The 72,089-nt window shown below is 42.5% G+C and overlaps 4 protein-coding genes across 5 annotated transcripts; 1 reads left to right on the forward strand and 3 right to left on the reverse strand.

The window, feature by feature from the left end:
• Positions 1–21,527: 21,527 nt before the first annotated feature.
• irf4a (interferon regulatory factor 4a) lies at positions 21,528–29,953 on the reverse strand. Of its 2 annotated transcripts, XM_042085403.1 has the most exons (9): positions 29,866–29,953; positions 29,148–29,347; positions 28,690–28,876; positions 27,418–27,509; positions 26,865–27,018; positions 25,776–25,883; positions 24,952–25,359; positions 23,517–23,629; positions 21,528–23,310 (listed from the first exon to the last, which is right to left on the reverse strand). In XM_042085403.1, exons 2-9 carry the CDS (start codon positions 29,343–29,345, stop codon positions 23,170–23,172), a joined length of 1,401 nt encoding a protein of 466 aa, XP_041941337.1. In that variant the 5' UTR covers positions 29,346–29,347; positions 29,866–29,953; the 3' UTR covers positions 21,528–23,169. The 2 variants fall into 2 exon arrangements, with proteins under 2 accessions (XP_041941337.1, XP_041941332.1); XM_042085398.1 differs by lacking the exon at positions 29,866–29,953 and having other exon boundaries at positions 29,148–29,363.
• An 821-nt stretch (positions 29,954–30,774) lies between these two features.
• On the reverse strand, positions 30,775–38,353 carry dusp22b (dual specificity phosphatase 22b). The gene is made up of 7 exons (XM_042085424.1): positions 38,230–38,353; positions 37,208–37,241; positions 37,045–37,127; positions 34,054–34,103; positions 32,939–33,013; positions 32,056–32,227; positions 30,775–31,539 (listed from the first exon to the last, which is right to left on the reverse strand). Exons 1-7 carry the CDS (start codon positions 38,278–38,280, stop codon positions 31,423–31,425), a joined length of 582 nt encoding a protein of 193 aa, XP_041941358.1. The 5' UTR covers positions 38,281–38,353; the 3' UTR covers positions 30,775–31,422.
• Positions 38,354–41,389: 3,036 nt separating this feature from the next.
• Positions 41,390–61,165, forward strand: ripk1l (receptor (TNFRSF)-interacting serine-threonine kinase 1, like). The gene is made up of 11 exons (XM_042085385.1): positions 41,390–41,482; positions 43,020–43,194; positions 43,504–43,660; positions 44,040–44,177; positions 51,201–51,432; positions 51,672–51,821; positions 53,561–53,637; positions 56,389–56,464; positions 57,517–58,116; positions 58,243–58,383; positions 58,813–61,165. The coding sequence occupies exons 2-11, from the start codon at positions 43,040–43,042 to the stop codon at positions 59,106–59,108; spliced, it is 2,022 nt and encodes a 673-aa protein (XP_041941319.1). The 5' UTR covers positions 41,390–41,482; positions 43,020–43,039; the 3' UTR covers positions 59,109–61,165.
• Positions 61,166–63,096: 1,931 nt separating this feature from the next.
• Positions 63,097–70,537, reverse strand: LOC121704877 (opsin-5-like). The gene is made up of 6 exons (XM_042085415.1): positions 70,324–70,537; positions 69,137–69,224; positions 67,932–68,094; positions 67,567–67,694; positions 66,837–67,171; positions 63,097–64,989 (listed from the first exon to the last, which is right to left on the reverse strand). The coding sequence occupies exons 1-6, from the start codon at positions 70,369–70,371 to the stop codon at positions 64,372–64,374; spliced, it is 1,380 nt and encodes a 459-aa protein (XP_041941349.1). The 5' UTR covers positions 70,372–70,537; the 3' UTR covers positions 63,097–64,371.
• Positions 70,538–72,089: the final 1,552 nt, after the last annotated feature.

The raw sequence follows: 72,089 nt of genomic DNA on the forward strand, positions 1-72,089 counted from the left end.
TATAGAACATGTACAGTTAGTTATTTGTGCTGATTACCATCAATCTTTTTTTTGCTGATCACAATCTCCCAGTGCAAACACATGACATGTATTTGACATGACATATCTTTACTGTAATTCAATTGGGTAACCAGGTCGATATCTCAGCTCGGGGTGATGTGGGTGGGGGAGGCACATATTTTTAAAGATCAGTGCACACACACACACACACACACACTAGCATACACACACAGATATACTCAGACAGACACACACACACACACACACACACACACACACACAGACACACACACACACACACACACACACACACACACACACACAGACACACACACACATGTGGATACAAACACACACAAAAACCTATAAACATATAAACACATACCCCCACATGTAACCTCACATACAAATGATAAATGTACTGCATTTCTCCACCCCTCTTAGCATTCAAAGCGCCACAATTTCATGCCACACATTCACCCATTCAAACACATACACTCATAAACAGATATTGGAGGCTGCCATGCGAGGTGCCAGTTCATCGAGGTTCAGTGAGACTCTTAAAACAAATGTGTTTTCCCAATCTGGACACAGAGATGTGTTAAAAACAATGCAAGTTGTGTTGTTTTTAACACATTCATTTTAAGAGTGAAGGATTTGGGCTCAAAGTCGAACCTTTAGCCTTCCAGTTGCTGGACGACTACATCCTGAGCCACCACCGGCCCACGTGCATCCAGTTACACATGAATACATGTTGTGCATATAATCGCATATAAACTCACATATAAGCACATATGTGTACACACACATACACACAATTTTGTTGGGCAACAGTATTGCAGACAGATGGATAGTGCATGTGAGGTCAGGACAGGGAGGGGGCATGTGCACTGCAGGGGCGGCACAACTACTGTAACTGCTTTGGTCTTGTTATAAGTATGAGGTGACAGTGAAAGTAATGTGGTTTACAGAGAAGGGAAGTTATAGACAGGGAGTAAAGCAATGGACCACTGATGGTCTGTCTCTTCTCAAGACCTTTTTTGTTTGTTGGTCAAAAAGTTAGTATTTGTTTGTAAGTGTGCTTGTTTTCTTGACAGTTATTTGGAGATTTTGTTGACTAATTTAATTTGTCTAACTAATATAAGTCTAACTGTTCAGAACATGTCAAATCTGCAGTGAGACTGGATCCAGGTAGAGGATTTATTTATGCATTTCGTTACCATACCAACACGCACAAGCTAATAGTCATTTAATGAGCTGGGCGAAACATTTAGCTAATTTCATACCAGAAAACACCACACTACAAGCAAGCACTGGTGGATTAGTGCACAGAGTCAGACGTTATCAATACATTAATTCATTTAAAAAGACACCCCTTCCATGAAACTTCAAAATATCATAAACGACAAACTCATTTAATGTCAACCTTAATCATTTTTCTCACAAATTACTCAACTGATTTCTGCGTCATTGTGCCACCTTAGGGCAGCCGTGGCCCACCGGTTAGCACTCTGGACTTGTAACCGGAGGGTTGCCGGTTCGAGCCCCGTACCAGTGGGCCGTGGCTGAAGTGCCCTTGAGCAAGGCACCTAACCCCTCACTGCTCCCCGAGCGCCGCCGTTGAAGCAGGCAGCTCACTGCGCCGGGATTAGTGTGTGCTTCACCTCACTGTGTGTTCACTGTGTGCTGTTTGTGTTTCACTAATTCACCGATTGGGTTAAATGCAGAGACCAAATTTCCCTCACGGGATCAAAAAAGTATATATACTTATACTTATACACCTATCAATAAATCATCAAATATAGGTAGGCTAGCCTGGTAGCTAGGTAGCCACCGACTGCTACCTAGCCTGGAAGCCAGCCTGAATTTACCCTGCCCACAACATTTTAGGAAGGGAAATTTGATTGGGAGTCGCTCCATTGAGAAGTCTTATGCCCGGTTAAGATGTGTTCAGGTCAATCAAATCATTTGGGTGGGCTTTACAGGTTGGTGGACACAGATGAGCAACAGTGAAGCAAGTCATCCACATCACCTGAGCGTGCTTAAATTGATTTCGTTTACAACAAAATCACTGGCACCGGAGAAGCGAGCTGTTTAGATTCCACTAAAAAAATGAATAGAAAACAGCGATTAAGACACTCGTCCACCGTCGACTTCAAGGCAGTGCTGTGACTGTTGACTTCAAGGCACCTAACCCTAACCTTAACCCTAACCCTTGCTTCACCTTACCTATTGTCTTCCATGCAGCGCCACCAATTAAGACATTTGATTTGACATTCGCAAATTTTGTCGGTGGGGTAAATTCAGGCTAGGTTGAAACACGCTCCATAATCAAATTTATATAGCATGTTAACAGGGTCAAATTCTGATAATAATTCAAGTATGGCTACACTAGGCCTGGTATCACAGCCTGTCGTCACGGCATGATTTCCGCTGCATGGCAGCCATGCACACTGCGCACTGATATAGCAAATCAGTGCCCGGAGAGAGGCTGTCAAAGTAATGGAAGCAAAATGCATGACTGCAATATTTGACAACTCAATTCAGTGTTTTCAAAAGATAAAATATATGTGACTCTTTATTTTTCTAATGCGTCAGACAAAAGAATAAGGTGTCATTTCACTTGACTTACTTTTTACTACTACTTAATAATATATTTCACTACTCACTAAACATGACATTTTAATTTAGTGCAAGCCAAATAAATTTAACTAAATTAAAAGAAATATAACTTTCAGTACATTGTATTCTTATCATAATGAAAACCGTTGCATTATTAAATTTGATGGAAATGTGTTTGATGATTCAGCTGCATTCATTCAGCATTTTTTGAGTGCAGATTTGATATGAATATTTCTCATAACAGGTTAAATGTTTTTACTCACCAACATGTGGCTCGATAAACGTTATGATAACAAGAGTTGTATGGCTTATGCTACAGTCACTATGATGCATTATACATATGTTATTAACATTTATAAATGTGTTTATAATGCATTATGGGTGTCATTTAATGCTGTATTGAAGCAGCACTAGTTCTTATGCCTTCAAATTTTGACGATAGACTGTTTTTCAATATGGAGAACAGTACATCTGACATGCCGATGTGCACCCAGAATGCCTGGTCTTGCACTTTGTAACTGTGCTGTAGTGTGCAGGAACAAGATCCACTTCCATCTAAATGGGTACCCAATTTGTTGTCAACTGATTACAAGGGGTGTAAATAAATTTCTTGCATTATGTCGCTTTAAATTCTGAATGGTTTGATGTCAGTCTCGCATTTCATGTCTGCATTGAAGTTAAGTGCAGTCAATCAGCCTACCGAGCTGACCACAGAAACTTGCATGCATGCAAACCTCCAGGAAAGCCTCTGCTCGGAGCACATTCCTGTAAGTCTGTATACATTTAAGACCTTAACTGAAACCAGGTTTGCAATGTCAGTAAAACGAGGACATTGTGGACCAGTCGAGGTGTGACTGTGGAGCTTTACTTCCCAACTTTACTCCAAATCAGAGCACCTGACAAGGTTTCAGCAAGGAAGCGAAACTCCACAAGCCCGCCGCACAAACCCTTCCTCCCAGTGCCTTCTGCACTTTTGTGCAGTAAATGTCAGTCCATCCACCACATGATGTCCACCATGCAAGTCATGGGACATGGAGGCACCATCTACAGGAGGTCCCTTATCATTTACATTTGTCTCTGACGTCTTCTATGGACATGTACTACAAATACAATAAGCCTTTACCACAAGTAAAAGACTAATGTAATATAACTGAAAAAGTAAAGTGTGTGTGTGTGTGTGTATGTGTGTAGGTGTTAAGAGCGTAAAGTCAACAGTGTTCATCATCATCATCATCATCATCATCACCATCATCATTATCATTGTCTTTAGCCAGTGTTGAGGATTGGCCCCAGATTGTCCACTGCCTTATCACCATGCTGGACCCATTGGGATTGACAGGGCCGCAACCTCCATGTGCAACATAGGGGTTTCCATGGCGATGAAGAAAAGCGGTAGTGAGGGAGGAGGGGTGAGGATGTGAAACACCTGTGTCCGCAGCAGCTCAAGCAATGGCCATGTACATGGGCTTGTCCAAAAGCATACACCGTATACACCACATCATCCAAAACAAAATAGTTTTTCACATGAAATGAATATCTTCTTCCATTTGAATGCACTTAGTTAGTGCAATTCTTGCAGGATTGAGAGTAGTTTCGCAAAGATCTCCATTAACATTTTCATGTGTATTTTTATTCTATTTATTTATTTATTTATTTTTGAAGTAGTGGTTCCTCTATTAGTGAAATAAGACAACATGATTGAACACAGTGACAAGTACAATACAGTGTAAAGAGTAAACAGTATGTTTCTCCTCTTTGAATAAAACTGCCTCAGTTGCACCTTCTACAATGCACGATTGCTGGTGATAACATCAGATTATGAGTTTTTCTTGGATTGAGGCTTCATCTGAAGTGTCCCCTCCACAAATTTAGTGGAACGGGGTTTTCGTAGGTAAAAGCACCAAATCCGCCAAACAACACAACAGAGGAAACTAGGTTTGATAATGGGTTTCCTCCTCTCTGACACACGCCTGATAAGATCAGTGTCACTTCTATGGTACAGCAGCTCAAAACAATATGAGGGAAAGCTCTGCTGGCCCTTCTCATTAATCTCCAAACCAATCAGAAATACGGGAGACAAAAAAAAGGGACGAGAGAGACCGTGGCATTTCTCGTATCCCATCAATCTCATTTTGTTTTTTCTTTGCGATCATCCCTCATCTTTTGATCTGTTTCGGCTATTACTTTGTTGTCTTTTTTGAACATCTGTACACGTATGAGAACAACTCTTCAGCAAGCCTAAAGTTCTAGACCTTATCCAGTCACAATCTCCATTTACATTCTCTTTTAGTCTAGGACTGGGCTTAATCCATGTAATGTATGTCCATAATTACATTCCGACAAATCGGTGCTGTCTATCTGTCTGTCTGTATGTATGTATGTCTGTCTGTCTGTCCATTAGCAGGATTATGGAAAAACGGCAAGCTCAATTTTCATGAAACTTGGTGGAACGGTGTAGCATGGGCCATGGTGTTTAAAAAAATGGCTATATATTCTGATCTGAAACCCACTTATGGTTAATAAATCTGTTAGCATGTCTGTCTGGATGTCTGTCTGGAGACCCCACCCATGACCACCAGACAGCTAGGGCGGGGTAGACACCACCCAACCCAGCCCTTGTTCTAACCACTGAGTACAAATGGCTCATTCATGGCTAGTCCTCTTGTGCTGTGAAGCAGGAAGCTGAACAGATTCGCCTGCTCCTGATCAGTCAGCACAATGGAGGTGCGGCCGACAGCAGCACATGTGAGGGATCCTCTCTAAAAGCGAGGGTTGCCAGGAAGAGCGCTAGAGCAGGCCGTGGTCCGTTAGGGAGGTGTACCACCGCTGAGTCAGTGCTAAGATGGGGAGGCACATCAAAGGGAGGGAGATGTCCCTAACCACTCATTCTCACCCTGACCTATATCACTGAGCTTCATCTTAATGTGACACATGCAATTACCAGAAGCCTCTCTGACAAAAGAACACACACAAAATAGATAAGTGTCTCAAGTGAAAGGGCCAAATTTTCATTTATTTTTTTTGACTAGTTTACTTACAACCACTGACCATTTTAAATTGATGTTTGCATCTTCTGTCTTTTGTAGGAGTTTTACCCAGTAGTCCTATGCCTTTACTTACTTGCATTACCTTTTTGTTTGACTCGATCTGGAGTTTTTATTTCTTCCTTTCTTTTGTTATTTACACTACCATTCAAAAGCTTGGAGTCACTTATAAATGTCCTTGTTTTCATCATTAATGTTGTAAATGACTATTGTAGAAAGAAATAGCTGATCTTTAATGCAATATCTACTTTGCCTGGCCTGCCACACCAAGGTCAACAACATCATCGTACACGTGGGCACGAACGACATCAGAGATAAGCAGTCAGTAGCACTGCAGGAAAACTACAAAACTCTCATCACCACTCTGATGGGCACAGAAAAACGCTTTGTCATCTCTGGGCCTCTCCCTACCTACAGAAAAGGTGCTGAGAGATGGTCCAGACTGTTCGATCTCCACACCTGGCTCAAACGCTACTGCGCTTCCCTAAGCATCCCCTATGTCAACAACTGGGGCTTGTTCTGGGAGAGGCCCAGTATGCTGAAGCGTGATGGTCTCCACCCAAACCAACATGGAGCCAGGCTACTCTCTGACAACATAGCGTCCACACTGAGACATTGACATTCTGTAGAAAATATTACAGATTCACGCCCCCCAGGTATTGATTCGAATGGCATTATACATGTGGATGAGTCTGAGAATGTTTTCTGCAGGGTAACATACAATACTACTACCATAGATCAAGCTGTGTCATGCAATAGCATGACTTATGCTCATAGTTCTATTCCAACGTTGATTTCTACCCAACGTATAGTAAAAAGAAAAGACAAATTTAAAACTAGAAACCTAACAAATATTCTTTCCATACCTCAGCATATTCCTCAAAAGCCAGAGGCATTTTCAGCTAACATGGGTTTACTAAATATAGGTGCACTTACTACCAAAACCTTTGCAATCAATGATTTTATTAGTGAAAAAAAATTGGATTTTCTGTTTCTTGTTGAAACCTGGCTGACTTCAGACAGCGAAGCTGTTCTTGTTGAGACTTGTCCCCCAAATTATAATTTCTTCCACTCAATTAGACAAGGCAAACGAGGTGGTGGAATTGCCTCCATTCTCTCAAACAAATATAGTTGCACACGAGTCAACTTTGGCGAATTCGCTTCCTTTGAGTATATTGCCCTCACTCTGAAGGCTGACCCAGCTGTACTTCTATTAACCTTATACCGCCCTCCTAAACTATGGACTGGCTTTCTCGACCAGTTTTCTGAACTTATGTCGCTCATCATCACTAGCTATGATCGGATAATTGTAAATGGCGACTTCAATATTCATGTCTATAAGACAACTGATGCTAAAGCCAGTATGTTCCTTAATGTGTTGGACAGTTTAGAGCTAAAGCAGCATGTTACAGGACCCACCCACAACCTTGGCAACACCCTCGATCTAGTCATTTCTAGAGGGATAGAAGTCACAGACTTATCAGTAAATTATATAAATATGTCTGATCATCATTGTGTATCTTTTAATATAGTACTACATACTCCAAAAATTCATCCCGAAATTGCAATCAAATCGCGACTCTTGGACATTAGAGCAGAACAGCAGTTCATAGCTCATCCCATTGATCAAATGGTAGAGGCTCTCAATCGTGAATTAGGCGCTCTGCTTGACAGAGTGGCACCCTTAAAGACTAAAAAAAGGCCCTGTAGCAAACTGACACCTTTGATGAACGAAAATATCCATGATCTAAAAAGATCATGTAGGAAAGCTGAGAGAACATGGAGAAAAACTAAGTTACAGGTTCACCGTGCCATTCTAAAAGAAAAAATTGCAAATTACAATAGAGCTATTCGGAATGAGAGGAGGAACCACTTCTCTAAGGTAATTGCTGAAAACAGTGGAAACTCTAGGGTGTTGTTCTCTACCATTGATAGGCTATTGCATCAAACACCTTTTGATACACTCAGTCAGGCATCCTCTCTAAGATGCGAAGAATTTGCAGACTTCTTCAAAAACAAAGTCATTTCTATAAGGGAGGCTATTGGTAACTCAAGTAATATGTTTGATAGTACACCCAAAAACAGCCTCCCAAAATTAAGGTCCTTTAGCACTATTACTCAATCTGAGCTTGGTAAAATTATAACTCAAACCGGCTCCTCAACATGTGTTTTAGATCCAATCCCTACTACATTCCTCAAAAAAGTATATGATAGCTTAGCTCCCTTTTTTCTCAAGGTAATAAATACCTCATTAGAAACAGGTATATTTCCAACTGCTTTTAAAACCGCTGTTGTGAAACCTTTACTTAAAAAGTCAAATCTTGACCATACCAATCTGAGCAACTACAGGCCTATATCAAATCTATCGTTTTTGAGCAAAGTACTTGAAAAAGTTGTTTGTAATCAGTTAAATACCTTCCTCAACGAAAACAGTATCCTTGAAAAATTCCAATCAGGTTTTAGATCAAATCACAGCACAGAAACGGCTCTAGTAAAAATAGTCAATGATCTCAGACTAGCTACCGACTCAAACAAAGTCTCAATCCTTATTCTTCTGGATTTGAGTGCGGCATTTGACACCATTGATCATAGCATCCTAATTCACCGCCTTGCGAAGTGGGTGGGTCTCTCTGATAATGCTCTAAACTGGTTTCAAACCTACATTACTGGCAGAGATTTTTATATCAGTCTAGGAGATCATGTATCTGAAAAACATGACTTGCCTTTTGGTGTGGCCCAGGGGAGCTGCCTTGGTCCCCTGCTATTTTCTCTATATATGCTTCCATTGGGAAACGTCATAAGTCAGCATAATGTAAACTTCCACAGCTACGCAGATGATACCCAATTGTATATTTCTGTGGAGCCAACTAACCCAGATGGCCTTTGCTCCCTCACTGCATGCCTAACCTCCATTAATCAGTGGATGAGCAAAAACTTTTTGAAACTAAATGATGACAAAACAGAGGTACTTCTGGTTGGACCAAAACTAAAGCGAGATATTGTAATAAATCTGCTGGGTAGGAAAAGGTCCCCCTCTAGCGACCCCCTTTGTCCCTTCCCCCAGGTAGACAACTCAGAGAATGTGTAGACCCCACACCACCACGGACGGTACAAAAGTAGCTTTATTTATTTCCACAGGCACAGCCAGGCAGCTCCGGACATTATAATTAATCAACTGACATGATTTGGGGGATCCTCACTCCCAATCCGTGCAAAACAGCAATCCAATAAAACACAGCAATTCATAAACACCACAAAGAGGAAAACATCTCCATTCGGGTATCACAGCACACCTTTCCAGTGTTCTCAATAAAAGGTTCCCCGCAACCCTGTCACTAATAAATTACGTTGCACAAAAGCTACCCGACTTTCAATTATAAAAACAGACACAGATACATATTAGTCAAATGAGAGTTATTAAAAGGGAGACTTCCCTGCTCCCTGAGACCCTCCCCTGGGGGCCTGATGGCAAGGGACAGCGAATCGAACTGTCAGGTGGCCAGCGAGGTTCCAGTATGTAAATTCCCGTGTGTAAGTTCCAGTATGTAGTTCCAGTGTGAAAGTTCTAGTCTGTAATTCCAGTATGAAAGTTGAGGAGTTCGTGCAGGGGCTCACGAGTCCAGTAGTCCAACTCGCCCGCCAGTCGCGGCGTTGGTCTAGGTTTTAACAAAGGCTTATACTAAGGTTTCCTCCCCCCCTACAGCTATCTTCACTGGCGGCGATCCTACTGACCGCGACCAGCACAATTCGTACCCGGTTTTGACCAACGCTCCCCCAGCGTTTCGCCTGGACGCTCCAGATCAACCTTGGACTCTCTCTCTCGCACGTTGCTCCTCTGCATGCTCATATTGTCTCCTACCCAGGTGAGTCCAATTAGGGCAATTAGGCATCAAACGCTCCCTCATTATCTCCAGGCATTGCCCCCTCAGTTCACCACACTTCTCCCTCCCTAATGAAAAGACTCGTCCCCGAGTCAGTCTGATCCTAGCTGAAAATCATTAGTCCAGGCAGGTCGCCGCCTATCCCGACGTGGACGTGCTGGTGCCGTGAGGGCGGGATGGGCCCCATCACCCATCCCCACCTCACTGGCTCCCTCTGGGTCCTGCCCGCTGGTTTCAGAACCTGGCTCGGTAGGCCAGCCTCCATTCCCCTCCTGTGCTTGCTGCTCTGAAACAGCTACAGCCGCTGCCGCCTCCAGCAACGTTCCAGCCACGGGAGACGTACTCAATGGCACATCCCCCTCAGCATCATCCCCATCAGGCTGCATTCCTCCTGTGGCCTGACTGGCCTGGGATGCTGATGAGGCAGGTCGGTCATTGGGTACTGTGTTGTCCCTTGGGGTTTCCGATGGCTCCCCTGAAGCAGACAGACGAACAAAAGGTTTCAGTCGGTTAAAATGTACTATCATTTCAGGACCCCCTTCAGGCAAAACCAACTTATAGAGCACATTTGAAATGGATCCCAACACTTTATATGGGCCTTTATAACGCCTCTGCAATTTTGGACAACGACCCCTCTTCCTGGCTTTATTTTGGACCCACACCAACTCCCCGATAGTGTAGTACTGATGGTTGACTTTGAAATCAAATGCAGCCTTCTGCTGCACTGAAGCCCTGTCTTGATGTCTCTTCACTGCGTCAACCACTGTAGATAATGTGTCAGTAAGCCCCGCCACATAATCAGTCACTGCAGAGAACCTTTTCCTATGGCCTGTGTCCCACATCACATCCACAGGAAGGATTATCTCCCGCCCAAACAATACCTTATGCGGTGTGAACCCAGTGGAGGCGTGAACACTACTCCTGTAGGCCATGAGCACATAGGGTAACAATACATCCCAATTACACTGGTTGTCCTCTACAAACAATGCCAACATGGACAACAGGGTGCGATTAAACCTCTCAACCATCCCATTCGATTCAGGGTGGTAGGGAGATGTTCGTGTCTTATGTATACAGAGCAATTGACAAACCTCTTTGAACAGTATGGACTCAATTTCTCCCTTGATCAGAATGGATGCTGCGTGGAGCCCCAAACCGACACACCCACTGTTCTACCAGGACCCGTGCCACAGATTTTGCTTCCTGATTTGGCAGCGCGTAAGCTTCGGTCCATTTGGAGAAGTAGTCACCCACTACTAAAATGTATTTATTTTTATCTAGAGTTTCGGGCAAGGGACCCAATATATCCACTGCAATGCGCTCTAGCGGTCGAAATGTAGCAGAAGGGTTCAAGGGGGCCCTAGGAGAAGGCCCTTGCGACTTACGAGAGGCACAGTCCGGGCATGCTCTACAAAACTGCCGAACATCCCCAAACCATCCAGGCCAATAAAAACGATCTTTAACTTTAGCCTGCAGTTTTTGAATCCCTAAGTGGGCCCCAAACACACTACTATGCAGCATTTGCAGTGCAGCCTGCACCATCGTGCGGGGAAGTACCACCTGAGTACCTGAGGAGGCTGCATCAGAATATGTAGGTGGCACCCGGACCAAGCGTTGCCCTTGTACTTGAAGCTGATCCCATACCGTCAGATATTTCTGCAGCTCGGGGTGATGCTGCCCCACATCCACCCCTCCCTGCGGATCCGATTTTAATTTAATAATTAAAGTGATTTCCGGGTCATCCTTCTGCGCTTGAGTCAATTCATCCCCTGGACTCAGCCCTACACTCCCTGTCTGGGTCTGAGCCTCCACTCTAACTGTACAAATATTCTCCGTAGGAATTTTCTGTTTCTCTAGAGAACCACTAGGAAGACTTGTCATAGGCCAGGTCTCAGATAAAGGTAAGGGCCTGCGAGACAACGCATCCGCATTGGTGTGTAATTTGCCAGGCCGGTGTATGATTTTATAGTGAAACGCTGCCAGCTGCTCCACCCATCGAGCCAATTGTCCTTCAAGGCCCTGGAAATTATGTAGCCATCTTAGTGAGCTATGGTCAGTACGTAAAATAAATTCTTTACCTAGTAGATAATGTTTAAAATGTTTAGTAAAAACCACCATGCTCAACAACTCTTTTTTTGTGGCCGCATATTTTCTCTCCTCTTTCGTTAGTGCTCTACTGGCATATGCCACTACCCTCTCCATACCCCCATCCCCTTCCTGCGACAACACTGCCCCAATACCAAAATCACTTGCATCTGTATCCAAAATGAACGGTTTTTTGGGATCTGGATATGCTAAAACTGGGGCCGTAATCAGACTTGTTTTTAATTGCCGAAAAGCCTCTTCACATGAATGGTCCCACTTGTACTTTCTTCCCTTTTCAGTAAGTTGATGTAATGGTCTCGCTATCTGTGCAAAATCCTTAATGAAGCGGCGATAATACGACGCCAAACCAAGAAAACTTTTAATTTCTGTTTGAGTTTTTGGAACCGGCCAGCTCCTCACGGCCTCTACTTTCGAGGGGTCAGCCATAATCCCCTGAGCTGAAATAACGTGCCCCAGATAGCGTACCTCTGTCGCAAATAAATTGCATTTACCAGGCTTCACCTTTAAATTAGCTTGACCCAACTTTAAGAGAACCTCATCCAGTCTGCGCAGCTGTTCGTCAAATGTCCGGCCAAAACAAATAATATCGTCCAAATAGACTAAACATGTTGACCACTGCAAATCAGCCAGCACCAAGTCCATCAAACGCTGGAACGTGCTGGGTGAGTTGCAGAGGCCAAAACTCAGCACATTAAACTCAAATAACCCCTGTCTGGTAATAAACGCAGTCTTTGGTTTATCGCAAGGGTCAACCTCGACCTGCCAGTAGCCACTGGCCAGGTCGAGGGTGGAAAACCATTGAGCATTTGCCAGACTGTCCAACGCATCGTCGATCCTCGGCAGAGGGTAAGCATCCTTTACTGTGACTTCGTTCAATTTACGGTAGTCCACGCAGAAGCGCAGACTACCGTCCTTTTTTCTGACCGGGACTACTGGGGCAGCCCAGGGACTACATGAAGGCCGTATGATGTCATTATCCAGCATCTGTTTGATATGATCTGAGACCTCCTGTTGTAAGTGTAGGGGTACCCGGCGCGGGGGCATTTTAATTGGTCTAGCATTTCCAGTATCGATCTGATGCTGCGTCCTATGAGTCCTCCCCAAATCGTTATCATTTTGGCTAAAAACCCCACTATGACGCTGGAGTAACTCTCGCACGGATTTTAACTCTGCTGGAGAGAGCTGTTTTTCCACCAGCCCAAGCTTGGAAAAGAGAGTCTCCACAGACCAACCATTATTCGCTGGTACGGTATGGTCTTCTATAGTTACATCGGTATACATAGTGCCCACCTTCATACCCTTCTTCAAAATACAAGGCTCCTCAGTCACATTTATAACCCTCACTGGTACCCTCCCCTGCTGAGCTCTACAAACCACCCGCGCCACCATCAAATCACAATAGGAGGACAGGGAATCAGACGGCTCCAGCAGCCCGACGGCCCGACCGGCTAAGAGTCCCTCTACCGCCCCTGAAATAATTGCTTCCGAGCGTGGTCCCACCACAGTATCAGTCTGTACAGTCACCAATTTCGGCTGACTAGCCTCATTCATAGATATCAGTGGTAATTTCTTCCCCATCAAACAGCAACATTTATTAGCCAGATCGACTACAGCCCCATATTTTGTCAGGAAATCAATCCCCAGCAAGATCTCAGTCGACACATCAACCACTAAAAACTCCACGACCAGAGCCAATGAGTCGAATTGACAGATAGTTTGCCACCTCCCCACTACACACATATCACTCCCATTTGCAGCTGAGGCTGTCCCCTGATACCCTGTTAACTCCCCCATCCCCTTTGTTATCTGTAACCACCTGTGCTTAGGGATGATGGAGACTTGAGCCCCAGTATCTACCAAAATATGCACTAAACACCCACCTATTTTTGCATTGAGGTAGATTCCTGGGCTATCCAGATGATTGTAGGCCAGTCTTGCAGATCTGCAGAAAGGGGCGGGCATGTGGCCCATTACACCCACCCCTTCTAGTTTCCCTGCAGGTAGGGGCAATTACGACGCAGGTGCCTAGTGCACCCACACTCCCAGCACGCGTCCCTCTCCCGTGCTGCTGTTGCACGTTCAGGTATGTTAGTCTGGCCACGCCTCCCCAAGTCATCGTTGCGATTTCGCGTCACTCTATTGCTCACAGGGGCCTGCAGAGATGCCACACTATGCTGAAGGGTTTTAACTTCTTGTCTTAAACCCTCTACCACTCCCAGCAAAAGCTCCATTTGTTTATCGCTAGGAGATTTTTCAACCACTGCTCGCACCCTGGTATCATGACCGATTTGAGACATTTCCAAACTCTTTATCAATTCCAACTCAGCCGCTATATTAATGGCCTCTTCCAATGTGTTAGGTTTTTGACTACGGAGGTGTATTCTCAAATCGCCACTCCCCACATGTTCAACAAAGTGGTCTCGGGCGAACATATCACGAGTGACATTATCTGCCAAAGGGTAAGCTTTATAAATGAGACGGCGCAAGGCTGTACCAAAATCTCGGGCTGACTCGTTTGGTAAACGTCTACGAGACAAAAAGTTAGCCCTATTCCAGTCTTCGCTATTGCACGGTTCAAAGCATCTACCCAGTGCTTCTTTTAAACTCACATAGTCATTACGGGCAGTGGAGTGTAACCCTGAATACAGCTCTCTAGCGCGGCCCGACAACAGGAGGGACATAAACTTCATTTTTAAAGCGTCATCCCACCCATTCACCTCAGCGGCTACTTCGAATTGTGCCACCCAGTCGGACCACTCCCGGCTAGTACCCGTGAAAGTTTCAGGCATGAACACTGGGCGAGATGTTCGTGTTGCTGGATTACTGCCCGATGGTACCGATGGTTCTACGCTCTCTGAGTCAGACATGATCCCACCGCTGCCACCAGTGTAATAAATCTGCTGGGTAGGAAAAGGTCCCCCTCTAGCGACCCCCTTTGTCCCTTCCCCCAGGTAGACAACTCAGAGAATGTGTAGACCCCACACCACCACGGACGGTACAAAAGTAGCTTTATTTATTTCCACAGGCACAGCCAGGCAGCTCCGGACATTATAATTAATCAACTGACATGATTTGGGGGATCCTCACTCCCAATCCGTGCAAAACAGCAATCCAATAAAACACAGCAATTCATAAACACCACAAAGAGGAAAACATCTCCATTCGGGTATCACAGCACACCTTTCCAGTGTTCTCAATAAAAGGTTCCCCGCAACCCTGTCACTAATAAATTACGTTGCACAAAAGCTACCCGACTTTCAATTATAAAAACAGACACAGATACATATTAGTCAAATGAGAGTTATTAAAAGGGAGACTTCCCTGCTCCCTGAGACCCTCCCCTGGGGGCCTGATGGCAAGGGACAGCGAATCGAACTGTCAGGTGGCCAGCGAGGTTCCAGTATGTAAATTCCCGTGTGTAAGTTCCAGTATGTAGTTCCAGTGTGAAAGTTCTAGTCTGTAATTCCAGTATGAAAGTTCTGAGGAGTTCGTGCAGGTTGAAGGTTTGCTACACAACATTTGGACAAGCCTTTTAAATACTGAGATAATGTATTCTGGTCAGGCGAGAGCAAAATGTAACTTTTTCGACGTCATACTACACTCCATATTTGGAGAAGAAATGGCACTGTGCATCACCCTAAAATACCATACAAGAGTGAGGTTTGGAGGTGGAGGCATCATGGTGTGGGGTTGTTTCATCACATGGTACTGGCAGACTTCATACAGTTGAAGGAATGATGAATGGAGTCATTTTGTTCCGGGAGAATCTTGCCATCCACCAGGATGATGAGGATGAGACATGGCTAGATCTTCCAGCAGGACAATGATCCAAACCATTCAGCAAAGGAAACTCTCAATTGGTTGTAGAGAAAGGAAATCAAGGCCCTGACTTAAATCCAATTGAACAGTTTTGGAAGTTAACTAAAGATCAGGATTCACAAGAGGGACCTCCGGAATCTTCAATATTAAAAGACTATCTGTTTAAAAGAATAGGCCAAAATCACGCGTGAATACTGCGACTGATTAGTTTCGTCATACAGGAAATGCCTTGAAGCTGTAATTATAAATAAAGGCTTTTCCACAAAGTTTTTAAGACGTTTCAGTAGGCGTGTTCAATACTTTTTTCCTGTGTCATTCCACTTTATTACACATAACTCTACCTAAAGACTTTAATGTTTGGATTTTTTTAATATAGGTGGATTATCTGAGTTAATACTAATGTCTGGTGAAAAAATCATGCAAATAGCCTCATTGGAAGTATACTTACTGAAAAAAAATGTTGACGTGTTCAATACTTATTTTCCCCGCTGAATGTAAGCACATAATGTAATCTGAAAACTGCTGCCCTGATTAAAAAAAACAATGCAACTGATCTTAACTGGTATTCTGTCTATAATGAAGTGGAATGGAAATTTCTAAGTGACCCCAACATTTTGAACAGTATCTATATATTCTGCTTGGTGTTTATTTGCTTAGGGTTATGCTATGCTGTTGCAATATGGGAAGGAATCCAGTACATACCATATTAAATGAAAAACTATAAAATGAAACTCCACACTCTGATTAGTTGACCAGTGACACCATGTCTATAAAACTGTTAAAAGAAATGATCAATTAGGCAACTGTCAGACAAAATCTTGTCATTAAGCATGTGTTAGAACAATCCTTCACCATTAGGTTTCACTGGATTTCACTGAATGGACAATTTCAGTTTCAGATTCACCAGTGGGAGGCTCCCTTCTGCCCCGCTTCATCCACTCTGCATAGGTGTCCACTAGAGCCGCTTCCTCACCTCTCCGCTTCATCCACTCTGCATAGGTGTCCACTAGAGCCGCTTCCTCACCTCTCCGCTTCATCCACTCTGCATAGGTGTCCACTAGAGCAGCTTCCTCACCTCTCTGCTTCATCCACTCTGCATAGGTGTCCACTAGAGCAGCTTCCTCACCTCTCTGCTTCATCCACTCTGCATAGGTGTCCACTAGAGCAGCTTCCTCACCTCTCTGCTTCATCCACTCTGCATAGGTGTCCACTAGAGCAGCTTCCTCACCTCTCTGCTTCATCCACTCTGCATAGGTGTCCACTAGAGCAGCTTCCTCACCTCTCTGCTTCATCCACTCTGCATAGGTGTCCACTAGAGCAGCTTCCTCACCTCTCTGCTTCATCCACTCTGCATAGGTGTCCACTAGAGCAGCTTCCTCACCTCTCTGCTTCATCCACTCTGCATAGGTGTCCACTAGAGCAGCTTCCTCACCTCTCTGCTTCATCCACTCTGCATAGGTGTCCACTAGAGCCGCTTCCTCTCTGCTTCATCCACTCTGCATAGGTGTCCACTAGAGCAGCTTCCTCACCTCTCTGCTTCATCCACTCTGCATAGGTGTCCACTAGAGCAGCTTCCTCACCTCTCTGCTTCATCCACTCTGCATAGGTGTCCACTAGAGCAGCTTCCTCACCTCTCCGCTTCATCCACTCTGCATAGGTGTCCACTAGAGCAGCTTCCTCACCTCTCCGCTTCATCCACTCTGCATAGGTGTCCACTAGAGCAGCTTCCTCACCACTCCGCTTCATCCACTCTGCATAGGTGTCCACTAGAGCAGCTTCCTCACCGCTCCTCTTCATCCACTCTGCATAGGTGTCCACTAGAGCCGCTTCCTCACCTCTCCGCTTCATCCACTCTGCATAGGTGTCCACTAGAGCAGCTTCCTCACCTCTCCGCTTCATCCACTCTGCATAGGTGTCCACTAGAGCAGCTTCCTCACCTCTCCGCTTCATCCACTCTGCATAGGTGTCCACTAGAGCAGCTTCCTCACCTCTCCGCTTCATCCACTCTGCATAGGTGTCCACTAGAGCAGCTTCCTCACCTCTCCGCTTCATCCACTCTGCATAGGTGTCCACTGGAGCAGCTTCCTCACCTCTCCTCTTTCCACTGCTGTTCCGGCTAAGTTAGTGACTGTAAGACGTCACTCGTCAGGACCAATGAGGGAACTAGGAGTGGTCGAAGGAAATCGTGAAGCTGTCCGCGCGCTGTTGGAAATAACAATTGATTATAGAACCCCTGTTAACCTAATGAATCTGACCCCGCTAGATATGGAGAAGTTTCAGTCAAAGTAATATTACTATCCATAGTAGGCCGATATAGGCCTACCCACAATACTGTTACAAGAATGCCTTCTAGCTATTTAATTAGACTCAACTTCCCCAAGAATAGTGTGCAAGGCCCTCCTCGGCCGATTAATTCGGGAGGCACTATTTACTGAGTAATGATCCTAGTGTGAAAGTTGGTCAGAGGCTATAGTGCTGGCCTGGACCACTATACTCATCTGGACAGAACATCTTACCGAAGCTACAGAGGGTTCAGGATGTGCTAAGGTTAGCTGTCTAATTCCAGACTACTAATAAAATCAGTGACCCACCACAGTACAATACGATGGTCAGTTCTCCTGGTAGCATGCCTACTTTCACTGATTTAGCCCCACGGCCCTAGGGACTAATCCTAGCCGTTCCCCCTGGCACATCTTAAACTTTGAGGGATATCTAAAGAAATTCTAGAAAACTATGCAGGTCAAAGCATAACAATTTATTTGTCAGATACAAGCTATTCATCCAATACATTATAGAAGGTACATCTAAATGAATAATGTGAAAGTTATGAAAACAGGTTAAAGGAACATTTAGGAAACCATATGAAGCAATCAGAGAATGAACATACCAGCTCAGAGGATGATGGCTACACACCAGAGTGGTGTGGGAGATTCTGACTACAGAATGGCTCCCAGAATGCTCTGTAAACTTCACTTAAATAGGCTACCTAGTTTGTGGTTGGTTACATTGATATGGATCACATGATTGGAGGTCAGCTGATTTAAGAGAACTTTGATGAGACTTGAGACCATTGTTGTAGTGAGAGTGAATCAATCAAGACATGACAAGGTATACATTTGATTACATTTGACAGTGATCCACTGTGTATGTTTTTATAAGTTTAGTTATATAGCCTACTTTAATATTCTTGCATCATGCTGACCTTACACATTAATACTCTTGTACAACTTCATTTAGTATTATATAGTGCATTCCTATTTGTGAGTATGTGGCTGTTTCCCAAAGTCGAGCATGCTTCCTTGATATAATGCTTCCTTGCGAGTTGGGTTTTATGAAGATGAGGTTAGAGGCCTCCCTAGCATTCTCGGACTCTACTTTGGAACAGACTAGATAGTGTGAATGTGTGTGTCACCGCGGTCCGTCTGAGTGCTTCCACTTTTAACTGCACGCTTCTGTTTCAGTAGGGGTGCTGCTCCGATGCATGTCAACGCAGAGGATTGTGGGTATTTTTGTTCACCTGAGGATCCACAGATGCATTCTTGAAAATTCCATGCACTTGTTTCACTAAATTGTATATGCACGTTTTACTGAATTGTGCTCTATGCACAACTATCTACGGTGGACCGTTCACCTAGCATAGCTATTCAGCATAGATGTAGCAAGTCGCTACCGAGAAAACCAGCCATGCAACTTCAAGAACGGCGGCGTGACAAATCTCGCGAGAATCGTGAAACATGACTTTGTCAGTAGATATAGCTCTTTGGAGATAGCTTTTGCCTGTTATTAATCCTTCACCTCCACAGCAAAAGCATTTTTATTGTGTACAGGGGGATAAGTCACAAAAAGTTTGATATTTACAATAGCAGAGTAAAATATTAATATATTTTATATATAGCACTACATATATTTTATATACAGTGCTACATTCGCTAAAAATACCTAAACCTGCCTAGTGTACCTAATCGTGTTCTCGTTTTAATTATTTCATATCCACATTTTATCACAGGAACTAGGAGAGGGAGCACAACAGATATTTTAGTAAAGCTGGAAAGTTTGGCTATCCACACATTAGCAATTCACAATTTGGTGATATTTGCATACCTCTGCAAAAGTACTGATGTCACCATGAGAGATGTAAGCAAGTGAGCATATCATGAAGGGGACCTAGATTTGAAGGGGACCTAGATTTGAACTTTGTGGGACTCCATGAAGAATTCTATGATCAGTGGATATGCTCACCGATTCTCATTTTACACTTAAAGCTGCCGTCGGCAAGTCTGGCAGATTTAGGGGACTTAGTCAAAATTTGTAATGTTTACAACTCTCATGCCCCTCCCCCACTACCACCGAGCACCCTCCCATCGAGTTTGTGCTCGTCAGTGGCATGTGTACGAACTGTGATTGACAGTCAGATCTCACACAGCCCTGCGTTGATTGGACCAGAAGAACCAGGAGTGGTGGATTTTTGCAAATAACAGGCTCTAGGTGGAGGTAGAAGCGCAGGTTTTTTTCTAAAACCAGCTGATTTATGTTGTTCTATCGGAGCATAGTGTCGGTTACAGTGAATATGATCAAAAAAATCTTGCCGACTGCAGCTTTAAAAATGCAATGAAATAGATGAGTTTAAATGAAGAGGTCCTACCCCTGCTTCACAGAAACAAATGAAATTGGCAATGGCAAAGGACATGAAGCATCTGAAATGAAATACATATCAATATGTCCGTTTGCCTCGATTGATTTTGATTAATTATCTTATATGAACTTCCCCAGAAAACGTTCCTGCAAAACTTATGTGTTTATGTTTGTCTGTTTTGTTTATGTTTGCCTCTCAGACAGCTTTTGTCAGAACGTATCAGTCACAGACTGATGTTATTGTCTTAAATGTACAGTGTTATGCTGATGGATAATATAGAGTTAAAAAATTGAGATTAAATAAACAATATTTGCATACACTTTAAATAGAATAACCACTGAGCTTCAAAGGTAAACTGAAGAACGCATCACAGCATCCTAGTGCAACATACACAGCTGCAGCACAGCTGTTGAGTGAAATACTAGTTTCCATGAACCCATAGCAGATTTATATGGTAAAATGATAAATCATAATTTTTATGTAGATCGATGTTTGATATGAAGGAATGCGGTACAGAGGAGGGACTGTCATGAAGGAGGAACTGGTTGTTGTAGTGTGTGTTCGACATTCAGCCTATTTAAGGCTGCAGACCTTGTGGTATTTGTTAGGGTTTTATTTGGGCTACATTGTTATTGTACAGGCATTTTTGCATTCAGAGCAAACCACATTTTTCTACATCTCTAATGTACACCAATGAGTTGGTAAATAGTCTTGATATACATTCATCTATTGCAGTCCACAAGCTCTGACTGAATTGTTTTTATGTTAGCTGAAATCATGCCTTTTTTACTGACAGACTTAGTTTGAACGTATTAATCCTCACAGCTAATCTAAACATTCTTTTGAAATGTTCTGAAGACTACACAATCCATGAGACTTTGTGTGACAGTCAGTGGTATGAAGTAACAGAATAACCATTGATGTCCATGACTGCTCTCTCTTGCTCGCTTGCTTTGTTTTTCTTGTGGGCCAGTCTTCCTGTGCACCTGTGAATCTTACTTCCTGCTTCTCCCCAACTCTGTGTTTGCATTGTCCCTCCTAACCACACACTCCTCATCACTGTCATCACTCAGGCACATCAGAGAATCAGCCATGCACTCACACACACACACACACACACACACAGACACACTCATCACACACACACACACACAAACATATGTACGCATGTGCAAACGTGCGCACGCACACTCATATACATGCACACCTCCTGTTCTTTCCTTTTTGCTCTCTCTCTCTCATACACATAGAGCAACACCCTTCTCTCTCGCTCTCTCTTTCTCTCTCTCTCTCACACACACATGCGCACACACACACAACTGCCTTCACAGGAATCGTGATAACATGTACCCAAAGCACATTTAGACAGCAGTTTTGATACTGCATAAAAGGAAGCCAATCTTTCAACAGCAGACACGTTCCTCACTTTTTTACATATTTTGTTTATTTTTCCACAAAGCCACCATCAAGAACAATACAAAAATGAAACAAATGAAATGATCTCTGGAGGATGGGACAGAGAAGACAGGAGGAAGGTATTTTCCCTTCTGGTCCCCTTCTGTAGTCACCTGCTCATAACATCACTACACCACTTCTGAGGCAGTACATGAATGAGACCTCTTGAGTTTCTCTTTCTCTGTGTACACATGAGGAGCAAAGCACCAAAGCGCCACCCTTCCTCATCAGCTTAGACTTTACAATATCAGGACTGATCTCACTGTTTCAAAGAATTTACACTATATTTACAGAAAACAGCAAGATTGAGAGAGTGACAGTGACAACTAGAAATGGTAGATGCCATTTTTAGATTTCAGTTCTACACATGCACACACACACAAATATGCACACATGCACACACACACACACACACACACACACACACACACACACACACACTGCATAGATTTGTCATTGCATAGCATTCTCAGTGCACTGTTTTTCACATAAGACGTTTTGTATAAACTAGCATCCCAAAATCCATTTTACAAACAGCAGTCCTGTTGTGTACACACATGCACCTGCATGCACACACATACACACACACACACACACACACACACACACACACACACACACACACACACACATACACATACACACACACACACACACACACACACACACAAACACATACACACACACACAGACTCACACTCACACACACACAGAAATATTACAGTTTTTCTGAATGCTTAAACACTAACAGTGATTCTTGAAGCACAATTTCTGAAACTATTTACACTTGTAGCCAATCCATTCAACAAGTGTACTGCTTTACACTTAGTTTGCCATTTTGTAGCAGAAGTAACTGAAAAAATAACTTGCTGTTTTACACTCATTTTGCAAATTTCATAACACACTGCTAGCTCAACTGCACACATTGGTGTCTACTTTTTACACTAATTTGTCAATTGTCTTCCTACACTGAGACACACGTTTAGAAAACAAATTCACTAAGTGATCAGAGATGACCAGAGCTTGAGCACTATAAATAAGACATACGTAAGCATCTGGATTACAGTACGGGATTATATTGGACAGAGAATAAGAGGACTAAGAGGAAGGAGGAGGAGACGTTAGTGAAGAAGTAAAAGGAGAGAGAGAGAGAGAGAGAGGGGAGGAGAGAAAGAGAGAGAGAGAAAGAGAGAGAGAGAGAGGAGGAGGAGTAGGAGAGAAAGACACAGAAGTTAGAAGAGGAGAGGAATGAGGACCAGTGTGTTGTTGGTGTTTTGTGTGCTTACATGTTGGTTGTTTGTTGTTGAGTTTTGTTGTTAAAATTGTGTGCTTTTCCAAGACATTTGCAATGTTTTGCTGGTTTTATGTAAGGTTTTGTATAGGTTAGTGTGTAGAGTTTTCAAAAAAAAAAAATAGCCAATAAGTTGCCAAATAGCGCCTTAGCAATCAGAAAAAAACTGTAACATAAATATTAAACACACAAGGGACTCCTGCAACCCTTGTCTCCTTAAAACATTCTGCAAAACAACTGAAAAATGAAATGCGGAAATTGCTTTGAGAGTCTTTTTGTCTGTCAGTGTGTCATTGGTCTGGCCTTGTCCCCTGGCGATCACTCCTGCAAGTGCTGCAGAGCCCTCTGGTAGTCCTCTGCCGGCGAGGCTCCCTGGCTCGGGAGGTCATAGCCCCGGAGATAGTGGCCACTCGGCTGCTGAGTCAAGCAGATCAGCTGCCTGGCGAACATGGGCTCCACCTGAATGGAGAGGATGGCGGTCATGAACTAAACACTATGAGGAATGGACAAGTCCACTGTGGGTAGTGTGTGTGTGTGTGTGTGTGTGTGTGTGTGTGTGTGTGTGTGTGTGTGTGTGTGTGTGTGTGTAGAGGGAGAGAGCACCAGTGGAGCTGGAGGAAGCGACAGAGAAAAAGAGGAAGACTGAGGAAGGGTTCTGAGCTCACCTGGGCTGTGATCATCTTCCTTTGGCGCTGAGGGTCCGGATACTCATCACCAAAGCACAGAACCACCTGGTACCTCGGCATGCTGCGTCCATGGTGGAAATACCCCTGAATCTCTATAAAGAACCAAGAGATCCTCATCAGTCAGAGAACATGAAATGCTATTTCCATGGGGTGACTCAGTTCCACAAGAGGATCACAAATTATTTCAAAGACACAACTTCACAACATGATTACAAATGTAAAGTATAAATACAATTCACAATTAGTGACAGGAAAATACGAAATTAGATGGGGAATTTCACCTTACATGGTAAAAATTATGTCATGACTCAGGTATAGATTGTAATAGATAACTATTTTAGCTTTCTCAGCTTGACAAAAAAAGGCTATAGAAAAATACATAAAAATGTACAAAGTACAGAAAAATGCTTTTTGTGGCTAACACGAATAACAAAGACATCGCTCAGACTCAAGTTCAACATTCACTGCTTCCGGTAATTAAATACATGAAGCCACAAACACATAAACACACTGGAGAGAACATGTGTCAAGAAACGCGGGGGCTCTATGATAGAAATATTGTTAATGGAGATTCGTTGGAAAGTCCTACGCCACCGATGTTTGAGTCAAGTGAAAGCTCGAGGTTGTGATGTGTGGTCAACCACAGGCAGGTGAATGGGGCCGGCAGGCTGCTAAGTCTCAGCATAGCTCAGGAAGGGAGGAAGATGCTATACACGACAGTCCAGGCCGACAGAGACTGAGAAGTGTCTGGCCCAAGGAGTCACATCATGGGGAGGTGACTGACCAGAGACCGGCTTCTCTCAGCTTCAGTGTCATGTCAGAAATATTATGAGACCGCTATCACCTGAATAGCTAGGTCGTTCAGAACAACCATGAGTCCCCCTAACAAGCCTCACCTCAAGCCCTGTGGATCATTATCAAATCTCACTCCAAAATCCTAAATCTCTGTTCAATTGTATTTAGTCTATTACAAATATTGTTTTTTTTTATTAGGCTATATGACTTCACCTTAAAACTGTTTATTTTGATGTTAACGTAATCTTTATTGATGTCATTGTTGTTGCTTTGGACAAAAGCGTCTGCTAAGAACTATGAGCATAAATATAAACATAAAGTCTCACATACATTTGGAGTGAGAATCAAACTTTTGAAAGCCACTACTGCATACCTTTTAAGTTTGTTTTTCCTTTCCACTGATGGCAATAGCACTCTAAACTTCCCCTCTGTCTTCCCCGAGCTCAACTGGGAGACAGAAAGAAGCTACAAACACCAAGCTTATGGACGTGAAGGCCAGAGAGCACACTCTGTTCAAATAAAAGGTGTCGGCTACATGACTCATGTGGGCTACATCTGGGACATTGATGACAGCATGACCCCTATTAGTATTCACTAATTAGGGTATTTCCCCACTGACCTGTGAGAAACTGCTGTGTGTCGAACAGCTTGCAGATCTGCTCCTTCTCCAGTTTGTTGGGCTTGTCAGCATAGGGTGCCAGTGGGCCCTCCCAGTAGACGCGGCCCTGGCACAGGCGCTTGGCGTACAGGCCATCCTGCGCCATCCACAGGTGCACGCCGCGTTCCAGCACGTTGGGCAGCTTCTCGGCTCCCCTCCGCTGCGACTGTGGGTACGGGAAGGGGAAGATGACGGGCTCGGGAGTGCCGCCGAAGCGCTCCTCCGTCAGTCCCGGGGAGGAGGGAGAGGAAGACGCCGAAGAGGAGGACGAGGAAGGCGCAGAGGAGATTCGGCAGCCGTCCCGACAGTTGGTGGTCACTTCTTTCACCAGAGACTCCCGGTAGAAGAGAGACACGTGCAGTCGGTAGTCTACGGACAAATCCACATATTCAGCATTTGGATGCTTGACCAGTTTTCCTCATTTTGTAGTTAACAGTAATCTCAAGCAGGTAATCTCTTACAGGTAAAAGTAAAAAGCTGACTAAGAAAATGTCTTAGCCTTTAAAAATGTCAGGTCAACGTGCGACAGGTAACTGTTAAAGCACTGGCAATGTTATGTACAGGATGGCAGACAGGGTGGAGGCCATGAACTCCACAAGACAAGGCACCACCATTGATACATAAAATTACACAAAAATAATTATTATAATTATTATTATAATAAAACAAACCGTGAGGCATTCATAAAGTTGTGCATGTGTAGTTAGTGCGTATATAGTGCATATGTGGTATAATTAAGTTATCAGGCTGTGTTTGAGAATACTCCAGGGCAGAGGGGGGCTCACCAGTGAAGGCCATGGCCTCGGCCGCTCTCATACTGGGGTCCACTGTAAAGGCGGAAGTGTGCGTTTCAGTGGGGGAGCATGTGTAAAAGGTTCCAGAAATCTGATAACCTGTGACGTGACAAGCAGACAGCAGAGGGGCATCAGAACAAGAAGAGAGCAATGACTTAAAAAAAAACACGTAACCAGCTATGTTAACTTTAGCAAGAGGCAGCGTCTTGATTTTTTTTTCTTTCTTTTTTTACAGTAAGATGCCTTACTGTAACAGGGGCTATTTATCATCAGCCTTGGTTACATGTTCTGCTGTGACATTTACATGGCAGGGTCTTCATGCTATTACATACTGAGGGGGATTTTTTCATACACCTACAAACTAAAGCAACAACAAAGTGCATGTTCAGCTGGGGAAAGGATGCCACATCATAACACGTGGGGCTGAAGGTTAAGGGTTGAGCTGTACTGGGAGATGATCTGAAGATTTCAGTCTGTCAATTAGCAGAAAACACAGCCGCAGGCGTGAGGTTATTTTGTGTGCCGTGTGTTTGACTTGACACTGCCCCTTTGAGAGCATCGGCGTGCTTTGTGAAGATTTCACAACTGCACTTAACCCTTTATTTAGCGTGTCAAAATGTCCCCTCTTATTGAAACAGAAGTACAATACTAAAAGGTATAAGGTGACAACATAAATCTACTATACATACACTTGGTATATGGAGCAAAACCTCATTATGACTAGTAAATCACTCATTCTGTGAGGAAAAAGAGCACTACACCATCCAACTCATATGAGACCATGCATTTAGCAGGGCAAATGGATTCTAACCTGGGCTTCAGTAATGTATTTCCAAAGAGCACTGAGCAAAGAGGAGAATATTGTTCATCCTTTCTTTGATTCAATTAAGCCTTAGTCTTAGTGAAATTCTTCCTTTAACATCCTTTAATTGAGAATGAAGCACAGACATATCACAACTGCTTAGGGTGTGTAGTGACTATGCACAGTAACTTTAGAAGAATTTGTATAGCCTCCCTCTCAGTCGACAGGCGCTGTATTGCTTTGAAGTCAGTCTTTGGGTCCCCTGCCTGAGCTCTTACCGTTGTCACAGGAGGGCCAGGGAAGCGGTCGGGTGGGAGGGTAGGGACACTGGCCATACTGCAGGTCAGCATGGGGAGGCTGGTGATGGGGCTGCTCTACCGTTGTGTAGTCCATCCAATCCCTCCGTTCATGAGGGAGCATGTAACTAGGCATCTAGGAGAAACAGAGACAGGCCTTTCAGATGAAACTCTCAGAACAAGGTTAAACTTTGCACAGACAAATCACAGACAAATCAAGCAGTTTTTTTTTAATGCCGTAGGTTGTAACATGTAATTTGAGTGAAAACCCCAATACCAGCGAAAGCAGAGAAAAGTGAATTTGTGGTTCACATTGACTACTAGTCTAAAGCACATTTGATTTGTGGTTCACATTGACTACTAGTCTAAAGCACATTTGATTTGTGGTTCACATTGACTACTAGTCTAAAGCACATTTGAGGAAATAGGGCCAGTGCATGTGCAGTACAGTGAGGTGTGCAACACATTTCTTGCACATCAATAGACAGAGGTGCGCAGCCCACTAGGTGCAGGTGGGTGCTGTGCTGTGCCTCACCGTGGGCTGCAGAGGTGGGTAGGGTGGGGGTATGGGGTAGTTCAGAGGGCTCACGTGCGCTGAGCTCTCCTCCACGCTGTTAACCTTGGCACCTGCAAAGGCACCAACATAAAACACAGTCACACAAAGACGCCATATTAATGCAATAATGAACCACTGTTTTTTAAGTGTAGGAAATAAATCATGTGAGACATTACAATATACATACAAATTGTATGAGTACAATCAGTTAGGACTAACTTTGACTTTATCCATTAAATTCTAGTTACATGCTCAGACTTTATCAAATATGAGGAGGGCTGCAGCAAGACTGACACGACACCACACTATGTGAGTGCACAATGTGGAAGTGGCATGCAAGGTCTCAGCTATTCAGAAAACCAATTATATTTATGTCAGTAATGTTTATTTGTGTGCATACTACTCACACACAGCTAAATGAACCATACATATACACATCCAAACCCTAAACAGAGATGCTTACTGAAATCATGTGTAATATGTCATGCGCTGTAAATTGTTTGCCGTGTCAACATTTGTGAGGCAAATGTCTGCTGGAGTGAACATCTTAATTAATTAATTTGTAGTCAATGTTGAGCAACTCCTACTCTAATGAGGATGGTCATCTGTCTTTGACAATGTGGGTTAGGCAAGCTGTATGTCGGGGGGTGTTGTACTCTGCATACGGTGGTAACCGTAGCCCTCTAAAAAAAGCTCGCACCCTTTTAGCACATGCGGCTTCCTCACAGCTTCCTGCTTGATCTGGTGCGACCAAGTCAAACGCGAGGCCGCCCTACAACCTTGCCTCGAGGTGCTCGCCAAAATTCACCCTCTTCTTTTTGCCATGTTTGTGCAAAAGTTTAGGTCTGCAGTGTGGAGAGCACTAAAGTCACACAGCTCTGTCTGAGTGAGGGTTGAAATAAAAGCTAACGTTTAGGCAGCGTCTGATTATCACCTGTCCTGCTCAGTTCTGTACATGTGATCTGTCCTCGACACAAACACTCATGGCTGTGCTGGATGAAGCTGACAACAGTAAGCCCTAGTTGATGTGCCTCAGCTACTTTTCCATTACCGCCTCTGTGCCAATTCATATACATATGTGTGTACCCTTCGACATTCTCACAAGTACAGTCGCAAATACATACACATAGACACACATACACACATACACATATGTACATACATACATACATACACACATACACACACACACACACACACACACACACACAGACATACATACAAACATACATATGTTCATTCATCTCCTACCTCTTTTGGCTCCCTCTGGTATGATTCTGTACACTTTGTAAGGATCAGATATATCCAGTTGACTTCTGTCCACCAGTTCATCAAAGTCATTGCTCTTGTTAAGGGCACAGCGAAGTCTTGTTTTCCATGTTGGGGGGTCTGGCTTGTCGACTCCCTCCCTGTATTTCCCTTTGAACAGTGCCCAGGCCTGAAACCAGAATAAGGGGGTGAGACAATCATCTTTTCATTCATAATTCATGCTTTGGACTGACTGTAAAAGTTCTTCTTTCATACTCTCAGTATAGCTTTCCGAAACATATGGCTGTATTATCGTCTATTACAAGCTAGTTATGTAGTAATTTTGCAACAGTAATACAAAATGGGTTGACCATTTCTGTTGTGTATTCACATATATAACTTCAGTATTATCAGAATGATCAGTTCCAGGTAATTAGAAGACATCCTCTGATAAAGCTCACCTTGAATAGGGCTGCATCCTCTTCTCTGTTGTAGTCTTGCTTGCCCGCGTGTTTCCATGGTATCCTGAAAATGGTTTTCTCATCATTCTCCCAAACCAGTCCTGGATAGCTCCCGCTGTCAATCTGATCGATCAGCCACTGTCTAAGCTTCCCATTGCCACAACTGACTGACATGTTGCAGTCGCCATCTAAATTCATTTCTGTTAATAGACGCATGCATCAGGACGGAGAGCAAATGACTGAAAACATGCAATGCACATGCATTGATGCATGCAGAAAGCTACATGCATGAAGACATGAGAGCTGAGACCGAGACATGAAAGAGTGAAAGTTGCTTATTTTGACAGTGGTAAGGACATGCACCGATGTTTAGTGTAAAAAAGTTATCAATCTGAAGACATTACCCTAATTAGATGTTTCTTATTTGGATGTGATTGTTATAGTTAGTAATAAATGGCCTCCAAATAAAAGTAGGCTATATTACTTCGAGATGTGACTAAGAATAGCTCAAATGTTTAGTAGTGAAATTAATTAGTCAAATTAGGCCTACTCATTCGCAAGTATTTCTAATCATTTTAATAAATATGTTCATTGAGTGAGGGTGAGTTCTTAAAAAACAAAAAATAACATTTGAATTATATGGTAGGCTACTGATGTTCCACATTCTTGATTCACCCGACAGCTGAGCTTTTAAACGTGCGCGCTCACAAAGTCTTACCTTTCAGAGTCAGGCCCGGAGGAGTTTGAGAAGGCGATGATACAACTCAGTAGTCAACAAATGAGGTAGAGAGGTCTTAAATAATGACAGCGCGAATGGGTGGAGCAAACGTTTTGTCTGAGGCTGCATGCACGCCTCAGTACGAGTTCTTTGAAACTATATCGAGCAGAAAGCCGCAGTAAACACTCTACGGGAAATCCCTATTGAACGGCAAGCACAAGACACGCACACCGACAGTGGAACATTTACCTGTCTCTAGATTCCGACAAAAATCTCCCTAAAATCGTCATCGGGACAAAGCTTTCCGACCTATCTTGTTTATAATAAATATTTTGACTTGTGAATTTACTGTTAGTCCTATTTCATCTTTCATGCACGACTCCATTGTTATAGCCTAAAATAACTAAAATAAGTCTTTTAGGCCATTTAGCACCACATAAATGTGTAGGCTCCGAGCTCCGTGTGTGACCTTAAGAGCTCGTGCTCATGTGCTTTAGAGGCCTATGAAATATGGATAAAAAAGGACAAGTCAACTTTTATTGTCATCCACGTCGTTGTGTCATACATGTATAGCCTACGCTGTATCTTTGCGCGCCATCTAGTGGATTAGCAACGGAATTTGGAGAGTTACATTTTTTATTTCTCTCAAGAGAATCCCACAGGCTTCATGCCACAGTAGCGTGTGGTTATATTTTGGGTTAATTTGAGAACAAGAAAGAATCCATTACATTTTGGAGTGGATTCAGATCAGGATTTACCTCCCTCTTCTTTCTTTAGCATACAGGGCATATTGAGAAGGTTTGTGCTCTCCAAGTCCCCTTCAGAATGCTCTTCACACCCTCTCCTGGAAGAGATGTGTATAGCAGCTGAGAGACAGAGGGTAGACAGTGCAAAGTAAACCCTGCCAGATAACAGTTTCAAAGAATCTCTTTAATGACATTGCTGTCAAAACAAATATCACAGGTTCAGACCATAATTTCATAGCTTTACAACAGGTAAAATTGTGACAATAACGAAAATAAATAGTGGCAGTTGTTGACCTGCCAGTCAAGTACTTGTGTATGTGCTGTGCTCTGTCTTGACTGTGAATGCAGCTGTCCACACACACTCCCCACCGACAGGGTTTTAGTCTCTCCTGGCCATTTGGACAAAGCAGAATTCACACATTCACTCAATTCGCTTGTCAACTTATTGGTAGATGTTGACAATGGAGTTTTAGAGTACAGAACACAAATAAATACAGGGCAGTGATCATCATATGAGTACATAAAAAAGACAGAAGTTAAGAAAAGTGGATTAGCACTTCATCATAGCGCAAACGTTGGCAGTAAAGACCATAACAGGTTTGAATAACAGTGTTGTGCCACAAAACAGACCATGAACACATATCCTCTCATGCCCAAAGCCCTTCCTTTACAATAATGTGTGATGGTCGACTCATCTTGCGTGGATGAAAACCCACAAATGTCAGAGCACAGTTCTCAGGGGATGCTCCGACGGGGCCCAATACATGTGTCTGTCGGTAAAAGACGCAGGTGCTCGCGGGAGCGGTTTGGTTCAGGTGTCCTGAGGCGAGACCGTGACGGACTCCGGGACCTGGAGCAGCAGGCTGCGGAGGTGCTCCGCATCATCAAACGGGTTCTCCTTGTACTCCCGCCTCAGCCATTCTCTGTACTGCACACAGCATAAGCACCATGACTACAGCACAGCACACGGTACACAACCACCAGCACACAGCAGAACACCAACTCAGCAAGGCAAACAGCATTCACACAGGACAACAGCATCACTACAGGAGAACCTACAGCAGAACTACACACAGGACAACAGCATCACTACAGGAGAACCTACAGCAGAACTACACACAGGACAACAGCATCACTACAGGAGAACCTACAGCAGAACTTCACACAGGACAACAGCATGACAATGCCTCCTTGCAATTGTAACTGTTCAAATAGGATACTAATACACTATTCCTTTTGAGATTACCTAAATTCCACCTATGTGTTCTTAAAATGGATCCGAAGCAGCTCATGACACTGGCTATGATTGAAATGTTCACTATTTCACTAGATATTGCACTACATAGTGAGCAACTATAGAGGTTATTAACCAAACAGTAAAGTACTGGTAGTGACCATTTTGAACATAGCTGGTGTCTAGAGAGCAACTGCGGTGCTTGCTCACCTGCTGGGCCTCGTTCTGCTCGAACTCCTGCAGCTGCCGCTGGAAGCCCTGGTTGGGCCCAGCACAGGGTCGCGCTGCCCGCACCCCAGCCAGCGCCTCCTGCCAGCCCAGGCCAGTCACCGTCATGATGTAGGCCACCACCAGCGTCACGCTCCGGGACACTCCCGCCAGACTGCGCACACACACACACACACACACACACACACACACACACACACACACACACACACACATTAGGAAGCAAAGCAATCACAACTGAATGTGCAAAAGGTTGCACAACCTCTAATTCAGTGCAAGTCAGATTGAAATCTGTGTGTGCCAAAACTGAATGGTTTAAGAAATGTTTAACAGGAACATACTGGAGGTATTTCATGAATATTAATAGTCAATATCAGCCATAGTATAACACACACATTAAAAAAATATTCCCATACACAAGCACTTTCATAGGTCAGCAAAATGTTGTTAAACATATTAGCTGCACTCAATAAACGGCAGCAGCTCTACAGGTCTGTAAAATAATTAGAGATGATACATTGACAACAATGTTCTCACACCGTTACGTTGCTGTAGAGCAGGTAGTCTGTTGATATTGATATCAGACAGCTGTTTTGTGTTCAGGTTTTAGGAAGTTTAAAATTGGGTTTCCTCTTTTTTTGTCAAAATCTAGTTATCAGCCTCTTGAGCAGACCTGCTTGTAGGAGCACTCTCTGCGGAGAACAAAGAGACTTCTGCACGTCTCCAGATAGCACTTTTTTTTAAGAGTGCAACTACCACAGAAGGGTAAGGTGCAGTTAAGAGCCACGTTGGGTGCAGAGCAAAGTGCATGCAGGTCTCTCCACACAAACTGGGTGAGAGGCTCAAGGACCATGGCACCACTCACCAGTGAACAAGACAGCCCTCGCCCTTCAAACGACATTCATGCATGAACATGATGCTCTCTTTGAAGTGCTGTGTGCTGTTGAAGAGAGACAGAGGGAAATGAAGAGAACTATGTAGGTCTAGACAGTAAACACTAACACACTACAAACAACAACATAACACTGTGCAACATTCTTGTAAATGTACCACACATTTATATAATTTGAAGAAAAAAACATAATAAAAACTAAAAAAGTTGGGGGTTGGGAGAAAGGGCCATTTTGACAGTTTGCTTGGTGAAAAACAGACAGCACAGGTAAGGGGGCTGTGGAGGTTGGGGTGGGAGCATCGTGGCATGGGCGAGGGTGGGGACGGCAGTTGCTGGGCCATCCATCCTGCCGACGTGACAGCATCAGGATGAGAAACTGGTGTGTGTGTCCACTGCACAGAGGGAAGGCCAGTTTCACATTAGGCACCCGGTGGGTTTCGCATGTTGATGGGCTTTTTGGTGCTGAAGGGAAGGGGGATGGGTGGTGTGTGTGTGTGTGTGTGGGGGGGGGGGGGGTGGGGGGTTGTTCGATGTGTAGGCCTGTGCTTGTGGAGGATGATGGAGGTGGTGGTGATGCGGTGGTGGTGGTGGGGGGGGGGGGGGGTGATAAAAATAAAGGTTCACTGCAACAGCACAGGGCTCATAACTTCCTTCCTGAGCCTGAGGGGCCACAGGAGGAAGTGTGTGTGTGTGTGTGTGTGTGTGTGTGTGTGTGTGTGTGTGTGTGTGTGTGTGTGTGTGTGTGTGCACACGTGTACATACAATGGGTGGCTTGTTTGTGTGTGTTTTTTTTTTGTATGGGTTTGTGTGTGTCTGTCTTGAGATATGCCTGTACAAATGTACGTTCTGCTGTTATATGGGTATGCGTGTGCGTGTGTGTGGAGTCCATGCTGTAGAGAACTCAGGCACAGGTATATGAAAGGTACAGTACACTGAATGGTACCGTACATCCACTCGTGCTTATTTTGTGGACCGTATCCTTTTTTCTTGGTTGTCAGAGTTACAAGAGACGCCCACAGATTGCAAGAGAGCTGGTGATCAGTATCATTTGGTTACGAGCATGCTTGCCATGTAGATGCCGTGCTTACAGGTTTTGTGTGGGCAGGTCTGCTGCCGGAATGCACAGATAGGTCATCTCCTGCAGGAGGAGACAGGGGTTGACCATTAAACTCTTGTATATAAACTACACAGAATATCATTTTCTCTATGAAGATGGTAAAGCAAGAAGGAAGGATGCAACAACCACATAAATATTGCTATGAGAACAGCTGGATGGAGATGATCTGACTAATCCTTTAACAATATGGGATGTATTTAACCAAAGTCCTTTTAGGCAAGTCCCTCCACTCGGTGGCCATATTGCATCGCTTTTTGGGCACTAATCGGGCATCGATTTCAGGTAGAACTGCGCGTGTGCAATGCTTCACGAATCACGACACACCAACCTCGCTCCAACTGCGATATCACAACACATGATTGGCACAATGTATTCACAACATACCACATGATTGGCAGGATGTATTCACATGTCAACCTTTGGAAGGGGCAGAATATGTGTAGACGACTGCCATGTTTGCATTACGAACTAACCACATACATGTCTATGGGAGATTCGTTGAGTGCTGTGTCTCCTCATTAGAAAGTCTCTGATTTAACTAGGAATCTGTTTCAAAAGACTAGCGACACATTTACTGTAACTAGATGGGCAGTTTTTTCAGAATAGAAATAATGTATGAAGCACTTCAATGGCATATTCCCACACTGAACTAATCATCATCAGATAAATGTTTGAAAAACGCTGTGTCTACTTCCCATGCAAATCTCTTATCTGTTGCGATATATATCTTTTTTCCAGGAGTGCTTGAGCGCTCTTATTTTTTGATGGCCGGCCAGGGAATATTAACATGAAGCCTGTTCAAATCTCAGGCAGCTTGCAAATGAGTGCTCCTCTTTTTCGCCCACACCGTAACATGTCTTGCAACAACATCCATTTATTTCAAATGAAAGGCTTCCCTGACTGCTTTTACTCATCCAGTCAATGCACGAATTGTGTTCAGTGATGAGAGGCCCTGACTGGTGTTCCCCATTTTCACACACAATGAAACCAGCCATTATATTTCCAAAAGTGCCATGATGGTTGAAAAAGTGATTGAGGCCACTTAATCAACAATGCCACCATTCACTTTCTTCAGCCATTTAGAAATGTCTCAGATACCAGCGTTTAAGGATCTGACAATGTACAGTATTTAACAATACTGGGTATGCCTTTCTTTTTAAGAAACTTTATATTATTTTTTGCCAAATACAGGACACAGATTTCATGTTATTCTGTTAAATATCAACCAAGTTGTGGATAAATAGTCAACATGTTTCGCTTCATTTTACATGTTCTATTTTACCCTTGCAGGAAAGGGGTTTCTTATCATTTGGATTCACAGTAGAGGTGGAGCTACTAGACATGTCTCTGATCAGGTCAGATCTCTGTGTACAATTTCAGATAAGATGAGGTCGCTGCCTCTAACTCTGAGAAACCCCAGTTCATTCCTCACGCCTCACTGTTCCAGGCACACAGCCTAGGAGACCTGTTCAACCAAACAAGTGTTGAGTTATATTCATTAAGACATGGTGTAAGTGTGTGTGTGTGTGTATACATGTGTGACTACACACCTGGCATTCTATAGACCCTTTAGCTCTACACAAAAGTACAAATTGTCAACTGTAAAGCATTTTACCATGTTACCATTAGTTGTTTGCCACCGGAAATGCCTTAAGAACACATGTTTGTTTAAACAGTTGAAAGGGTCTAGATCACTTCATGTCTTTTATTTTTACACCACATTTACCAAGTCGACACAAGCCGATACAAACTGAGATTATTCTAAATGTGGAATGTGATTTCACTGGTCAGTCTAATAGAAGACACCCTCTAAAGGCCCTGAAATAAAAGCTGACCTCATCATCTCTGCCCTGAATCCGGGAGCTCAAGAGGGCAAATGGGCGTAGTTTGATGACAGCTCCCCCCAAAGTGCTAATGACGGCCTGGCACGGACCACGCAGTGCTGCCCACTCCAGAGTGAAAGCTGAGAACAGGCCACGCAAGCCACACAGGCCGAGAGAGAATGCATGCCACATGCCATCACCTTTCCCTGGACCTTACCACTAGACGCTTTAGCAGAGGGGGGTGGGTGTGAGTGTGAAGAGTGGTGATGGTGAGGGGAGGGGAGAGGAGTAGCAAAAACAGGAAGCAGGCTCATGTGAACAGAACGGCATTCCGATGATTACTAGTCCTTGTATCTGTCTAGGGGCTCACTGTTCTGCGTGCATTCCGGGAGAGAGGAGAAGAACAAGAATCTCTGTTTGTAGCTCGTTCTGCTGAATGTCTCCTTAAAAGCTGTGACACTGTGCACAGGCAGAGCTGCTCTACTGGACGTTTTAACATGGTTGCCTGTTTTTGACCTCATTCTATCATACCCATTTTGGTAGTTTTATCTGTAATGCACAATTTGCTCATCAGATTTTTCCAGCCATTGAATAATATTACGGTTACATCTACACTTACTGTATTAACTTGGCAGACACATTTGGCCCTGTTTAAGTGGTTGCTCTTTTTGTTGATGTAGTGTAATACTCAGATGTTAACATTTTAACCATCATCCAAGAATGCATATTTGTAAACATACTGTAGGCCTACTGTACATGGGCCAGCCTGAAACATATGACTTGGAAATGGAGAGAAAATCACAGACTAGATCTCCTTTACGAGTCACCCCACCTGATAAAAATCGGTATGGAAATCACTGTGACTGTGGCATAAAGCCTTTCCTCATACTTTTGGTTTCAAGAGTAGGAACACAACAGGTATGAAATGATCCATTTTATAAGGATGTCTTTTCTTTTCTTTTCAGCAAACACTGATTAAAGTAATGTTTTCATACTGACATACATGTGGAGATACTGTCACTTTATGGTTGGTTCCATTATAGGACAGCTATACAAACTTTCATCTATGTACAATGACATAGGTTTGGGTTGCTGCTAATTATACACCAAAATAATATGGTTTTGAGCTTTCATTTTACCTGAAGAATAGGAGCAGCTGTATCATGGATGGACAGAATATGTGTGATGTTGTGTTTTGCTAGTTGTTCTCTGTCCCTTGCATCTGAAGAGAAACACATTTCAAACATCCATCCAAAGACTGGCAAAAATGTATGTCATTTCAAAGGAGTGTATTTTTCTTACCTTTGAAGTTACCCAAATAGAGGTCAGGTAGAACCTGACACAAAGGATGTGGAAATTAGGAAATGATAAGCAACATGATCTTAACTCATCTTTATACAATTTGTTTCAAACTTCTGAACACAAATGAAATCTGACCTGGAATTGCAAAGGGAAAAAGGAATGAAAAGGTGTGGTAAACTGGGCTATGTTGTGTGGGACTTAATTAGGGACCAGGTGCATTCGTTCCCTAAGCTATATTTTCAGTTCAGACCATCGCCGAATCCCAGCCAACCTTGGCCAAGCTGAGCGACTGTGAGCTTGGTCAACGCGACAGCAAGGCTAAAGTTACAACGTGTCAAGGAATCTTGTTCGTTAATATAGTACTGACACATGTTGCTGGCCTACAGGCGGTTACGTAAGTCCAAGAGGCAAGACTCGCGTGTGTAGCCTAGTCATTGCCTGTCTGTTTGTCCTGTGCAGAACGGTCAGAGAACGAGACTCCTAGACTCCCCCACCAAGAATGAGTAACATGCAGCCAACTCAGATGGCTCAGCAGCACGCCAATGATCCATCTATGCATTGACTATTGACCTAACCATGCAAATAAAATAATGCATCGCGATTTGTTACACAGGTTTGTTATTGGGCTATTCATTGACCTTTAGGAATTTAGCTCGTCATTCATTCATTCAACAATTGATGGTCCTATTGGAGGATTTGGTGACAGCTGTATCTAATTTAAAAGCTGTATACAGCTGCCCACACTGTGGGTGCAAATACGTCTGGGTAGGATGTAGCTTATTCGTCTAGCCTTGTTCAGGTATTATAAACAGGACGGAGCCTGCAAACGAACTGGGTCACCATACCGGATAAAGAATTCGGTTACCGCAAACCGCAACTGAAGTGGAAGTTCACATTCTTAGACGCAAACACACAAATCGCCGACAAATGTCAAATCGCGACAAATGCATACACTTTGTAGGCTAATGACAAGCAATGAATACGTCGTTTAACTAATTAAATTAAATTAAATTAAATTGTACCTTGTTGATTCCATTTCCCATCCTGACTGAGATGCCCTTCAAAACTGTCATGCACTGTAGCCTAGTTTAGTCAATTTGTTGGTCTCAGTGGCTCGAGCGCTTCGAGAGCAATTGGACTGGTCTATAAAACTCAGTGAGCTTTAAAATCATTCGCAGGGGGTTTTGGGATATGTAGTTTCTTAAACCAAGACCACATCACTGTCCACAACTCAGTATTGTGTTGCTTACCATTCAGGTCTACTGCAATATTTCGGTTAAAGGGCTCCTCTTCTTAAGCTTAATAATAGCCTATATTTTTTCAATTTCAATATTTTGTTTTGCTGAATTTCATGTGGATTAAGGCGATGCTAAAATGAACGGTGGGTGTAGGCCTAGTTAATAGCCTAGCTGATATGCTAGACAAAAAAAAAACGTACAGTGAATGAGTAATTAAAGGCTAGGCTATAGTAGCCTAGCTACTAATTGTCAGATATGATTAAAATCTATTTGGGACATTTTTGTGTGGCTTTTTGCCAATTTTTTTTTTTTTAATTATTTTCCTCCAGTGGCTTTCACGCATCATATGTTTTCCTGATAAATAATGGAATGATTTAGTTGGCCTAGATGTTAGAATTTGCATAACACCATCTGCCCCATAATCAGATAGGCATGAGTTAGCCTTTCCACATTCCATGACAAGTTGACCAAATTCGACGTGTTGTGGTGATTAATTTGACCAGTAGAGGGTAGCATAAGTCTATTGATTGGGCTATGGAGAGTTCAGTCGCCAGAACAGTCCACTTTAACACCCCACCCCACTGTGGTATGGTGTGGCACCACAATCCTAAAGAACATTCTACCAAAAGCACAGTTCAGCTTGTGGTGACTAAGGAAACTCTTGACAAATTGTCACGAAATGTCTGCATTAAAATAGTCAGTGTTTTGTGGAAAACAATGAAATGCCTCCGTAATTACAAAGGTCAATTGGTTCCTGTTTTTCGACAGTTTAGAGAACGTGGTCATGATTAGAAAAAGGGCTGACATACAAAGAACAAGGCCTACATTAGTGACTAAATCTTTGTAATTCTTTGACCAGGCCAGTCATTGATCAGGAGTGATGAATGACTGACTGAATAAATGAACAACAAAATGTTTGAACTCAACATTCAATCAAGTGAAACTTTCTCTCGTGGTCTTAAACACTGGTTGGAATAGGCTCTGTTCAAACTACTTTGTTTCCCCATTTACCACAGCCACAGCAGAATTGTGTATGAACAGTTCTGTTCTTTTTCAGTACACACAAAATGGAGAGGGTCGTGAGGAGCAAATAGCTGAAAGAGTCTTGGATTAGAATCACAAGCTTTGCAAAAAATAGTAAAAAGTCTAGGCTATTTTGCCTTTTGAATATGGTTGATTTGTTTATTTTGCTCTATGATGATCCTGAAATGGGATGGCAACCAATTTATCAAGTTATCCCTGTTGAACATTCTAGAATCAATATTTCCTTTTGTCTATGGTGTTTGTTCTGACACATATTTAGGACAGATAGTGGGAGACCTTTCATTCTTGACCAGTGTTTCTTGAGCAGGCCCAGCGGGGCGTTGGCAAAAGCCTCAAATACAGTCTGTGCCCCCTTAGTGTGCTGCCGTACACATACAGTGCATAGGCTACATAAGAATTCACAGCGTTTCACTTTTTCTACATGTTGTTATGTTTCAGACTCATCTTAAAATGGATTCAATTAATTCAACACTTTGAAGGACATCATGATAAATAAAATGGATTCAATTGATTCAACACTTTGAAGGACATCATGAGTTCCTTTGAGAGGATGAGAGAAGCGTAAAGAAGGACAAACATCAGTGCATCACTCCACCAATCAGGCCTTTATGGTAGAGTGGACAGATGGAAGCCATTTTTTGCCGGGAGTTTCCCAAAAAACACCTGAAAGACTCTCAGACCATGAGAAGTAAAATCATCTGGTCTGATGAAACAAAGACTGAACTATTTGGCTCTAATTCCCAACATTGTGTGTGGAAGAAACCAGGCATTGAGCTGCACTGATGAAATTGAATCCATTTTAAGATGAGTCTGAAACATAACAAATTGTGGAAAAAGTGAAGTGCTGTGAATGCTTTCCGTATGCACTGTAATACGTTTACAGTGAAGTGCAGTGAAGTGCTGTGAATACTTTCCGTATGCACTGTAATACGTTTACAGTTCAGTATGGAAAGTATTCACAGCACTTCACTAAACGTATTACAGTGCACTGTACGTTTACAGTGAAGTGCTGTGAATGCTTTCCGTATGCACTGTAATCTTACTTTACAGTTAATTAGTTTACAGTTGATCAGTTATCTATCAGGGCATCAGCAAGTAGCCTAGCCTATAACATTTACATTTAGTCATTTGACTGATGATTTTATCCAAACAACGACTTCCAACAATCAAAGCCTACAATATGACACACATGATAGCTTAAATATGACGTTGGGACAATTATTTATTTACGACATGGTTTCGCTCTTGAAGCATGTGAATTCCCCTGTCTCAATGAAAATGCTTATTCTGACAATAAAAAAATTAGTGCGCCCCTGGAAATCCAATGCCTCCTCTGTTGCTGAACCCGACAGCAGGCCCTGTTGAGCTAGGAAACACATAGTGGAGTCTATTCTGGTTTAAGACAGCTGTTGATGTCTCTTGACTTTTTTCACAAGACTAGACCAAATAAATAGCATAACAACACACTGTTTCTGGTGGAAAGAGAAAATGAGAAAAGTGAGGAATTAGGCTACTTCTGTAGTTGTCCATGGTCTAAAGACTTCTGTTCAGCTCACACTTAATAATTCTTACAGTTATGTAGGCCTACAGTTAGCTAGGGCCTATATAGGCTATTTGTTTTTTGTTTGTTTCCGCCTATTTGATATTGTATATTACTGTATAGGCTTGGCTACTATTTTGCTTAATGTAAGCTTGCCAACTTTTTAAAACGGTTACTGTTAAGCATGTATTTTAAGCATGTTATGTAATTTTCTGTAAGTTGCCTTGGTTAAATAGGCTATAATAGCCATAACCATACTGCATGTTGTGTAGCCTATCTGACTGAGCCATCTAAGCTAGGCTGTGCGGTCTACAAAAAACCTCATCACTTCTTCTTTTGATTATTACGGTCTGGCCGAGGAGTAGTTCGAACCAGTTTCACTTTCCGACTCTCATCGCAACTAGTAGGCTAGCCTACCAGAAGTGTATCTCGGAAAACTATCAATGTGAAACGGTAGGAAGCGTTATACGTGTGTTTACTTTTCCTTTTTATATTAACGTCCATATGAACGCCAGAATGTGTTGTTAAATGTATATCATCAGGTGTAATATGTCTTTGAATGATAGGCACCCAGCTTCCGTATTTTATGTGTTCATAAAAGTTCATTGTTCTACTATCCAATAAGTCTGTGCAGGGCTCTAACCACATGTTAGTTGCTGGAAATTATAACCAGCTAGTTTTGCTATAATGTTCTCGTTATGAGTATTATTAGGCTAACATCAGTCTATTGAGTTAAGTTCAACAGCTTGTGAAAAGCATAGCTAATCAAATGAGCCTTTGGTAATCTACATTGTATGGTAAATTTGTCTTTTCGTGGGGATAGATAATTTCTCTTGTTTTTAGACTTCGCTGGAAAATGAATAATAATAGAGCATGTATCGTGCCTGATTGACTCGCTTCCGACATTCTCTGCTTCCGTGTTACAAACTTTCCAAGTTTCAGCCACTGGTTCCTGCCATTCTAAGTTGGGCGGAGTTTAATCAGAGCGGCTGCAGCCTACTACTTGATTTAATGAAGAATAGCAAGAAACCTCCCATCTGAACCACACAATCAATTTTTCAGTGTGTGGAAATAAACAGATACATGCTTTCTCATTTGTAGCATCGCTGGCATGCACATTATTCATGCTATTTTTCAAAGTCGCAACGCTTGAATACTGTGTCAAATCACTGCCTCATCGCTTGTACGGTAATCATTTTATCTTCAGACAGTTTCACATTGTTACTGTTACTGCTGTGAATGAAAGCATGCTGGTCTATTCTTAACAAGATTAACATTAGGCCTGTTGAAAACAAAAACAACAGTAGGGCCTAATCCAGATGCAAAATCACATAAAAGATGAAATACAGAAATTAGACTGACACTAATAAACAAACCTTTTGTCTTTTATTCAAAATAGTGCAAACATATTCCCTAAAGCTGGTTTACACACGCAATAGATTTGCAAAATCATAATCATTTGAAATTCAAACCAAACTCAAGGGAAAGTATATCTCTGAGTATATCTGTTTTTAACTGGGAATGCCCTGGAGGGAGCAAGCTAGACCTTGACCTTTGACCCCACAACCTAGAGTACCAAATAAGTCATTGAGTGGAGGCATAATCATTACACTCCTCAAAGTACTGTTAATAACTGCTTGTTATTATTACTTGCTCAAAATGATGCTTCTCTGTAGAACATTGTTTGTCAGTTTATGAAACTATTACAGTAACCATTCCAAAGAAGCATAACAATAGCTTCAGGGTCCAAGGATGTACATGGTGCGATAAACACTACTTATCTATAAACACTACACTACTACCACTAGCTTGATCAGTCACACTTGAAAAGGATTTTTTACAATCATTGGTCTGCATCCACTACGACAGCAACAACCTGATGCCGGCAAACAGCTTAGTGAAACTCTGCCTTGGAGAAAACCGAATATCAGAAACCAGATATCTCATAACACGTGTGTGATAAAGTCTCTGTGTTGTATTCTGACCACAGCATGTTAAGAGTCTGCAATTATGGCCATGGTGCTGGATATAAATATGAAGTCATCCGACCTCATCAAGAAAGAGCCATTGGACTACGGGGGATTTGGGGAGGTCTATCTCTGCTATCACAAAACACTTGGCCAAGTAGTCATGAAAACTGTGTACACAGGTCCACCGCGAAATGAGTGAGTAATACCATTTTTAACTAGGATATACATAAAAAGACTAGACTTAAGGGTACAGACTTTACTTGTTTTTTCATTGTGCCTAATAAGAGATAATCAGCATAACAGACTTGTTCCTGATTCAGAATGTCCTACCAAGCTTTGAACTTTGAGCTCAAGCACTTCTTTGAACTTTAGCCATGCCAGTCTCAGGAATACTTTTATAATTAAAAATGTAGTTGAAGTAGTTGATATGGTAATTGGTGCCTTTGCATGTCCATCTGTGGTGAATAGTCGCCGAACTCATTCTCATTTTTCCTCCTGCTCCAGAGGTCATCGCCAATCTCTGTTGGATGAGGGCAGTTTGATGAAGAGACTGAATCACGAGAGGGTGGTCAAGTTGCTGGGCGTGATCCTAGAGGATGGGGACTACTCTCTGGTCATGGAGCTCATCCCAAAGGGCAATCTGCTGAACATGCTGGAGGAGGTGAGCTTGCACTGAGCCCTTGCCGAATGTGGAGCTATGTACGCTCACAGTTCAAATTTAGATGTCACACAGTACATTAGGTTGGGTAGGATAGAAGAATTCTTATGATCTTTCAGGAGATGTGTTATATTGTGGTTATATGGTCTTTTGGGCCCCCACTGTCGACTTCAAGGTAGGCGGAGGCGCTAGGGTTAGGCAAGGGTTAGGGGTTAGGATTAGCTGCCTTGGAGTCGACAGTGGGGGCACAAAAGACCATCAAGCTATATTGTGCATCATGGAGAATAAAAATTGTGTCACCTTTACTGTCCGCAATTTTTCTACCTTGACTAGTGGATTTAATTTATTTTAAATGTGTCTCTGCGGGTTCTCTCTACCAAAGGTGTCTGTTCCACTGTCCATCAAAGGAAGAATTATTGCAGAGATACTTGAAGGCATGGTGTACTTAACAGGGAACCGTGTCATTCACAAAGATTTGAAGCCAGAGAACATATTGGTGGATGATGGCTTCCATATTAAGGTAGGTGTGTGTGTGTGTGTGCGTGTGCGTGTGCGTGCGTGTGCGTGTGCGTGATATAGAAAGAGAGAGGAAGAGAGCGCATAACTGCAACAGTTTGATTGTGAGAGGCTTAAATCTACCTATATTTATTGTGATTTTGCATTAACTTATATGCTATTTTTAAAATGCTCCGGACTATACAGTAAGTCGCATCAGTCAAAAAATGTGTCATGAAGAGGAAAAAAAATATATAAGTCGCAAATTTAGAAATTTATTTCACAAAATCCAAGACCAAGAACAGACAGAGACTATGTAACTGGACACATAGAGGCCAAAAAGATTGAGAATTTACCGGGAATGTTAATGAAGACAAAGCTGAGGCGAGCCAGGTGATAATGAAGGCGGCAAACGAGGAGGGCCCAACGGTAATTGTAAAGCAAAAGATTCACTGAACAGAAATGCTGATGTGGTACATGAAAATGTAGCTATAAATGTGGAGAATGCAATGCAATCAAGCATTTTGGGCGATGTGGAGGCACAAGCCGGCAGCAGAGCAAATGCTCGGGAGGCCACCTCCGAGAACTAGAGAAAAAGATGTGCTTTAAAAGAACGTGCAGATGAAGGAGTGAATGGCGGTGAAGCTGAGGCGAGCCGGGTGATGAGGAAGGCAGCCAACGAGGAGGCCCCCGATGGTTATTGTAAAGCAATTTGCAAAAGATTTACTACGAAAATGCTGATATGGTACATGAAAATGTTGTTAAATATGTGGACAATGCAATTAAGCATTTTGGGCGATATGAAAGCACAAGCCGGCAGTAGATCGGGATGCTCGGAAGGGAACCTCTGAGAGAGAAAAAAAGATGCACGTTTTAAAAGAACATGCAAACTTCCAACAACGCCATGCTAAGGAAGCTACCCTTATTTTAGACTGTTCACATGCTTTTCTTAACCAGTATGGACATTTAATCTGGAAAGGAAAGTTATTCAACTACCACACAGAATAGGGTCACCAGAAGTCCCGGTTTAACCGGGTCAGTCCCGATTTTGAGTTGCGTGTCCTGAGTCCCAGTCGAGATGTTAAAATGTCCCGGTTTACACCAACCAGTTTTAAAGTGTGGTCTTATTATAGCCCGATCATTAACTAAACCCATGTAGAAAGACTATAGCCTAAAGCGTTTGGTGTATGATTTTGATAATGTGTGTGTGTGTGTGTGTGTGCACGTGTGCCAGTCAATCGTAACAGTCTGCATAATCTTTGCAGCCAACCTTACAGTGTATCTCTGTAAACATAGTTGCAACGCGGTCATGAAAATGCTGAAGAGAAAGTTCATCATCATTCTCAAAATAACATTTGAAACTCACAATCAAAAGTATTCATGCATGTCTGGATAACGGGGTGAGGAATGTTTAGGAGACAGACTATCGCAAATCCTCAAATTATGGCCGGGGTCTTTTATTTACTTAGGCTGCGCAAAGCACAGGTCTTTATTTAGGGCAGACTTGTATTCGAGGCAGGCCTTTATTTCTTACGTGCGCTTTATTGTGAGACATGTGTTTCGTTTGGAGCAGCATACCGGTAGGATATCAAAAGCAGAAGATGTTCAGTTTGGTTTGGGATTTAATTTTGGATTGTTTGATTATATTGCTAAATGTTGGGACTGATGGGCACTGAAATCTGGGGGGTATTTGATGGTTCACTATTAAAGGAACCGTATGTATGAAATATATTACAATTAATCATAAAATGGCCCTGATATGTCACTAGATGTTAAGAAATCATGTTCAGTTCAAATACTTATATCACTGACAACAGTAGTCCGGCCAGGATATTGTCATTTAAAAAGTGCAGCCCTCAACTGATGTTGATGTTGTATTTTGTCATGTCATGTTGTGTTTTGTCCTGATGCACCACCCTCCACCTACAGTATCTACTAATCACAAAGTCAGTAGTGTTTCGGCATCCGGGTTGGCAACCTCGAGGGAGGGGGAGGGGACACACTGCTCTACAGTCATTTGAAAGTGGTTGCAGTATCAGTTTTGACCACAATCTTACATATGGTTCCTTTAAGTTTCATGTAGTTGAAAGAGTGTCGGGATCATACCTGTCAACACTCCCGTTTTTCCCGGGTTCTCCTGTATTTCAAGGTCATCTCCCGGCACCCTCCCGTTTTGTTATTTCTCCCGGAAAAGTCCCGTAATTTGCATGGCCATAAAACTTCATTTTAAAATCATTGATCCATGGGTCATTCTACGAAACCGGTGCCTTTTGCGTCCGGTCCATTTCATGAGCTCTCAACAATGTAAAAATGTGTCAAAATGTATTTCAAAGGATCAAACCTGTTAATTTAAGTGTTATGAATTACATAATGCATATTTCAATGTCATTGTAAATATAAATCCTACACTTTTTAGTCATCTTTACCAAGGACATGGCCAATTTCCCCATGTCCGGAAAGTCACATATGGAATTCGCACCTAATATATTAATTAGAACATTTCATTTTTTAACCAAATTTTCATTAATGTCATGATTAAAAATATGCTCTTGATACTATACTATATGTTTTTTTAAAATAAAAGTATGATTTCCCATACAAAAATCATGATTTATGCTCGTCCCGTAGTTTTACATACCACCCCATAACGCTTACATGTTCTGGCTATTACAAAGACACTGTTTCTTTAAGTGACATCACAGACAGCAGATGACATCACTCAAACCCTTGCAGGAGCCAAGGTCTCAAGCAGGCAAGTTCCCACACAATTTGATATGATTTATTTGCTCTTTTTGGTAGTTAGATAGGGTCCGTTAAGCTTAACCTTACCACCCCATAACGTATAATAGATAGGGAAACTGTTAAATTAGGGTTTTTTTTTCAACTGTAATGTAAAGTGAAGGAAATTTTAAACTGAATGGTATATTTGCTATCTTAGCTAGTCAATTACAGTGCTAGCTGCAGTCATTCTGAGGTGAAATTTACCACCCCGTAACATACCACCCCATAACACTTTGTATCGTTATGGGGTGGTAAGGGGAATGTAGAGTGGTTGTCATTGCCATTTAGATTACACAATTCATAAAAATTATATTTATATATAGTTTTACATACTGTGATGACTGGGGGAAACCTCTGTTCTTTCTGCAGTGAGCCCTTAGCAATTAGTCATAGCAACCAGCTAATCTGTTGAATGCTGGTTCATCAGTATGCATTGGTCACTGTTAATATTTTATGACTATATTGTATGCATGCCAATGTTAGCCTACTGGAGACTATTGCGGTGAGAAATAATTATTAACTAGTTGTGATGGACTTGTTGGGAAGGGCTAACTACAAGCAGAACGGAGGTTTCTGCGGTCATCACAGCAAATGAATGCATTTCAAAATGTGAGAGTACTTTTTTGTGTATCTAGTGACAACCCAGTCATGAACTCTCTCTCTCTCTCTCTGTCTCTCTCAACTTGGCACACACACCTAGTCAGTGTAAATAATTATGATAATTTTCATAATTTGCAGACAATCATGGCTCCAATGAGTAATGCTGAACGACAGTGACTATTCTGTGCTCGCCGCAATGCTGATCCAGAGAGGAGGCAGCAGTATCTAGAGATGGAGCGGCAAAGATGGAGACGAGATGTCGAAAGAGGGAAGAAGTTAGGGGCAGCCGTGGCCTACTGGTTAGCGCTTCGGACTTGTAACCGGAGGGTTGCCGGTTCGAACCCTGACCGGTAGGCCACGGCTGAAGTGCCCTTGAGCAAGGCACCTAACCCCTCACTGCTCCCCGAGTGCTGCTGTAGCAGGCAGCTCACTGCGCCGGGATTAATGTGTGCTTCACCGCAGTGTGTTTCACTAATTCACGGATTGGGATAAATGCAGAGACCAAATTTCCCTCACGGGATCAAAAGAGTATACTCATACTAAGTTGTTGATCAAAGATCTGAGTGAGAGGACCAATGACAGTTAAGGAAAAAGTGGAAGGAACAGAATGAGGCCCCGTCCATTTATTAGGGAAGTGCGGTGTAAGTTTAAATGTTACTAACGAAGGTATTATAGCAATATTATAAATGTGGCGACGGAATAGCCTAGAACTTGGGTAGGCCTAGCGTTCAGTAGCCTATGCACTTGCGGTGATAGCCAAAACTAATGTGAATCGCGGACTATCCTACAACCAAAGAAAGTAAAGCAGATTATTTGTACCTGCGTTAGCCAAATAAAGGACGGGACTGCACCCTTCACAAACCGTAAAAATGAAGTTTATTAGTTTTACAGTTGACTACAGTTGACAGTTCACTATCAGTCCACACAAACAATTCTGGTTTCCTTGCACTAGCCATTTTCGTCGTAGCCTATTCTGTCTGTTTGTATAGCCTACAGCATGCAAGCTTTGGTCAATTTCTGTAACAGAAACAGTGCCACCTCTAGGCCTGGGATATGAAGTAACGTGTTGAGTCGTGTTGAGATGGATCCGTTTGGACGCAAATATTCTTGATACGGTTCCAGGGAAGACGGAGGAAAAAAAGATCGGTTTGGTACGTGTGGACTAGCCCTGAAAGGAGAAAGCAGGCAAAGGCTAGCCTGGAAAATCCACACCCTGATAATCTAGAAAGATTAAGGGTCTGGCCACGAACAATCATGTAATGGCCCAACTCGAGGGGTGGCACCAAGCATGCATTTGAAAATCTCACTGCACGCAATTGGATAACACCAGACCAATGTTTACTCTGAATGATTCCGGACTTTGACGCAATTGGTTTTCCAACGTTGCAGCGCTGTCGTCATCAGTTTAGCGCGCCTCTGGCCCGCCTATGTCAGATACGATTTGATTGGTTCCACGGGATGCAAGGGGAAAAAATAACGTGCATTATTGCTCATTGCCAGAGTGTCTCGCAGAGACAATTCCATTGTGCTCTTGCGAGAACTCTGGATTTTCAGGGTAGGCGAAGGCTAGAATGAAGGCTTTTGACACCCCTCCTGAGAGTACTTTATCTTGTTCAATGTACCCAATTTTATGATCATATTTAAAAAATGAATGTACTCAATCTTCTGAAATCTATCCATGTTGAATGTAGTATTTCATGACATAAATTTGCATTTTAAACTTCATATCAATAAATATGTTTATATATACTTTGGATCTTGCCTTATTACGACATTAACAGTCCACACATATGTCCAGAACTAATCAAATTATTGTTAAATTATGGAAACAAACAAAATTAACCACCCCGTAACAGGATTTACCACCCTGTAACATGACTTACCACCCCATAACATGTGTGTTTTTTTTTTTAAAAATACTAGAGAGTGAGTGAAATAGCCCATAAATAAATGTTTGATCATAGTGTGATGAAGTGGGCCTATTTACACATGTAACTTTAATTTGACAATAGGGAGTAAAATAGCCAATATTGTTCAAAACACCAACCAATGGGCATGCGGAATTCACAGTTTGAAGATTAGAATCTAAATTCTGCAAATCTCCAATTAAAAAACAAACCTATAACTTTTAATATCAAATTAAGGACATTTCTATGACAGGAAAACATGAAATGTTCTGAATTCAATTTATGCATTATGTCTAAATGGAGCGCATCTTGTCCGTTACGGGGTGGTAAAAAAAAAGACACCTGGGCTACAATAAAAAGGAAGATATTAATAGGGATTTAAGCCTGAGGTGGGAAAATATTTTTTTATGCAGGTCATATATGTCTTATATCATGTGGATGTCTTAAAATATGGCTTGTCCTACATGATTTTTTTTAAAAATGTCAAAGTGAAAAGGCACCGGTTTCGTAGAATGACCCCCATTCATTTTTTCTATTAGTCTGACATCTCCCAGGTTGCCAGATTGTGTATGAAATACACCCTACACATACACGATCACTTAGTTTCAATTTCAACCGTTTTCTAGGCTAAAACCTGGCATCCCAAATAAGGAAGCGGGTGCCGATTGCGCAGCCTGAGTCTCGTCGTAAGCAAGCGGGCTAGTTGAGTGGCCTACTTCAGAACTAGCTGTGAAATTGTTGGAAATTTAATTGATTAACACATTACATAAACTGTTATTGAGTGTTGTTGATACACTGAACTTGTGCCCTCGGAACCAAATCTGACAGCAAGCAGCTTTGGAGTTTTGGAAGTAGGCTGCAGGCAGCTGGTGGATACATAACTGGCATGCGTAAGGTAATGGTAAGGTAATAGCAACGACCGAAATGCAGTGTTGAGACACGTGTATGAAACGTCTTAGCCTACATATGCAAACCCAGATCCAGTATAAACACTGACTGGGATTCCCACCCGATGTTTATTGCGAGACAAGGCATCCGCTTTCATTCATTCATTGACCGTGTGCTGTGATGTAATGAAAACCTTTAGCCAAGTAGGCCTAAAGTAGCCTAAATTGATTTTTTTTTTAAAAATTAGGCCTATGCATGATTTACTTTTTTTTAATTAAATTCGTAGGCTGGAATGCCTCGCGGCAACAATTGTGTTTAAATGTAGGCTAGTACTGCTTCAGCCTCTGGCAAGCTCAGAATGGGATGGCAAGTGACTGGTAGCTTGAGAAAGACATGTTGGAGACCCATGGTGTAGGACAATGACTTTTCATTGGCAGTATTAAACCAACCAACAATATAAAATATTAAGAAGAGCTCTTTTATTTCATTGAGATAAATCGAAACCATGTAGGCAATTATTACCCCAGCTTGTAGGCTATTTGGGGGCCAGCCTTTATTTGTCCGAATCTGAGGCCCGGCTATAAATAGAATCCCGGCCATAATTTGAGGATTTACTGTACGAGTGTTTTAGGCATAGTGCAGGCCCTAATCTCTGACTGAAAGTGCTCAGAACTTGTGCATTTGCATAACAATGTTTAATACATTTTCCCGGGGGCGACACCCCTGAATATTTTTGATATGTAAGTCGCACCTGACTATAACTCGCAGGACCAGCCAAACTATGAAAAAAAGTGTGACTTATGGTCCGTAAAATATGTTATATAATGAGTCAATGTGAAGTTCAGTGTTCAGCATTTACGTGTGGGTATCAGATTGCAGACCTGGGTTTAGCCACTTGTCAGATGTGGAGCAAATTGACCAAGGAGGAGTCTCGCAGGAAGAGCCAATCAGGTCGTGGCGGCTGTGCGCGTGGGGCAGGCACCCTTTACTACATGGCCCCTGAGCACCTGGAGAGCATACACACCCGCTCCTCCGAGAAGTCGGACATCTATAGCTTTGCCATCGTCGTCTGGGTAATCCTGACCAACAGCGAACCATATGAGAGTGAGAACTCATTGACATCTCTGTGTTATGCGATGCCTTGTTTGTGAAAAACACATGTCCAGTTTTCTTAGTAGTTGACATTATCATCTTTGGTATATGAATTGTATTCAGGACAATTTGTGGCTAATAACCCCTGTATGCACATGTATTGCAAAATACCTGTACCATGTATAAAGTGATGTTCACACCAAGAACAATAACTCCGAGCAGTCTAAACTGGACTTTGTGGCTTTTATCAGATGCTAGGTCTGAGGACCATATCTGTCAGTGTGTGCGCAAGGGGGATCGGCCAGAAGAAGAGAGAATTCCAGAAGACACGCCGCAAGAGATCATCTCGCTGATGAAGCAGTGTTGGGACCAGGACCCTCTAAAGCGCCCAACCTTCAAAGGTTAGCGTGTGTCCTAAGTATGCAGTGCCACATTAGTACAGTACTTTGCCTCATTCTTTTTGAAATTTTGTAGATTTTAGTATACACATTTAATGTTTAATACAATGGCCCAATCCCAAAGTCCGGACTCACAGACTTTGCTGTGCGTTCTCGCGAAATTCGCAAGGGCTTAGGGCTGTCCCAATGTCGCATTTCAAAGGGCGTGAGGGTTTGAGTACACACTTACCGAGCCCTTTCTGTGAGTCTGCATTGGTGCAGACTTCACCAAAGGGAATTACCCACAGTTCAAAGCATTGTGACGTTTACAGCGAAGACCATAAGGAAATCCGGAAATTACAAAGGTAAACAACAGCATGACACACGTGCATGGTGGGTCATTCCACGTCAATTGAACCAGGGCCCACGCACTTAGGTCTCAAAAAATTCTGAAAAAATCACCAGGTGTACCTATGTTATCCAGGAGACACACTGTAAAATTACTCTTATGTAAAATCTATACTTGTGTAGAGTTACCACAGTGCCACCTGTGGTTGTATAGAGTAACCTGTGGTAGCTCTATACAAAACATATTGATCTCAATGGTGCATTTTGCCCATGTTCAGGGTGGAAAGTGAAAAAGAAAGATTTGCATAAGACAAGTCAAATTGGTGTTTTTAAAAAGAAAGGCTCATGGAGAATAAAGAAAAAAATATAAAAAAAGTCTTTGCATATTCCCACAAGGTGTTTGGGTGCTCTGAAAATGAGAACCAAAATGATTTTTCAGACTTGTAAGGTTTGCTGTTCAGACCCTGAAGTAATTTATTTTCTGTTCATTGCTTTTTGTGAGTGTTTCTACTTATCTCAGTAAGGAAAATAAATCAAGAGTCTATGTTGAGTACAAATATGTCTTCTGAAGGCCTAAACAGAGCCCAGCCAAAAACTCCAATAAAACTTGTATCAACTTTGAGGGACAGCTATGACCATGCAGGATTATCCAGACCAAACATGACGATTTTGCTACATACTATTCTTATTTATGTACCAGCATGCAAAATTTGAGCCTCCTACATGGTTTAGTTCTTGCGCTGTGGGCTTGTGAACTTTGACAAAAAAAAAGAGGCCGACCAAAATCGACACCCCCCTCCCCCTGTAAAACTGGTCGTATCTTGGAAAGTATTGATCTTACCTAAGAGTAATTTTACAGTGTGTCTCCTGGGTAACATAGGTACACCTGGTAATTTTTTCAGAATTTTTTTGAGACCTAAGTCCGTGGGCCCTGGTTCAATTGACTTGGAATGACCCTGGTGCAAGTGTCAGCAACATATTTGTTATTAAACATCGCCATGGTAGCCTACAAGTAATCGTTGCCAAGGTACATGTGATCTTGTGAAGTAGGTAGCCTACATGTAATCGTTGCCAAGGTACATGTGATCTTGTGAAGTGCTGTCCCAATCCCATTTATACCTACAGTATACACACTCACTCACTTAGCACCTGAGATCAATTAAGTCTGTGAGTCTTTAGTCCTTAGTCCTCAGGGCTCACTTTGGGATTGGGCCATTTACATTTACACACACTTACTGTAGAACATTACTCATCTGCTGCACCATCCATACAATTAAAACCTCCGTTATGTTTTGAAGAACGTATAGTGTTTCCTGCGAGTGGCTTCTCACAGCAGCTGTAGCAGCAAACTCTATTAAGTTCATGTGACTGCAGTTTATCTCATTATCTTCCGCGGACACTTGTGTTTCCTGCAGAGGCTTATGAGCAGTTCCTCCCCTTCTACAAAGAGCGCCTACAGAATGACGTGGAGAGGGATATTCAGAAACTCAAGGTAGGCTAAGTGTCGAATGTAAGCATGCCAAGAGATATTTGTTGTGGTTAGGCTCAGTATCCCCTAACAAAGTGACAAATATTGTCAACAGGAATCCAGAGATAATCACCTCCAGTTAAGTCTGTCAGGCAGTAGCACAGCTAACTGATAAGAAAGCAAGTGAGTCAGACCACATCACAGCAGAGCATTTTACGTTTGCTAAAAGGTGCAAAGGTGGTACCTGAATCTATGTTGTCTGTTACTCTCATGCCTGCCATCAAGGACAATGCTGGCAAGGTTGGGAGTTTGGATAATTATAGGCCAATAGCCCTAGCCAGTTTGATATCTAAAGTACTGGAAAGGATATTGCTTGATTGCCTATGTCCTTACTACTGACAATCAATTTGGCTTCAAAACTGAGCTTGGTACTGACTTGTGTATCTATGCCTTGAAGGAGGCAACATAAGGCAGAACTCTTCTGTGCTAATTGGGTTTATTGATGCCTCTAAGTCCTTTGACAGAGTCAATAACCATTCTTTCACACAAACATACAGGTATTTGTGGGCGTTTGAGGGCGTTTTTGGGAGGTAACCAGGTGCGCTGCATTGCCATCTATGTGATTGACTATGTGATTGAGATCACATAGTAAATAGCTGGTTCAAGGGTTATAAAAGTATTTTCTCGTGTTTAGTTGTATAATGAAGGCACAGTCTTTATAGCCATCCATGCGTGTTCACTTCTGGCTCCTTGGCTATCAATTTGGTAACGATAACAGACTATTTGACGTCTTTAGAACACTAAACGTATAGGAGGTGTCAAATGTTGAGTTACTCCAGTCTAAATTTTTGATGTTACAGTTTTTTCTGATTGCTTAAGCACATTTTTTGTAACTATGGCTTTTTTTGCAAAACTCTGCACACAAATAGGAAAACCTTTCACCCAATCAGCAAAACATTGTAGTTCTCTTGCAAAAGCTAACACGCCTTGCTTAACTTTTCACACCTTCGTAAAAATGATGTTTTCGTATCAAACAGTAAACACAAGCCATCACAATAGTAAGCACACAATGTGCCAACTACACACTCATGGTCTGAATAAAAAACACATCTGGCTTTTGCTTTCTCTGTGCACAAGGTAGACTATGTCAGTTTGAGGTCATACTTTTGTCATATTGTAGTTCTGTAAACATACAGGGATCCAAACTTCAAGTACATCAAAATAAACACAAGTGTGTTTTTCCAAGTCAAAACACAAAATAGCATTTCACTGAGACAAAACAAATCAGTCTACATCGGGTCGTCTCTCTCAAAATTCCGTCTACATCACATGCAATGTCATAGTCCAAGGCACCGGGAAAAATATATTCTGGAATGACGTATCCAAGCCTGACATGACAATATCCTCTCATGTAGACTGTTTTTTTTTGTCTGTAAAAGGGCTATTTCTTTCTCTTCTTACCCTTCCTCTTCCCCCTCCTCGTCCTCCTCTTGCTCCTCCTTGTCCTCTTCCTCTAACTTCACCTCCTTGTCTTGTCATCCTCTCCCTCTCTCTTCTTGACCTGCATCCTTTTCCTCCTACTTCTTCACCTCCACGTCCTATTCTTCGGCCTCCTCTAATTCTTACTCTTCCCACTCTTCCTGCTCCCTCCATTGTACCCATTGTACATTACCTGTGGCTTATATATATAAGCAGCATTGCATATCATATGCCCAAGATAACATGCTGGCAAGAAAATTCCACATGAGCACAGATGACGTCAAAATGAGCCTGTTTAAAGCATATTGCACTCCTTTGTATACTGCTCCCTCATGGATTAAGTTTTAAAAGGCAAGCATACAGAAGCTTAAGGGTGCTTATGATGACTGTATGAGGATACTGCTCAAGAAGTGACCTGTTCTGTAATGCAGGGGTCAGCAGCACCTTCCAGGCATTATTGAGAAATGTGGTCTACAAATCCGACTGTTCGTTCAAATATCGCCTGAACATCTCCCAGAACAGCATTGTTATGCTTCTGGCAAATCCTAGATTTAGTGCCATGATACCCTGATGATACCATTATGATACCAATCATCACTATGGAAACACTGGTATAAGTGTCTTTTATAGAAAAGCAGTGTGTTGTTTCTTTTTTATTTCTCTGTATATGTTTATCTTTGTCTTTTTAATGTATGTTGTATGTCATGTCTATGTCTTCTGAATGGACCTTGAGTCTAGCAATAAAGTTAATGATGATGATGAGTGTCTCAGAAAATGGCAGTTTCCCTGTACAAATATTTAAAAACATCTATGATAGCATTGGTATAGGGTGAAATTGAGAGGAGGATGGAGAGAGGAAAATCCAGGTGTTTATTGTGTAAGGTATGTGTTCGCGTTTCACTATTTCATTCATTTATGGTGTAGGTCCTTTAACAAACACTCGGTGAGATGGCATAGCTATATTATCTTTGTATTCCCAAGTTGACTTCTTCCTGGTGATGTCACATGCGGTGGTCAGTTATTAATTGTCTGCAATGTGTAACGGTCACAGTACCCATCTCTTATCCCCCGCGTCCCGTAGGTATGCTCCCTGACACAGAGCCGCATGAGGTGTCGTGTCAGAACTTCAGCACTCCCATGTACTGTAAAATCAACACAATGAACAAGCTATATAGCATGGCAAAGGAACTCAGTTAAAAAACACCTAATGATTCTTACTGAGTACTGACCTAATGAGTCTTACTGGAGCTACATTTTTTATTAGTCTTTTTTATTTCTCTTTTCATTTGCATGCAGGGCTTGTACACTGGCCCAAAGGAATTGGTGGAGAAGATGAAATTTCTCAGAATGAGGCACCCCGACCTGATCGCACGTAAGCCCTCTTTTTTAATGATGGACAAATGCCTGGTTGTGCATATGTGATCCTTAGGAGTCCACTTTTAATCAACAGGCCATATATCTTGAGACAGGCCTTCATCCCTTAATCCCTGAAACACATTTCTGGGAGGTTCAGATGTGATTTACACATCTGTAATGCATGGCTATTTATAAGAACATTTGAATTAATCTCATCTTACATTTTATATATATACAGGTCTGGAAAAAATAAGAGACCACTGTGCATTTTTCTTTTAATATATATATATATATCTTTTAATTTATATATATATATATTTATTCCACTGCTTGGTTGAATTTCCCATTGTCCTACGTAATTTAGAACGACCATTAACTGTATGTTATCTGCACACCTATGAAGTAGATCCATTTTTTGGCCGTATGACACTTGTATATTAATTCTCCAAACTCGTTGTGAAGTTTAAATGAACGGTCACGTTGCATCCGAGCTGTAAAATGCAGACGTTCAGAACATTTCAACATTGTAGCATATGACGGAGGTGGCTTTTAGCTAGATGGATAACAGCAGGCTAAGTAAAATAGCGATGTTTCAAAGCTAAAGTTCATCAGAATCTTGGGATACGCCCGCTTGACAACGGGAGAGATAGAACTAACGACTGGCCTTTGGCCGTAGCAACCATCCATTTAGAACTAGTAACGGCAGTTTGTCCTGTGAGTTGAGAAATTAGTTGATATGTGTCGGAAGAAATTAGTTCTACAAACAAGACAGTTTTAGCGATTAAAACGTTTAAATTGTAACAGGAAATGAACATAACGCAAGTGGCAACAGTGGAATAAGCGGGATAATGGACTCCACGGTGGTCTGTTCACAGAAGTTAATGCACTACGAGGTACGCATTCGCGTCGGGGCCGTTTTACAACCTCGACCGTGTCGTCCATTATCCCTTACATACATATATATATATATATATATATATACTCTTTGATTCCTCCGATATATATATATATATATACTCTTTGCATGAATATAATGTCATCATCCTGACTGAAGCATTCTTGTTGCAGCCGAAAAGCACAATATGGCCACTCATGCCACTGACACCCCAGCGTCTCTGCGGAGCTCCGAGATGGCTCCTGTGGAGGCCAGCATCGAGGACCTGCACTTCAGTGCCGTGGGCCCTGAGCCGAGCCTACAGGTGGACGCGTCCCCGGTCCTGGAGCACAAACTGGCCCAGGAGCTGAACTACCACAAGCACGGCAGCTACAGCCAGTTTGACCAGCCCGAGAGTGGGCACTGCCAGCCGCTATCACAGCCACCGATTCCCTCGTACAGCACGCCTGCCGCCGCCTACATGCCGCAACAGCAATCACCGCCAATGCCCACCAACGGTCGCTGGTACTGCCAAGAGTCATCCTCTGTCAATCCGTGGACCAAAGCTGACACCACCCCGCAAAGCCCAGAGGACAATTCCATGGCTCGCTCTATTGGTGGAGGAGCGCTGGATGCAAGGTACCGGAGCCAGATGTCAGGAGGGAGTGCGTATTCTGATCAGCACCCCCCCTTGGAGCGGAATATGTCCTGCCCCAACTACCCTGTGCCGGAGTCAGATTACATGCCTGGCAATATGCGAGGTAACGTCGGACGAATGCATTCCCAAGAAGGTGGTAAGAGAGACTTCCAAAACTCTATTTTGCACTATTGCCATTTTATTATGGTAAATTTCATATGCCTCAGAAGTGTGTGTGTGTGTGTGTGTGTGTGTGTGTCCGTCCTTTTTTAAACCTGACCAGGCCTTCACATTGTTGGGGGCCGTGCCATCCAAATTGGACACGGTAACACAATGAGTATCGTCTCCCCTGAACCGGCCTCCATTGCGTCTCAGTCTAACGGAGGGTCCACTATCCTGTACAAAGAGCTCCTGCAGAAGTACCGTAAGTCATTCTCTAACTACAGTTACTCTCCCATCTGACATGATGTGGGGAAAGGCCAAATCACAGCATGTTTATGACGGGCTCTCCTCTTGCATACACACTGATTTGATTTAAATGCAAAGGTTCCTAGTCCTGGTTCCAGGCTTCTTAGTTTCCGCCTGCCTGTTATATTCTCTATACTGAGTAGAGTCAATGTTGTTATCCTGCTCTCGATTAGCTTGCCCAGACATATTCAGCTAATTAAGTGTGCTCCTGCCATAGTCGAGTGAGACATGCAAAGTAGAGGGAAGATTGCCCCAGGAATAAGACTGAGAATTACTGTGTTAAAGCATGGACAGTAGCCTACCATCCGTAGAGGCTCAACTCTCTAGTGTCCCAAAGTGATTACTCGTCAGAGTCGTGTGTTTGGTTGGTTGTCTGCATTTCTAGAAGACCACGCCGTGACTGAGGACCACCTGCAGCTGCTACGGGAGAACATCGCCAGCAACTGGAAGCGATGCGCCCGGCGCCTGGGCCTGACCGACGTGGAGGTGGACACCATCGACCACGACTACAGCCGCGACGGCCTGAGCGAGAAGGTGCACCAGATGCTGGAGCGCTGGCGCATGAAGGAGGGCAGCGTGGGCTGTACAGTGGGCCGCCTCTACAGGGCGCTCAGCGACTGCGTCAAGGTGGACCTGCTGCACCGCCTGCTGCACACCTGCCGAGAGAGCACGGCCCCATGAGTGACCGAAGAAAGGAGCCGTCCCCAGACAGGCGACTGAAACATCTGTCAATCTGCCAAGCACCCACTGGCTTCACAACAGACATCAACTTTATTTGTGAGACATTCTCAAAAGAGCCCAAACAAATGAGTACGATGAATGATGAATGAATGAATGAATGTTTTATATATCTACATGCAAGCTCCTACCTGGCCCCCAGTCTCATGGTCTTGCCTGTATCGTGGCCTCCTTTACCTCTTTGTTTGGATGACGACGGAATGACAACAGAGCAGTGTCTCACCAGAAAACACCAAATCAAAACAGTTTGGACCATGTTGGTCCAATAGTGCTGTCATTTAACTGATGAGGTACTAATGATGAGGATCTGGTTCAGTAGGTTTGACAGGTCAAATTGTTTTATTGAATTGTATCATAAACTGTCAAAATAATGTCAAGTTATTGTCAAGTTATGTTTAAAGGGATATTCCACCATTTGGGGAATTACGCTTATTTTCAACCTCCCACCCAGAACATGAGCATAATTCCCCAAATGGTGGAATATCCCTTTGAAACTAGGGTTGCAAGTAACAATTTGTTTGATATTTGATTAATCTGTAGATAACCAGAGCAGTTTGCAAATCATCTTGACGGGCTTTATATGGTGATGGACAGATGAGCAACGGTGCCTAGTCATGTCACCTGAGCACGCTTGAGTTGATTTTGTTTACACCAAAAAGGCTGTCTCTATAGAAGCTAGACATGGAGATTTCCTTATTGCGTCTGTTGTGCATCTGTTGAGGGAACAGATTAAGGCATTTATGGAGAAGAAGGATGTTTTGACTGTCCTCCCTATAGTATTCACATACTGTATTTTGTTGCTCTGATTGGTTAGGTCTATCCAATTGTGTGCAGAGGCATTTTTCCCCCTGTTGAAACCCGCCCCATAATCACATCCCAATGGTGTGGTACCAGACTCAAATTCTGAATAGAATTGAGGTGGTGTTTAGACGACAACGAACACGATGCAGTGATATTTTTCTGCATTTGACCTTGTCATTTAGACACAAATGGAGGTTTTACCCCACCGCAAACGGTGTTTTTAAAAACTCTGCGCTGATCGTTTTTTTGATTGTTTTTTTTTTAAAACTCTGTTTGCTTGTTTGCGTCTAAACAGGTCCAAACAGAGATTTATGTGACAAGGTGGAGATTTTTAGTCAGTTCAAAAGAGAAGGAGGAAGTGATTTGTTGCTGTTGTTGCTATTTTCGGGATTCTGATTGGCTAACGTGTGCTTGAGCTTCTCGTTACACACTGAGAAGCTCAAGCACACGTTATATTATACACGGGTTAGTGTAAACGAAAACTTTTCTGAAAACTGACAGATGTGCACAATGTTATTTTTTCAAACGGAGAGGGTGAAATGTCCGTTTATAAAAATAGCCAGCCACGTGTAAACGTAGCCTGAGTCTAACTACGTCAGGCTACATGTAGTATGTTTTTTTTTTTGCACAGATTTATAAGAACTTGTGAAAATTGGCATCTTGTAAACATTGCCTTTAGTACAATAGGCTATGTCAGAAAAAGGCAATGTCAGAACATTTTTTATTTAATTCCCTGGCCATGTCCTTGTGGGAATTAACCTAGAAAACTGTGAAAAAATGCATATTAGTCTAAAAGATTGATCATGAATTTTCCAGATAGGTATTGAATTGACTACTTTATTGATTAGATCGATCAATTAAATTATTTATTTTTGCACATCCACAAACACAACAGAAGTGAAGTCCTACAAGCCCCTCTGCCATGTATAGAAGCACACACGCGCTGTATTGTTAAATCTCAAAGAGCCTATAAAACAAAATGAAAAAAACAAAACAAAAAAAACATGGAGAATCATGGTGTCATTGTAATGCTGGCCTTAGTTATTGTTGGACATGCATGCCAGTGGTTTGCTATGTGAGGGACAACTATAGCCTCATATTTGTTAAATGTTGTCTTATTGTATGTTTTAAACTTGTCCACTGGAGGAAACTAACAAAAATATTTTTTTATATGATACTAAACCCAACAGGCTCAAGAATGCTGTGTCATTGTCATTCATATAGAACTTTTGAGGAAGTATCTGAAGCACACATTTGTCAACATCAGTCCAGACACACACACTCACACTCACAGAGACGACAGACAGACACAGACGACTCGTGCCTTTAACAATTCTAGTGACGTAATATCATAGAAAAAGTCTACCACGGCCTTTTCCTCTTCCCATGAGTTGCCCTGTGAAAGGGCTTATATAACCCCATGGACATTAGCGCCTCCTTGTGGCAGTGTGTCAGGATAATGATTAGCTTTAGACAAAAGTGCCTGCTCAATACCATAAACAATAACATAATGCACAGAACCTTCTGGGTTTTGTGGAATATGCAGCAAAGTAATTTCACAGTTCCTGTCTCAGCTAGTTACAGTCCCACAACAAACACCATCAATGCTTAAGCAATGGATAATCACACAGTCTATGTTTAATAGTCAATAGTCTGTTCACTGATTCATTTCACTTCAGGAGGAGTGATTCACCTTTTATAAAGAATGTGAAACCAACAGAGAAATTACTTATATTATGCCTTCTAGTAGAGATTCTGCCTTCAGAAAAATAATACATTCTAATACTCATTAGGAGGTAATCCAGCTAGGTTCAAGGACAGCAGACACCATGTCATCAGAAAATACATTAAAAGAAAACCTCTCCCAAATACAACACAACAGCAACAAAAAAATGTCAGAAATGTCAATTTGCCGAGGGGGGAATACTGGGCTATAATTTGAGAGCGAAAAGGAATACTGTGACACAAAAACAGAGGCTTTAATGAAAGGTCAAGCTGTGATCAATAGCTGGAAGTGGGCAGTTCCAGGCTGGTATTAATTAATGAAAGGTTCCACTAATAGCATTACCATAATTCAGTTAAAGCCAACAGCATTAGGCTACTAACTGCTAGAAGATAGGAATATCACTGAACAGTGTCTGCCAGAAGTGCTTTAAAATGATTTGTTGACACAATTGTACTTTTACTCACATTTTAATTAACCCATAACACTAGCCTATCATTTCTGGGTCACTCACTACCTTTTTCAATATTTCATCTTTTCCCCCTGGGTAAATACAAAAATATTAGACAAAATGTGCCACTCTTCCAATTGGGAATTGAAATAATTGTAATACTTTTTGAGCCAATGAGCCGTGATGGTTTGTGTGTAGCACACTAAAATGTTTAGTATCAGTAAAGACTATACGTCTCCATCCAAAATCCATGCCTCTGTTGAATTGTTTTTATTTATCGTCAAAGTTTAAGGTACCGAAGCTAAAGTGTAAGACTCAGTTTCTGCTGCTTTCTGATTCTAAAGCTCAGAGTCTTTTAATTAGTAATGTTTGTGATCAATCTCCTCTGAGGTAGAAAATGAAAAGAAAATGAGACTGCTCTTGGCCTTACACCCTGAAATCATGTGTTTCATAAATAAAAGTGCAACACAGTATGGCAAGTCAAAAGCACGTTGTTAACAATTTCATCATTAGCCTAACAGAAAAATATACAGATGTGTAAACAGAATTTAAGGGCCAATATATAACTTTGTCATCAAACACCGACATAATCTTACTGTAATTTCACCATTTCAATTCTGATTTATTCACATTTGTACATAACAGGACTGTGGACAGGTCTTACATACAGTATCTCAATGATTCAAAGACAAATATTAAGGAAAAGATCAACTACTGTACAAACAATCTGTCTTTTCTTTTTAAAATGGCTAGTTTACAATTTCCAAAATAAATAATAAATACATACAATACTTTTCTTTGACAACATACGCTGAAACCGGAAGTCTAAGAAGGCTGGCATATTGTGCTCTGTGAAGTGGATGTTTCATGTCGGCATGTCATATAGTGCTGAGCACCTGCAGCTTGACCAACACACTCCAAAATAGCACAGCTGCTGGCCAAAAAATTGTCTTCTAATATCTTTAACATTTCACATCCAATGTCACAGTCTACACTGTACTCACTTGGGTTCCCATACACCTGCCAAGTCGATCAGATGAAAGATGGATAGGGATGGGAAAAACACACATGGACAACATATTGACAGACAGGGATTTCTCATTTTATAGTTGGATACTGCTGAAATGTTTTCACTGCATATTGCATATTTTCATCCTACAAACCCAATGAGTAACAGAAGTTTTTTTCTTTCTTTGATATTACTCTCCCTGTAAGCCTGAACCACCATTTACCTTTGAACCTGCACAAGATATTAGTCCAGGCAGTATTAATTAGTTGACCCAAGCAAAGGCAGCATCATAAGCCTTTCCACTAGCCATTAATGAAATCCTTTGATGTCTGTGCTTATAATTTGCTTTCCATTTAAATCTCAGCGCTTCAGCGAAGAGAATGCATAATCGGAATGCTATAGTGTCTTTTTGTTGACCCTGAAAATAAAACCTGCAGGAAAATTAACCTGAGTTTGGAGATGGAATGCATACCCCGCATCGCTACCAAGGGAGTATGAGAGTGCAGTGCACTGATCATTTGCATATTGCCATTTAAAGGGAAAGATCTCAAATCATACTATTCCTCATACCTGTCTTATTTCATGGTCGTTTACACTATTGATATTTAACACGTCACACTTCAAACAATGGACCATATAGGACAGGCAATTCATCTTTTTTTAGATAGATAATGGATATCATGATTTACTATTACTATTTACTGTCACACTTTCTGAGGTACCTGATGAAGTCATAATTACAGTATGAGTTGATTTGTTATTGTTCTTCACTGCAGCATTGTGTACCAAGTACATTACTTGAGATCTTGAGTGCTGAGAACTCTTAAAAGAGAATTCCCACCATTTTTCACATAGGCCTAGATCTCTGTTTCTTGAGCTCACCAAGTACTGTTGGGACAAAAAAAAATCACTGCTACCTAGCTCGGGTTGCTGCAGCCAACGGCTAGAGTAGCCAGGCAGTTACAGTGCTACACTTGGGGGGCATGTGCATCACATGAAGTTAACATGCCCCCAGAGTGTAGCACTGTTTTTTGTGCCGACGGTATTCGGTTACCTAGAGAAACAGAGATCTAGGTGAAAAATGCCAAGAATTCTCCTTTAACTGCAGTAGAAAGCCTGTAGAAAATAAATGTATGTGTCCATACTCTATGTTAACCATTTAATGCAAAGTTTGCTGTGTATCAGAAAAGCTGAATTTAACAGTGTCAGACATTGGTATGCTTTATGGCCAGGCCACTTTAACATGTCCTGGCACAGTCTCCAAGTTGAACTGCAAATAATCAATGTCTTCTGTCCTTTGCCTAGTAACCACCCTGCTGGCGGGTAGCCTTTTGGTTTGAATTTCCAGGTCGGAGGTCACCGGTGTGACCTTCTCCTGAGAGGGGCACTGCACAAGTGCTGCCTTGGGGTTGAGGTGCACGCAACAGGCCTTAGGGTAGTTCCGGAAGCACTCGTACGCGTCACTGCATCTGCACACTCTCCCCCTGGGCTCCAAAGAGCGCGGCGACACGCTGCGCTTTATCCTCAGTGGCATGATGCCCATGGCGCTGCGGGGCGACTTGGAAGGCCTCGGGGGGCCGCGGGGCTGTGACGAGCTGGTACAGCCCAGCAGACAGACGCGGCGCAGCACGCCCAGGTCCCGGCACACGACCCTGCGGAAGCTGGGGCGGAGCAGCATGTAGACGAGAGGGTTGTAGATGGTGGAGGACTTGGCGAACATGGCGGGCACAGCGAAGGCCAGTTGAGGGATGCTCTCTAGGTGGCCGAACGCCGCCCACATGGACACCACGGCGTAGGGGCTCCACGCAGAGAGGAAGCCGATGCACACGGCAACGCTGAGCTGGAGATAGGACCAGGAGGAGAAGAAGAGAGGTGAGCTGGAGATAGGACCAGAAGGAGAAGAAGAGAGGTGAAGAAAGGACCAGGAGGAGAAGAAGAGAGGTGAAGAAGAGAGGTGAGCTGGAGATAGGACCAGAAGGAGAAGAAGAGAGGTGAGCTGGAGATAGGACCAGGAGGAGAAGAAGAGAGGTGAGCGGGAGATAGGACCAGGAGGAGAAGAAGAGAGGTGAAGAAAGGACCAGGAGGAGAAGAAGAGAGGTGAGCTGGAGATAGGACCAGGAGGAGAAGAAGAGAGGTGAGCTGGAGATAGGACCAGGAGGAGAAGAAGAGAGGTGAGCGGGAGTGAGTAACGTTATGTTTATCAGCGCTTCACACTTGTGGTGAGAGGAGCGTTATTTTAGGCATTTTGCATACTCTGCTTTTAACACACAAGCTGTTATCTACTGTATGTAGGAACACACACACACACACACCCACACCCATACGAGCTGTTATCTACTGTATGTAGGAACACACACACACACACACACACAGTCAGTGCGTCGAGAATTCCCAGTTGTCACAGCCCAACATATAGTACTGGCAGTGTTGATTTGGTAGACAGAAAAGCAGGTGGTCTATATTCCATAATTGCCACAATAGCTACAGCCATTAGAAGAGACACTTGAGGAAAAACAGTATGGCCCGATGCCAAAGAATCAGGGTTCATTTGGCAAAACACAAGGAAATCGGGGATAAGGCACCTATGGGATTTGGGATGCACACAAGTATGCCTGTTGCCACTTGACACACCATGTCTCCCATTGATTAGCCAATCAAACACCACAGCATGCAGCAAACTCAAACACAAACCCCTCAGAGAAAATGAATAGCCATACTGGGGCACAAACCTCACCGGTAAGATACTAGATCCATCATAATGTTCCATGCCAAAGCCAGCACAATTAACTCTAATTGAGTAATGAGTCCTTCATCACTGTGAGTTATCTATTGAGGTCAGCAAGTCCATATATGATTGAGCTCTGCGCAGCTCCATACCTCCTTTAGATTTGTATTAGCTCTCAGACTTATTGGGGTCGTCTATTAACACAGTGGACAGAGGAATGCCATGCAGGGTTCATTTCTATTACTCATTTGCTCTGACCTCTACGCTTGCCTTTGATATCCCTATATTGTGCTATTACTAGCACCTACGGCACTTTTACAGCAGAAAGACGAAGTGACTACTGCACTACCAACGAAGGGCATGTTTGATTCCTCTCATGAGTGGAATGGCATCCGGAATGGCATAGAGGAGAAGAGATGAGACATGGGAGGGAGCAAGAGATCCCAATACAGTTAATTTGCTAGACAAAATCCCATTTAGTTTCATTAAGACCAAATAATAACACTTTATTCCTGTCCAGGCAAGGACATTTGGGTGTAACAGCAGTGAAGACAGGTGAAGAAATATAGATAATAATATCAATAAACTGTACATGCTGTGCAAAATGGCACAATTTATCTAAAAAAATAAAATCAATAATAATTTCCCCTTGGGGATCAATAAAGTATCTACCTATCTATCTACGATTAAGAGCATAATGGTAAAATGGACACACTGTATAATTTAGCATATTGGAGAAAAACAGAGCAAGAAAATGATGCAACTTCACTGCAATCAGAGTTAACAAACCTCAGAACGCTTCAAACTTAAGGCCCAACATTTATCTGCAAGGGATGATGTCTGACCAGCATTTTGTCACGGTTGATTTTCATATGCTTTTTGATGAAGGATGAGGTCTAGACAAATGAGAGCCAACTCATATAACTCTACAAATTGCAAATGCATACACATATACTGTGTACCTTTACAATAATGGCCTGGATGTTGCCCATGCGAGTCTTCTTGGGCACGTGACGCTCCATGGCTTTCTTGGTGGTGCGCACAGTCACCAGGATGCTGGTGTACGACACCACCATGACTGCGCAGGGAAGGAGGTAGCAGCCGACGAAGAGCACCAGCATGTAGGAGCGGGCACCCGGTTGGAGGTTGGACAGGCGCAGGTCGATGCAGCAGGCCGTGCCGTATGGCTCCGGGCCGTACTCACCCCAGTGGACCAGCGGGCAGCCCGCAAAGCCCAGGGAGTAGAGCCAGGCACACGCCACCAGCAGACGTCCGTGGGACGGCTGAAACCTGTTACCTGCAGAGCAGGCGGGCTGAGTCAGTTTACATCTGCATAAGACTGCAATAGGAAAATAGCAATAGCAAAATGGCTTTTGTGTATTTTGTTATTATTATTATTGATATGACACACTTACCATTAATCAAATAAACCTATCAAATTGAATACTGTCCTTACATGGTAAATAAACCAAATTCAATTTCTTTACACTGGTACGAAAATCTCTGTATTGCCCCAAGGACTTTAGACTGATATATCTGTATCTGGTAATAAACACAGCATCTTCTTCAGGTGTAATATCTGAAGACAAATAACTTCTATCTTTGCCGATCTACTGTGCTCTTGGCTCATTTCACGGTCTACTGCATGCTTTTCTGTAACCTTTCCCTGGCTGGACGATTGGACATACTCACCATAAAGAGGATAACATACTTTCATAAAGCACACCAAACTTAGCAAGGTTAACGTGGTCAGACTGCATATTCCAAACAGAAGGCCACAAAACGCGTAGATCAAGCATGCCGTCCTCCCAAACAACCACCTTGAGGGGAAAAAAAACACACAAACGATTGTAATGGAATATAAAATGAGATGCCGTTCATAGCCCACTGTAACGTCTGATCATTACTATAAATGTTGATACAGTCCTATCATTACATGATTGGGTGAAAATCATGCCACGTATGTGAGATGATGCTTTTCTCTCCTAAGCAGAGACATTATAGGATGAAACCAATTGATGTTGTAAATAAATGGAGCTATAACTGTTTCATATTACCTGTGAAAGGCACTTGAGAGGATAGCCATTGGGTACAAGGAGATAGTCAGACCCAGATCACTGATAGCCAAGTTGATGATGAAGAACTCTGCTGGCTTAAGTAGATGCTTCTTCTTATAGGAGACATAGAGCAGCATGCTGTTCCCAAGCACCGAGCACATACCTACAAGAATGGAGCATCAGTCAGGAGCCAGAGCAATCTATTGGATGCTTCAGTCAGAAAACCTCACACTGTTCTGTACTTATCCATGGTACTGGGTGCAAAATATGCAAAAGTCACTGAGAATGAGTGTTTTGATCCTGAAATGTCAATTTTCCTCTTCAGACTGGCCAGTGAATTCAGCGTGAATTAGTTGACTTGAGGTTAACAGGTGCAGCTAAGTGTTGCATCATTAAAATATCGGAATGGACCTGAAGCTTTTAAATGAACTGTAAATGGAGGCACTCATTGGAAGTGCTTTGTGTAAGCAAGTGTTGGACATGTAATATGCAGTAGACATCATGGCAAAGCATTGCTGTAAATTACAATAAAGAGTACATGTGCAAATATTTTTGATATTGATAGACTTTGAATACAGGCATAAAAACGGGAACATCTTCCCTTTCACCTGAGAAAAGGCATCAGGGGAATTCTGAAGCGCGGTTTTTCAACGATTTTCATTCTCATCAGTGCGCTTCGCTAACCTGCATAAGTGTTCTGACGTTCAGCTTTCAAGATCAAAGACTGCATGCAAAGCTGGGAACATGTAAGCCTCTCAGAATACAGGAAATGTGTGTAAGAGTGTGAGTTTATCTGTGCACACACATCTGCATGTTAGCTTTGACGGAGAGCTTTTATCATTCAATAAGTAAATGCTCAGTGTGACTGCATCCGTGGGGATATGTATGCTATAGAGAAAGTGAACAAGATTTGTGTTTGCAGGCATGATTGAAAGGTGAGATCAATGTGGGTGTGTGCATCCATCTGTATGTGTGTGCATATATGTGTGTGTGTGTGTGTGTGTGTGTGTGCATGTGTGTGTTTGTGTCAGAGGCTGTATTTGTATGAAATCGTATTTGTGTACAATAAGATATATTTACACAAGTGAGACCAATGTTTCATTAAGTCCAAACATAAAGCAGTACAGTGGCATACAATTGTGACAGCATCATGCAAACGCTAAACTAAATCCTAATTCATATTCAGCCTGAAACAGCACACTTACCAAATATAGCATAGACAATGGCCATGCTGATATCTGCAGCCTCTGGGATGGTTGACTGAAACAATACCTCATCCTCCAATACATTCAACTGCATGAAACGAGATAAAGCCATTAACTCACAACGTTCCATAACAGGCCGCATGGTTATTTGTGTAGAACAAACACTATGTTCTAATATGCTGGAGATGTTCTTTTTGTATATAACACATTTACTGATATGTTTTCTCAGAGGGCAGCTATACATTATAACCTTTAAGCTGGCATCAAGAAGGCTTAGTGCGTGGAATAGCAAAAATGAGTGTAACTAAAGGTTGTACCAGTGAGTATACATCTGTGTGTGTGTGTGTGTGTGTGTGTTGTGACTTGCATGAGGAGCACCCTTCAACTCAGACAAAGTGAGTTGGGTTGTGAATGGTGAATTTATTGGCAATGTGTGTTGAACTGTGCTCCATAGCAAACATGGAAACCTTTCTGAAGATGTATGCTACAACTGTTCATCTGGCAACTGATACACATGAGGGAGAAGACTTAAATGGCTCTGTGTGATGGTTGAGAAATTGAGACAAAATAAAGATGAATCGAGGGGCCAACGACAAACAATGTTGGAGGAGAGATGTGGAGACAGATGGTGTTTTATCACCATAAACATTTAAATTAAAACACACACACACACACACACAAGCTACCCGAACTGCAGATTAATTTTTGTTTTATTTATTTCATAAAGAAATGAGCATCTAATGACGTCTCCATTTGCCTCAAATTGGTTACAGTTCTGGTTTGTCTCTATGCAACAGTCAACACAACACAACTTTTAAAAGCTTTCTGATTGTTCTAATTAAATCAGGCTAGTGGATAGGTGCAACATCCTCTAAAATCTAAGAAGAAATCCATCCACCTACTGTAGTTAATGTGTTAAACGTGTGAAATCCAATGACTGTGACCGCAAACGAAAACGAAAAAATCGTTGCATATCAGAGCAGAACTAGGCTACTTATTTACTTTTTACCAGATGCATCGATACTGTATTATTGGAAGAGCAGGAAAAGCATTCATGGGCATGGGTAGGTTATGGCACAAAGTAGACATGCTGGCTACAAAAGATTTTCCTAATAAATTCCTAGTAGCCTATGTTCCAAGACCCCTTAAAATGACACCTGGCAACGTTTATGTTGTAGGCTACTTACCATATTTCCTGTTCTACTAACAATCCCTTGGGAGGCTCCAAAAGTCATCCAATGACTTTGTCCTTAAAACAAAAAGATGGCTTTGAAAATGCTCGTCACTTGCAAGTTGAGTAGGCACGTTGCCGCAGATCACAATAAGACAGTAGCCTAGCTATCTAATTTTAAAAGGTAAAAACTCGCAAATACTATCAGGATAAACTGAAGGTGTAGGCTCTCGTGAAGATGCAGCGGCTTTTATCCTCCAGTGCGTGGTTGACTGTCCGTTTGAGATGTGTTCCACGACTACGTCTTCGTGACGTGTCGTTTCACGCGTTACAGTGTGCAACAACCCGCGTATTCCGTTCTTGTTTCTGTCTTTGTCCTTGGATATGTAACCATCCAACTGACCATTTCCTTCAGTCTTAAGCTTTAATTCATAACCATCTGTCATCATATTAATTTTATATCATAGTAAAGACTAATGGTGGTGACAGAATAGATGTTATGAGTTATTTGTTTTGTGTTTCTGAAGTATGGCATTCTTAAAAAATGCATTTGTATGCATTAAAGGTAATAACTAGTAAAAAAATAAAATGTCAACCCATGTCATCAGGCCCTGCCAGTCAGTCATTTTAGCTGCCACTGATCTGATCAAAACTCAATAAAACTTAATGACTGTATCGATGTCATGTCAAATGATTTCACGCCCTCTGAAAGGTTAATTGGACACATTTTATGTGGCATTTACAGTTTTCAACGATTGTTTACACACTAAAATAAAAATTTCCACACAATTTGCAAAATTCTACTCCTAGGAGCAAAACACCTCCACATATTAGCACACATTAAACATTACACACAATGTCTGCTTCACCCTTTTTGCAAAACATTACACACAGTGATTTGTAAAACTCTACACACATTTTCACACCTTAGACACAGATAAGGATTGTGAGGTTACTTCCTTTTCATTACAAAGCCCCGGATTGCCAATGACCACACTAATGAATGAATTGGATAATCACATCCAGCAGTTGTGGAAGCACACATGTGCTAATTTGAAAACGCAGCACTCGCAGCACAGGTGTGCTATAAAAGGCAGCAGTTGAGTTCACCTGTCTTCAACCAAAATGGAAGGAGCTAGAAAAAAAAGAAGAGTGAGAATGAGAGGGGGAGCTCAAAGAGGAGATGAAGGAGGTAGAGGAAGAGAAGGAGGTAGAGGAGGAGGCAGGTAGAGGAAGAGGAGAAGAAGGAGATGGAGGAAGAGGCAGACAGAGAGATGATGAATAGTTACAGTATTCTTGTTGCTTAGTTTTTCTTCAGAGTCAAAGTGTATGTACTTTTACAGTAATTTTTATTTGTCTACAGATTTTATTTGTTTTATTGATTTCATTGTTGGTTGATTACTGTAACTGATTATGGTAAGAAATACTGTAAGTATTGAAATAAATACTTGAAACGCTACAACGGCGGCGCTCGGGGAGCAGTGAGGTGTTAGGTGGCTTGCTCAAGGGCACTTCAGCCGCGGCCCACTGGTCGGGGCTCGAACCGAAGTCCAGAGTGCTAACCAGTGGGCCACGGCTGCCCAGCACTGTAGGGTCTCTCAAGCATCCATTATTGGCCCTTACAGTTCAACCTCTACATGCTCTCATTGAGACACCTTATTAGACAACACAGGATGTGCAAACAACAAACAACTCTACATTTCTCTGTCACCCCATAACACTAGCTCCATTGATGAACTTTTTTAGTGTGTTGACCAAATGAACTACTGGATGTCTCAGATC

Source organism: Alosa sapidissima, chromosome 1 (genome assembly GCF_018492685.1).
Source record: "Alosa sapidissima isolate fAloSap1 chromosome 1, fAloSap1.pri, whole genome shotgun sequence".
NCBI classification, from domain to species: Eukaryota; Metazoa; Chordata; class Actinopteri; order Clupeiformes; family Clupeidae; genus Alosa; species Alosa sapidissima.

Excerpts from the sequence above, each read along its gene's own strand:
- dusp22b (XM_042085424.1), bottom strand. The coding sequence starts at position 38,280 with ATGACAGTTTTGAAGGGCATCTCAGTCAGGATGGGAAATGGAATCAAC. Across the intron at positions 37,128-37,207 it reads CTATTTGGGTAACTTCAAAG|ATGCAAGGGACAGAGAACAA; the intron begins GTAAGAAAAATA and ends GTTTCTCTTCAG. Across the intron at positions 34,104-37,044 it reads CAGCTGCTCCTATTCTTCAG|GAGATGACCTATCTGTGCAT; the intron begins GTAAAATGAAAG and ends CTCCTCCTGCAG.
- LOC121704877 (XM_042085415.1), bottom strand. The coding sequence starts at position 70,371 with ATGACTTTTGGAGCCTCCCAAGGGATTGTTAGTAGAACAGGAAATATG. Across the intron at positions 67,695-67,931 it reads CTCTCAAGTGCCTTTCACAG|GTGGTTGTTTGGGAGGACGG; the intron begins GTAATATGAAAC and ends TTTCCCCTCAAG. Across the intron at positions 67,172-67,566 it reads AGTATGTTATCCTCTTTATG|GTAACAGGTTTCAGCCGTCC; the intron begins GTGAGTATGTCC and ends CCTGCTCTGCAG.
- irf4a (XM_042085398.1), bottom strand. The coding sequence starts at position 29,363 with ATGCGTCTATTAACAGAAATGAATTTAGATGGCGACTGCAACATGTCA. Across the intron at positions 27,019-27,417 it reads ACCCACCTCTGCAGCCCACG|ATGCCTAGTTACATGCTCCC; the intron begins GTGAGGCACAGC and ends TGTTTCTCCTAG. Across the intron at positions 25,884-26,864 it reads CTGGCCCTCCTGTGACAACG|GTTATCAGATTTCTGGAACC; the intron begins GTAAGAGCTCAG and ends GTCACGTCACAG.
- ripk1l (XM_042085385.1), top strand. The coding sequence starts at position 43,040 with ATGGCCATGGTGCTGGATATAAATATGAAGTCATCCGACCTCATCAAG. Across the intron at positions 43,661-44,039 it reads TGCTGAACATGCTGGAGGAG|GTGTCTGTTCCACTGTCCAT; the intron begins GTGAGCTTGCAC and ends TCTCTACCAAAG. Across the intron at positions 58,117-58,242 it reads AATGCATTCCCAAGAAGGTG|GCCTTCACATTGTTGGGGGC; the intron begins GTAAGAGAGACT and ends AAACCTGACCAG.